General features: G+C 49.3%; 2 long non-coding RNA genes across 4 annotated transcripts; one reads left to right on the top strand and one right to left on the bottom strand.

The window, feature by feature from the left end:
• Positions 1-12918: 12918 nt before the first annotated feature.
• LOC116271262 lies at positions 12919-15444 on the bottom strand. 3 transcript variants are annotated; one of them, XR_004179709.1, is made up of 3 exons: positions 15372-15444; positions 13928-14011; positions 12919-13063 (listed from the first exon to the last, which is right to left on the bottom strand). It is a non-coding gene; the product is annotated as an uncharacterized LOC116271262 (long non-coding RNA). The 3 variants fall into 3 exon arrangements; XR_004179710.1 differs by lacking the exon at positions 15372-15444 and adding an exon at positions 14723-14739; XR_004179711.1 differs by lacking the exon at positions 15372-15444 and adding an exon at positions 14584-14703.
• Positions 15445-25557: 10113 nt separating this feature from the next.
• LOC108583581 lies at positions 25558-35362 on the top strand. The gene is made up of 3 exons (XR_002519344.2): positions 25558-26174; positions 26519-27827; positions 34847-35362. It is a non-coding gene; the product is annotated as an uncharacterized LOC108583581 (long non-coding RNA).
• Positions 35363-71630: the final 36268 nt, after the last annotated feature.

The following is a 71630-nucleotide window of genomic DNA, read 5'->3' as shown; positions in this document are numbered from 1 at the left end:
CAGCATCCATGCCAGAGCTTCCCACTGAGAGCGGGTTTCAGATGGGGCCATTCTTTACTCTTTCCACTCCCTCAGCAGTGTAAACAAAGAGAAGGAGCCGACAAGAGGCCTCTTTTTTTTTTTTTTTTTTTTAGACAGAGTCTTGCTCTTTCGCCCAGGCTGGAGTGCAGCGGTGCGATTTCGGCTCACTGCAACCTCTGCCTCCTGGATTCAAGCAATTCCCTGCCTCAGCCTTCTGAGTAGCTGGGATTACAGGTGCCCGTCACTACGCCTGGCTGATTTTTGTATTTTTAGTAGAAACAGGGTTTCATCATCTTGGCCAGGCTGGTCTTGAACTCCTGACCTCGTGATCCACCCGCCTCGGCTTCCCAAAGTGCTGGAATTACAGGCATGAGCCACCATGCCCACCTCTTAACTTGGTTCTTCTGTAGCAAGGGGTGAATCCGCCCAAGTGATGCCAATTTTTAAAAGCCAGGATGTCAAGGAACCCACATCAGACACAGCCAAACGCCACCAGTTGGCCGTGCAATTACCTTTCGTTATTCTTTGTGGACTGACAGTAAAACTGTTTGTGAAAGGCAGTAAGAAAGCATCCAGGACTCTCTCGGACTCTAGGCTGCTGGATTTGGTTGCGCAGGTTGTTTACTGCCCAAGGTGCCTGGCCAAGGAGACACGTGGGGGTTGAAGCCCAGCCCATCCTGCACTCCCCGGGCCTTGCACCTGGCTCAGGGCTGGATTTGTCAGGAGAAAAAGCACTTTTTTCTAATTTGCACAAAGATGCCATAGGGGCTACTGGCAGCCAGCTTAGATCACTGGCTGGTAAGCCTCCTGTCTTTGTGTGGTTTCTACCTCTGTTTGTTGATGGAGGTTTCCAAATTGAAAGCAAGCATTGAAAGCATGTGGGGATTTGGGGCACTCCCTGGGCTTAAGCATTTTTACCCCAGTGCATTATCCTGTCTTAGGCCTGTGATTGCTCCATCTCCAAATCGTGTTGTTTTCATCCTTCATTCTCCAAGTTAAATGACTATCTGGCAACAATGAGAGAACCCAGTAGCTGGGTTTTACTTGCAGGAGCTTGGGTCACAAGTGGAGGCAGGAAACTAATGAGGCTGGGGTGAACCTTGGGTGACTAGCATGCTTCTTACACAGACAACCAGGCACTGGATCCTCTGTGGATCCCAGAAGCCTGTGGGGACCCAGCTGCTGAAAATCGAATGGTCAGTTTCCTGAGACGCACCCTTGCATTTTATACCCGGACAGACGGAAAATATATATAGTGCCTGGGTATAAATCAGACGATTTAAATACTAGTTATAGTGGATGGAAATACCTGGGGAAATGGAGGGAGATGTTTTCAACACTAAATACTCTGAGATGTTTCATTTTTATTTTTCAAAAAAAATGATGATGAGGTTTTTCAGTTTAAGTTTACCTACAATTGCTCACCCTCATGTATGCCAAATGCCTGACAGGTCTGTGGATGCTGAAAACATTTTAAAGAGTGATAGCAAATATTTTCAAACTCTCTGATGGGCATCAACTTACTTAATCTTGACAACAACCCCAAGAGGTAGGCACTATTGTTATCTATGTCTCACAGGTGAGGAAACTGAGGCATGGAGGGATCAAGTGACCTGTGCAAGGCCACACAGCTGAAAATGGGGTGTGAACCAGGCTCCCCTGCCATTGCCTTGACCCCTGCATTATCCTAGCCTGTGCACCTGCACGCCGCTCCCACTCTTAGATTACTGCTACTAAACCCAAGTAAAACAGAGAGCAAAAGTTTTTACCTGAAACCAAATCTAAGAGTGTGGTGGGTAGAGGAGGCAGGAAACCTCATCTCTACTGAAAATATAAAAATTAGCCAGTCATGGTAGCGGGTGCCTGCAATCCCAACTACTCAGGAGGCTGAGACAGGAGAATCACTTGAACCCAGGAGGCAGAGGTTGCAATGAGCCGAGATCGAGCCGTTGCACTCCAGCGTGGGTGACAGAGCAAGACTTCATCTCACAAAAAAAAAAAAAAAAAAAAAAAGGAAAGTTTAAAGAATACATAGGAAGATATTGTAGAATTTCTAACCTAGCTATAAGTAAAATGTTTGAAAACAATGGCTGGGAAAAAAGAAGCATTAAGTATACTCTTGTAAAGTTCTTATATTGTGCATGAAGTTGTGTAATATCATTTGAAGGTAAATAAATAAGTTAAAGATGTATATTATAAACCCTAAAGCAACCACTAAAATAGCAAAACACTTATAGCTAATAAGCCAACAAAATATAAAATAAAGTATAAAATAGTAGTCCAAAAGAAGGCACACAAAGAGGAAAGAGGAACAAAATATAGATTAGACAAATAGAAAACTATAGCAAAATAATAGATGTAAATCTAAATATATAAATAATCACATTAAATGTAAATGGTCTAAATATCCCAACTAAAAGGCAGAGATTGTCAGACTGAATTCTTAAAAATCCAGGTATATACTGCCTTCAAGAAATGCATGGTAGAGCCAGGCTCAGTGGCTCACGCCTGTAATCCCAGCACTTTGGGAGACCAACGCAGGCAGATCATTTGAGATCAGGAGTTTGAGACTAGTCTGGCCACCATGGTGAAACCCTGTCTCTACTGAAAAACCAAAAATTAGCCAGATGTGGTGGCACATGCATGTAGTCCCAGCTACTTGGGAAGCTGAGGCATGGGAATCACTTGAACCTGGGAGGCAGAGGTTGCAGTGAGCCAAGATCACACCACTGCACTCTAGTCTAGGTGACAGAGCAACACTTTGTTAAAAAAAAAAAAAAAAAAGTTAAAAACAAAGATACAAATAGTTTAAAAATAGAAGGATGAGTGAGGATTCATTATGCTAACACTACTCAAAAGAAAGCTTGACCAGGTGCAGTGCTTCATGCCTATAGTTCTAGCACTGAGGCAGAAGGATTGTTGTGCCCAGGAGTTTGAGATCTGCCTGGGCAACATAGTGAGACCTTGTAAAAAAAGAAAGAAAGAAAAAGAAAGAAAAGAAAGGAAAGAAAGAAAGAGAGAGAGAGAGAGGGGGAGGGAGGAAGGAAGGAAGGAAGCAAGGGAGAAAGAAACCGGGGATTGGCACTGGGTCAAGGAGAGGATGCCAACTCACATAGTACCTGGTAATATTAAATTTTTTTTGAATGACATAAGCTACAAAGCTCATTCTAGAAAAAATAGGCTAGCTAGTAAAAGTATTAAATTTGCAGTTAAAATTCTTCCAACAAAGAAAACTTCAGGCTCAGTTTCACTGGTGAATTTTACCAAACTATTAAGGATGAACTATTACGAATTACACACCAACTCTTCCAGATATTGAACTTAACCATAGACCCAATGCTGACCTAAATCAGCATTACCTTGATACCAAAACCAGACAAAGACATTACAAGAAAAGAAAACTATAGACCAGTATTCCCCATGAATATAGATGCAAAAATTCTATAGACAATTTTAGCAAGTCAGATCCAACAATATAGCAAAAAGGATTATAAACTGTGACCAAGTAAGGTTTATCCCAGAAATGCATGGTTGATTTAACACTCAAAATCAATGTAACTCATTATATTAATGAATTAAACACACACACTATCATTTCAATAGATGCAATAGATTGCCCTGCAGTTCATTGAGGGCAGGAAAGAGGGCTTGGTGCTGGGAGTAATTGTGTGATCTTGAACAAGTCAATTCCCTTCTCTGACCTCAATTTCTTTTAAAATAAGTAATACAGGCCACATGCGGTGGCTCACACCGGTAATCCCAGCACTCTGGGAGGCCGAGGCAGGTGGATCACCTGAGGCCACGAGTTTAAGATCAGCCTGGCCAACATGGTGAAACCCCATCTTTACTAAAAATACAAAAAAAAAAAAAAAATTAGCTGGGCATGGTGGCAGGCGCCTGTAATCCCAGCTACTTGGGAGGCTGAGGCAGGAGAATCACTTGAACCCGAGAGGTGGAGGCTGCAGTGAGCCAAGATCATGCCACTGCACGTCAGCCTGGGCAACAAGAGTAAAACTCCATCTCAATAAATAAATAAATTAAATAAGTGATATAACAATTTAAAATAAGTGATTTAGTAAAATAAGCACTTTAGAGCTAAGGTTATCTTATAATTTATTATTAAAGTGAGACATTTTTTGAGCAAAGGGCCCATTGTGATAAACGTGCCAGGACCACAGCTGTAATCTAGGGAAGTCCTGAGGAAACCAGTAGTACATTTGCCTCAGTTGAACTCTGTAATATTATTCTATGCCATTAGGGTGTTTGTAGCATGGAAAATCACTCACTGCATTTGATCTATGGGTGTCCATCATCCAGAAATTATTATTGCCCCCATGGTACCTACAGAAGCTGATTCTGGGGTCCTCATGAAGTAGGAGGATGAATGTAATGCGGATAACTTGACTCAGAAAATACAGAATAAATTTTCAGTAGTTTTGAAAGTAAAAGAGAAAGACAGTTTGATGAATAGAGACATTTGTTCCATTTTGCTTTGTTGTTCTTGTTATTGAAATGAGTACACCCATAGCAAACCGAGAGGATGAGTATCTAATAGAAATAGGACATATTCTCAGGAAGTGATGTCTGTGAGATGGCTAGTAAAATCATCCAAAGCAAAGGCATCCTGGAATAGCCTAACAGATGGAAGAGCCAAGATCCTACATCAGGTAAATTTCTTACTTCTAGATCAATTCTCTTCGATGCTTAAAATAATCACAATTAAATAGGTAAAATTCAGTCTCCCTCTGACTGTAAAATTCTTTAGGCTCTCATTCTCCTTGCCCTGGATTTCTTGCCCTGAGCCCTTCTTGTGCATTTGAATTTCATTAGCTTTTGAGAAAATATTGCCCCACAGAACCATGATTCCCTCATTTCAGTATAATGGGAAAATGTCACAAAAATCACCGTGGTTTATATTTTTGGAGCATCATTTCAGGTGAAGGTCTAGATGCAAGTTCCAACTTTATCTTGGCAGGCACTTTACAGATAGATGCTCAGGAAATGTTTGCTGAAGACATGGGACAAAGAATGGTTTCTGGGGAAGACAATGGGATGGGTATTCTCCACTTGCAACCTGCTCTGTAACTTAAGAGCAGTGATTAGGGGATCAGTCAAGGCAGGAGCAGAGCTGTCTGTGGCACTGTCTCTCCAGCTCCCTCCCTGCAGGGTCCCCCTGTCTGTGCCCCACCTCTGGCTCAGCAGCCCCTCTTGCTAAGCTCCAGTCCTTCCTTCCTTCCCTTCTCCATGCCCAGTGGTAGAATGTGCCACCAGGGGCTGAACTGGTCACTGCCGTTTATATACCTCACTCACAACTTTGTACATAGTCTTTTGTCCAACTCTCTTCAAATTCTCCAACTGGACTTGGCCACTATGCCATTTCTGTCCAGAAGCTAGACAATTTGCTGCTGGCCCTCACCTTGCTCATTGGGCAAATATTCAAATTTAACTTGTCCAACCCCAAGAAGATCATATGTGCAGTAGAGCTCACAAAATGCAAAATATGTTTGAAATTGATATCATGTCAGAATCATCGTGCCTGGGTTAGGTGACACGAATGGAAGGCTGGGAGGAGCGACTTCCAATGTTTACTAGATTTAAAGTTTGGGGCTGGGCGCGGTGGCTCACGTCTATAATCCCAGCACTTTGGGAGGTCGAGGCAGGTGGATCACTTGAGATCAGGAGTTCAAGACAAGCCTGGCCAACATAGTGAAACCCCGTCTCTACCAAAAACACAAAAATTAGCCAGGCATGGTGGTGGGCGCACGTAATCCCAGCTACTTGGGAGGCTGAGGGAGAAGAATCGCTTGAACTTGGGAGGCGGAGGTTGCAGTGAGCCAAGGTGGTGCCATTGCACTCCAGCCTGGGTGATAGAATATAATAATATTCTCAAAAATTAATAATTCCCCAAAAAATAATACAAATAGTAAAAAAAATAAAGCTTGGAAGCAGAGGCCAACCCACTTCTCAGAGCGAGCAATTGCCTGGAAACTGGAAGACTGGGGCAACGTCTATTGTGCGCTGTGACCTTGGGCAAATCCCTTGATCTCTTGCATTTTAATTTCCTTGGAAAAATCTCAGGTGGTTTGGAGACTTCACTAATAACAATACACATAAAGACCTTTGCCAAAGCAAGTTCAATCCCATTCTCGGTGCTTTTTTCCGAGGTTATTTTTGTGTGCCGGGCATGTATGTGACCGTATTTGATAAGGTATTTCCTGGAGGTGTTTGCGAAAGTCCGTCGAAGCCAGGGGGTCGCTGAACCTCAGGAACTGACCAGACCCTCCTCCAGCAGAGCACAGTGGGGGAAACAGAATTCCACATGGACCCTATTTTTGTACCATTTTCCCTGAAATAGGAAGGCAAGATTCTGTCTCATGTTGCACGCCGGTGGTTTTCCTCTTGTGAGCGCTCCCACCCTCTGAAGGCATGACTTCCCTTGGCCTCTTGCTTCCTTAGCAGGTTTCCTCAGACCCTTGCTCAGGGAAATGCCGACTCAGCAGGAAGACACCCGCGGCCAAGGCCTGCCCCAGGCCCTCGCTATCTGACCGTGGATCCCACTTAAATCCTTTCCATTCCTCTTGAAGGAGCGGAGAGGGCTTTGCCCCATAGAATCATCAGATCTGATGGTCTCAGCTTTAGCTCAAGGAAGATGCCCCTCAAATGTGCATCCTCCAAGCATGTGGGGACCTGATGGGAGGTGGTGCATCCTGCCTGTCCCTTGGAGGACCCTTTGATGAGGTGTTTGACTCATTACCCATCACGTTGGGAAGTTGCAGGGGGCGTCAGGGCGGAAGCAGGGGCTTGGGGTCTGCTGTCAAACTTTGGCACTTCCTTCTGGCTACGGATTGGAGCTTGCTGGATTATCTGGGAAGGGACTGCATGGGCTGCCTGACAAAATAAGGACACTCAGGTACATTTAAATTTTAGGTAATAATAAATGATTTTTTACAATAGCATGAAACATACTTTTATAAATGTGGTGTGTTATTTGTCTAAAATTCAAATGTACCTGGGCATTCTGTATTTTTATTTGCTGAATCTGACAACTCAAACAGCGTCAAAAAAAAACTGGCGCACAGTAGGCTCACAGCAAAGCATTTCCTTCACGATGTTTGTCCATTAAATAGATACTTTTTTAGGCACCAGGCCCTGGGGACACAGCAGGGAATATGACAGTATCAGTTTCTTATGGCTGCCCTGACAAATTCCCACAAATCTAGTGGCAGAAGCAACATACATTTATTAGTTTACAGCTCTGGAGGTCCGAAGTCTGGCACAGGCCTCACTGGTCTAAAATTAGGGTGTTGACAGGGCTGGTTCTTTCTGGTGGCCCCAAGGCAGTGTCTTTTCCAGAGACTACCACGTTCCATGGTTAGTAGCCCCTTAATCTTCAAAGCCAGTAGTTGCAGTAAGTCCATCTCATGACACCATGGCTGGTTCTCTCTTTTGTCTCATTCAGGATCATCTCCCTACTTTAAGGTCAGCTGATGAGCAACCTTCATTCCACCTGCCACCTTAATCCCCCTTTGCTGTGTAACCTAGTGGAATCCCAGGTTCCAGGGATGAGGATGTAGATGTCTTGGATGGCATCACCTGCTAGCACAGGTCCCTTCTCCCTCCTCCTGTCCATGCTCAGCCCCTCTCCCAATCCAGAGGAACCAGGCACCAGCTTGGCTTCTGGGCCTGGAGAGAAGTCCTCGAGTGATGGCGATGGTGACAGCCATGACAGCAATGAGAGCAGCAGTCACAATGATGGACTGCACGGTTCTTCAAGCACAGATGCTTCTGTGAGTGTTTCTTTCTTTCACCGCCCAGTGATCCTGTGACTTGCTGGGTTCACACAGCTCGAGTGAGTGGGGATGTAACGGTGCATTAACAGGCTCGGAATCCGAAGCTTTCCCTCCACACTGCTGTCCACAGGACCACGAGCTTCCTCGCGTCAGGGACCACGTTCCTCAGGACCATGAGCTTCCTCGGGGCAGGGACCATGCTCATCTTTGTGAGTAGAGAGGTTGCTTCAGCCAAGAGCAGTGATCTGGACTCGGAGCTCAGGGTCAACTCCTGCTGGATGTATACCCAGGGGACAGGGGATAGGGATGGGGGGTTTTGTCATCCATCAACCAGGGGTCGATAGCCCACCTTGCAGGGCTGTTGTGAGGATTAAATGAGGTTATCTAAGGGGGACCTGAGACATTGAGAGCCTCAGCAAACGGGAGTCAGGATTAAGACCCTGCACCCAGTCTTCCCCATGGGTCTACGGGTCACGATCCTTGCGGTGTGTGCTGTGCTGTTGGAGGGATTGAGTGCACTGAGCCAGGATCATCCACTCTCCAGCCTGAGCGCTTAATTCCACGCAACAAAGCTTTCTGCGCTCCTACTGTATGCCAGGCTCTGGGTGAAGTGCTGAGGACTCAAAGATGACTTAGGTTCAAGGCTTCGCCTTTTACCTATGCAAGTTACAGATAAAATCAGATTTCCTCCACATAATCTGATAAGGTCATCATTATTATTTTATTTTATTTTATTTTATTTTTTTTTTTTGAGGCGGAGTCTCGCTCTGTCGCCCAGGCTGGAGTGCAGTGGCCCGATCTCGGCTCACTGCAAGCTCCGCCTCCCGGGTTCCCGCCATTCTCCTGCCTCAGCCTCCCCAGTAGCTGGGACTACAGGCGCCGCCACCACGCCCGGCTAATTTTTTTTTGTATTTTTAGTAGAGACGAGGTTTCATTGTGTTAGCCAGGATGGTCTCGATCTCCTGACCTCGTGATCCGCCCGTCTCGGCCTCCCAAAGTGCTGGGATTACAGGCTTGAGCCACCGCGCCCGGCCATCATTATTATTTTAAACAAAAATAGTAGTTAACAGCTAATATGCTGAGCATTTGTACATGACAGTCACTCCTCTAAGCAATTTTCCTGGACTACTGCATTTGCTTACAGGGACTCATGTGGGAGGTACTATTCTTATCCCTGTTTTACAGATAAGCAGGAAATTGTTGCTCTGCCTGGTTACCTAGATTGTTCCAGGTCAAATGGCTAGAAAGTAACAGAATCAACATTTGAACCCCAGGCTAGGAGTAAAAAGGGCTTGCAACGTGAAACATAATCTGGGGTGCAGTTCCTTTGGGACACGAACTGTCTACTGAAGCTGAATACAAGCGCAGCCGCCCACCTGGAGATTCCACCTTTAGGCACAATTGCAAGAAAAATGTGTACACGTCCACGAAAGGACCATCACAAGAGCATTCAGGCAGCACTGTTTGTAACAGCCAATGACCAGAAACTCCTTAAATGCTTTTCAACAGAAGGATGAATCAATGAATTATGGGATAGGTATACAGAGGAATATTATGGAAAAATGAGAATGCACAAATCTTGCCACACACAACAGCAAGGGTGCGCCTCCCTAATATAACACTTAGCAAAGGAATCCAGGCACCGAAGGGTATGCCCTGTGTGATGCTTTAAAATGCTCACAACCAGGTGCACAGGTCTCCGTCTGCAGGGGGCTCAAGCTGGGCTGGAGCCGCTTTCCCCTGCTTGGTCCCAGGTTGGAGACGGCGGAAAGAGGAAAGTGAGCAGGATCTGAAAGTTGGAAGTGGAGCAGCTGCCACGACCCCCAAAGTCTTTGTGACTGTCCTGGGGAGAGACAGGCAAGGAGGTACTGATTGGTGACAACTTGTTCTTGTTCTCCCTGTCTCCTTCCCAACTGCAAACCTCACTGGCCGCCAGTGACCCTGGGACCACCAGTCACAGAAGCAGCTGTGCCCCGCAGACCGCTCCACTGCCTCCCGTCCCCATTCCCCACGTGCCAGACGGCTTTCTGGATTTCCCTGCAAGCTGCACTCACTGATGTTTCTGGAAGCCTCCCTGGGGAGGAACTTGCTTCTGAACCCCCGCCCCCCCAGTTCCTCCCACAATTGCGGAGGGTCTAAGTCCCTGTAATAAATCTGTTATTCCACACCACCCATAGTAGTTCTGCCTCCCTGGTTGGCTGGGGCCTGATAAGCGTTATCAGGAGGCGGGAGTGGCAGCCAGGAGGGGCATGGGAGCTTCTGGGCTGTGGGGCTGGCTCCAGGGCAGGGATGATTTCACAGAAATTCACTAAGCTGCCTGCCTGTGATTTGCATACTTGTCTGCATTTTTGTTGTATTTCAACATGCAATCTTTAAAGGGTGTTTTAAAGGGTGTTTTGCTATCACAGTCACTTTTATCATGCTGCATATTAAGTTCCCAAAGCAGAGGCAGAAGGCACAGAAAACGGTTTCACTTGGTGGGTCTGCCAGACTCCTGGGCTGGGATGAGCAGGGCAGGGAACGCCTTATCTTCTGTGAGTTCCCAGGGCCCGGCTGCCCCCAACCCAGGGTGGGGCTCAGTGAAGGCCACTGTGAGGAGGCTGGGTGCACACAGTGGGGGACCGGCGCAGAGGGGGCCTGGGAGGAGGGGAGGACGGGGATGGGGAAGGGACAGTTCCCATTTCTTCAGGAGGAGAGCCTTGAGTGGCTTGTCCTTTACATTTTAAGAGTCTCTTATCTCAGAGGACATTGCCCAGAGCAAGGTACGGCACTCAGAAACTCATAAACCGCTTTCCCACCAGCTCTTCCAGGGACCCTGAGAAAGACCCTCACTTTGGGATTGATGGGCAGAGACTGGGGGATTCTCCGGACTCTGGCTCTCCTGGGTCTGGGTGAAATTTCAGCCTTTGGGGTCTTAGCTTCCTGCTAAGAAATGGCTTTTGTTTCTTCAACAGTTACTGAAAGAGGATTGCTGTGGGTCAGGGGCTGTTCTTTCTCAGCCAAGATGGACAAACCCGTACCCCCCAAGGATCCCTGTCTAGGAGGGAATACAAAATAAGTTTCTCTGCAAATTACATATATAATTTTTTATATAATTAACATACATATATTAGATTTTATATATAATTAATATGTAATACACATCTACACACATATTTGCATACTTTGTATATTTATTTCTTACCACCTTCTCCTCTACTTTCTGTCCAGGCCCTGGTGCCACCCTGTCACCTGGCTCATCACAGTAGTCCAGAACGTACCTCCCTGCTGGCACCTGGCCCACCACCGGTCAGTTCTAACACAGCAGCCAATGTGATTCTTTAACACCTGAGTTGGGTCCCATCGCAGCCCTGCTCCGAACCCTCCAACAGCTTCCAACTCAGCCAGGTGCAATCTGAGGCCCATAACAGGGCCCAGGGCCTCTCTGAGCCAACCCCCCCGCCCCTCCCCCTCGCTCCCTCCACTCTGGCCTCCTGCCTGCCCCTGGATGCCCCCTGCACATCTGGGCACAGCACCATCTCTGCACTGGCTCTTGTCTCTCCAGGAGTGCAGAGATCTGGGGATCCAGTGGTGGCCACCCCTCCCTCCCTTCAGGCCGTACATAAACAGCATCACGCAGCACCGGCAGTCTCCAGCCTGTTTCCCTGCCTTATTTTTCTTCGTAGGACTCGATGCCTGCAGGCCCATGGCCTCGTGGATTGTGGGTCCTCCCGCACTGAAATGGAAGCTTCCCGAGGACGGGGTCTTTGCTGGCCTCTCCTGCATAGAGACCAGGGCCTGGAATGCACTGTAGCTGCTAAAGAAATATTTGCTGCCTGAATGAATGAATGAATGATTCATCCTTGCCCCGCCCCTTGCTCCCTCCACCCGCCATCCCCAGCCTCTGGGCCAGTGGCTGCCATTTCCGATGAACGTGAATAGATGGTCTCCTGGGAGATGCCTTTTCCTGCCAGACTTCCAAGGGCCCGTGTTCCGGAGACAAAAGGGCCTCTGGTCCACTCGCTGTCCCTCCCAGCACACAGGCTCATGAAGGGCGAACACCCCGGGATCTGGTGGCTGTTAAAGCCTTTATCACCCTTTCCTCATAAACCTCTACTCTGAAACCAGCCAGCCCCCTCATCTTTGCAAAGCTTTTCAGGGAAGGTAGACGGCAGTGAGCTGTCTGCAAACTTTGAGTAGGATCTGAGCTCAGGGTGCCTCCCTCTCCGTCCCCTTCTGCTCTGCCCTCTCCCTTCCCCTCCCCCTGCCTGTCTCCCAGCCCTTTTCATCTTCTGTCGGCTTCCTCCTTTGGGGACAGCAGAACCTATTCCAGGCTCTGTTGGGCTGGAAGCCCTCAACTTCGGTGGGGAGCCTGGGGCCCCAGGCCACAGGGAACAGCAACAGGGGAGTCAGCCTCCTCATCCCCACGCAGAGGGGGCTCAGCCTCCTCAAATTACACTGAGGGGGGCTCAGTCTTCTCATCCCCACGCAGAGGCGGTTCCAGCCCACTTGTCCCCGCAGGGGGCTCAGCCCCTCCTCATCCCCACACTGAAATGGTTCAGCACCTTCATCCCCACGCAGAGCATAAGCCTCCTCATCCCATGAGGGGCTCAGCCTCCCTCATCCCGCAGGAGAACCATCTCATGAGAGAGGTTCAACTCCCATCCCCGCAGAGGTTCCAGCCTGAGCTGCAGGGAGGCAAGCCTGGCCATACAAGCTGAGGCCAGAACCTTTCAGGTTGCTGGGCTGAGAGAACAGGGCTGCAGGAGCTTCAAAGTGAGGCTCATTTCTGAGCCGGGAAGTGCAGAGCTGGGAGGAAGTGGGGCGCCGCTGCCCGGCAGCTGGGCACCCTGAGAAGGGAGAGCTTCACTCATTGGTACTCCATGGGAACCCTGCTTCTCCGCTAAAAAGCCACCTGGGGCCGTTATCTTGAGTTTCCTCGGCCTGGCCCTAAGATGACTCTTCTTAGAGCCTTCTCACAGGATTGCCCTCATTAGGATTCCAGAAGGTTCAGTGTGTGGGTGCTGGGGTAAAAAGCGAGTGTGTTTGGGGTAGCTATTAGGAAGTCAGGACTGAGAAAGGAGAAACAGCTCCCCCACAGCTGACCGAGCAGCACCTCACACCTGGCTGTGGGCATCCGCTCATTCTTTCACAGATATCCAGGACTGGGCTGGGGAGCCTGGCGGTGGTAGGAGGCCCCTCTCCAGCTCGCTGGCTGCCGTGTGGGAAGGCCCTTCTCCTCGGATTCTGATCTAGGGACGGCCCATAAGCTCCTGGCGAGGATGAATTGAGTTCAGTGATGTTCAGCTTGGCATAGTACCGGTCCACAGTGAGCCCAATAATTGTTAGCGATGGTCACCTTGACGGTGCCACCCACCTGGATGCCATTCACCTGGACACCACTCACCTAGACACCTCTCACCTGGACACCACTCACCTAGACACCTCTCACCTGGACACCGCTCACCTGGACACGACTCACCTGGGCACCATTCGCCTGGCTGTTACTCACCTGGGCACCACTCAACTGGGTGCCACTCACCTGGACACCACTCATCTGGGTGCCACCACCTGAACACCACTTACCTGGACACCACTCACGTGGCTGTCACTCACCTGGGCGCCACCACCTGGACACCACTTACCTGGATGTTACTTACTTGGGCACAACTCAACTGGGTGCCACTCACCTAGGTGTTGTGCACCTGGACGTTGCTAGTCACGTGGATGCCACTCACCTGGGTGTCACTCACCTGAATGCTACTCACCTGGGTGCCACTTACCTGGATGATGCCACTCACCTGAATGCCACTCACCCGGAAGCTGCTCACCTTGATGATGCCACTCATACAGATGCCACTCACACAGATGCCACTCACCTGAATGTCACTCACCTAGGTGTCACTCACCTGGATGCCACTCACCTGGTGCCACTCACTGGGATGCCACTCACCTGGGTGCCACCCACCTGAACACCACTCACCTGGGTGTGTGAGAACAGTGGAAGTTCCTGGAACACAGTTGGCGTTCATCCTTCCCGATGCTGCTCTGGATGATGAAGCCATGACGTTTGCTCTCCCATTCCCTCCCTCCTCTGAGCCCCCGTCCTCCCCGAGCCCCATCTCCTCTCCCCTTACCTCCTACACAGCCAGCCCTTTACATGGCTATTTCTTCATGTCATCTGCCACCTCTGGGCAGCCAGGCTGCCCCAGACTCAAGCCCTGCAAAGAGAGGGTAGGACCTGAACCACCTCACCTGGCACAGCCCACCTGTCCCAGCATGGGCATGGGCTTCAGACACCAGCCCCCATGGGACCCACAGCTCCCTCTGCCCCTCTGGCATTCAGCCCCCAAGAGATGGCAGCACTCCTACTTAGACAGCAGGTGCCCTTTCCCACAGCTCATGGGCAGTGCTTGGAACCGCTCAGCAGGGAGGCTGCCGGCGACCCCGAGGCTTCTAAGCCTCCAGACATTCTTCCTGAGCTTGCCCAGGTGGGTTTTGGGTGGGAGTCCATTCATTCATTCATTTCATGACGACGAATGTTCTCTACTATAATAAGGAGAGTGAAAACACAGAGCTGAGGACAAACAGACAAAAACAGAAAAACCCAAAATAGTTGCTCTGGAGAGTGGCTCTGGGCACAGGGAGGAGTAAAGCAGGAAGCTGGTGTTTTCATTTTCTTCCCAACTTTTAGGTTCAGAGGGTGCGTGTGCAGGTTTGTTATGTGGGTAAATTGCGTGTCACAGGGGGCTGGTGTGCGATTATTCCGTCACCCAGGTAATCAGCATAGTACCTGCCAGGCAGTGTGTCCATCCTCACACTCCTCCTACCCTCCACCCTTGAGTAGGCCCAGTGTCTGTTGTTCCCCTCTATGGGTCCATGTGTTCTCATCATTTAGCTCCCACTTATAAGTGAGAACATGCTGTATTTACTTTTCTGTTCCCGTGTTAATTTGCTTAGGCTAATGGCCTCCAGCTGCATCCATGTTGCAGCAAAGGACGTGATCTCATTCTTTTTATGGCGGCATAGTATTCCATGATGTGTGTATACCACATTTTCTTTAGTCTACCGTCGATAGGCATTTGGGTTGATTCCACGTCTTTGTTATTGCAAACAGTGCCACGATGAACACACACATGCATGTGTGTCTGTTCCTTTCTGTCTATACCCAGTGATGGAATTGCTGGGACACATGGGAGTTCTAAGATCTCTGAGAAATCTCCAAACTGCTTTCCACAGCGGCTGCATGAATTTACATTCCCATCAACAGTGTGTTTTCCAGGAAAGGCTGTTGAGGATTATTTGATCTTTCTTAACCACATGCATTTATTAGATCAGGAAAAAGAATAATACAAATGGGATTACGCTACTCCCCACTGAATCCCCTCCAATGACACTGGGGCTCCCAGAGCAGATCTCGGGTTCTCTCTGTGGACTCTGAGCCATGCTGGCTTGGCCCCGCCTCCCTCTCCAGCCTCTGCTGCAGCCACACTCCACTTGAAGGCCTGCCACACGGTCTTCGCACATGCTGTTCCCTCCCAGGTGGTCTTTTCCCAGCTATCGCTGTGGCCAGCTCCTCACCTTCAGGTCTCAGGTTAAACTTCATCAGACCCTCCAATTCTAATGATCTGTTTGTGTGGTTGTTTGACCAGTTCCCAGTAGACTCTAAGTTTCTGGAGGGCAGGGCCATATCTGCTCACCCACGGGTGGATACCTGCCCCCAGCACTGCCCTGGCTCATGTGTAGTCTCTGCATTTTTTTGGACATAACAAACAATGTAGTAGTGATCTAGCCCCCAGGACAAGACGTTGAGAAGCCTGTCTCCCATGCAGCACTGGTGTCTTCCCATTAGCCAAGATGTCGGCACAATCCCTGTCCTGTTTCTTAGGCCTCACCAGGGAGGCCTCTGGGCAGTGAAGTCAGATCAGGGAACCTGGCCTGAGCACAGGCTTGAACAGATGTGAGGGAAAGGGAGAAAAAGCGTCTCCCACAAAACATCTCCCTGATGTCTTGACACGGGGCTTTAATTCCACCATAAAAATCGCTCCTTGGGACTCTGGAAAGGCACCTGTGGAAGACAAATGAGATTGAAGGAGATAATGCCTGTGGCAGTGAAATACAGGGCGGGATAAAAAAGCAAGGGCTGGAATGTTCTTGCAGTGGAGCGGTGGTTTCGCCCCACCCATCTGGTAGAATGGCAGACATGGCTTCTGTGGGGGTCTCCTACCTGACCCCGGGCTGGGTTCTCCCATCCGGGAGGGCGGAGCGCCCCTTGTCCTCACCACCAGGGGGCGCAGAGGAGCCCCATCTCAGCACCTGCAGAGTGTACAGGTGGGGGGCACAAGCCCAGTTCCCACTTGGGTTTCATCCTCAACACCTGAAAACTTAAGGAAACATTTACAAAAGAAGCACACACACACACACACACACACACACACACACACACACACACACACACAAAACTGCAGATTCTTTAATCCCAGTCCCAGAGAATCTGATATGGAGTGGACCCTGGGAATTTAGTGGTTTTGTTGGTTTTTTAAACAAGTGCCTTGATTGAAACTGATGTGGCCAGGTTCATGAACCATGAGTTCACTACAAACCGACTTTTCTCTAAAACCGCACAAAGGAAATTAGCCACAGTCATCCCTGATCATGAAGGGGAAGAGAACAAAGGAAAAAGGAACCTGGATGAGTCACTCTTTTCTCTGATTTTCCACCGGCCATGCCCCCAAGTTCCCCGGCCACTGTGGACACATAGAGAGGGCGGGCGCCGGGACAGAGCCACCCTAGCCACTGTGGACACACAGGGAGGGCGGGCGCCGGGACAGAGCCACCCTGGCCACTGTGGACACACAGGGAGGGCGGGCGCCGGGACAGAGCCACCCTGGCCACTGTGGACACACAGAGAGGGCGGGCGCCGGGACAGAGCCACTCCCGGGCCACTGTGGACACAGAGGAGGGCGGGCTGACAGAGCCACCCTGGCCACTGTGGATAATACAGGAGGAGGCCGACGTGAGTCAGGGCTTAGGCTGTCCCACGTGATGAGAACGGACAATGGAGGTTGCACAGCTGCAAAGAGGCTGGAGGGAAAGAAGTCGTTAGCACTGTCTGTGAATGCCCAAGACCCACGTTTTCAGTTTTTCACTTTTTCTGTGTTGATTTCTTAACTCAGGTGCAGACGGCCAACAAATCACAGCCCTTGGCTGCTGGTGCACCATTTTCATCACTGGTCCAAGGGAGCCCCTCTCTCGTTTTATTTCTCCAGTCCCCTTCCTGAGGGTTTCCTACTCTCATTCCTTCTCACTATGTGGACAACGGTTCCAACGGGTCTAAAGTGTGTTCTTAGTGTGGAAATAATTTGCACAAACGGTCTTGTGTTAAATATTTCCTTCTATTTTTCTCCCCTCCCACCCTACCCCTGAGCAAATTAGTAAGACCCACCCACTCTATTGGGTCCATATGCACTGTCCCTAGCTGGCACCCCTCACTCCATGGGGGCGCCCCCATGCTATACTGTCCGCTGTCCCAGTGGTGGGCTCCTCAGCTCTCACCACCATAAATGACACCGTGAGGGACATGGTGGCACCTGTCCCTTATGGATGTGTGAGAATTCCGCTAGCTGCTCACCCAGCATGGGATGGGACTGGGCTATAGGGGGTGTGAACCCTCATCTGATTAACTACAACTAGTCAGACTTTTATGCCCTAATTGTAAGAGAAAAAATATTTAGTAAATGCGAGTGTCCCATGACACAATGCTGTTGGGCCCCAAAGGGCAGCACAGAGGCTTCAAAACTGGACACAATCCGTTCTGACTCTTCCTTTCTGTGCATGTGGGAAATAGAGAGCACCGTTCTTGTCCTTCACACTTTGGTTTCTGCTAAAATGTCTAAAATCAAGGTGAGGAAAGCCTCTCTGTGAGCCAATGTGGAAGAGGATTTGGGGATCCTCAGGGGGTAAGCTGGAACCACGGCATCGGCCTCATCTGGGAGCTTGCTAGAAATCCACAACCCAGACCCCAATCAATCAGAAACTGCAGGGGTGGGGCACGGAAGTCCGTGTTTGAACAATTCTCCAGGGGACTCTCAGACATGTTGAAGTTTGGCATTAAATAAGGGCAAACCTAGTTGATATCTAGGTAGGAGATATACATCAGGGGTGTCCTCTTTTGGCTTCCCTGGCTGGGCCACATTGAAAAGAGAAGAATTGGCCGGGCGCGGTGGCTCAAGCCTGTAATCCCAGCACTTTGGGAGGCCAAGATGGGCGGATCACGAGGTCAGGAGATGAGACCATCCTGGCTGACCACGGTGAAACCCGTCTCTACTAAAAATACAAAAAAGCTAGCGGGGCCAGGGTGGCCGGGCACCTGTCGTCCAGCTACTCGGGAGGCTGAGGCAGGAGAATGGCGTGAACCGGAGAGCGGGCTTGCAGTGAGCAAGATCCGCCACTGCACTCCAGCCTGGGCCCGACAGGCAGACTCTTTCTCAAAAAAAAAAAAAAAAAAAAAAAAAAAGAAAAAAAGAAAAGAGAAGAATTGTCTTGGGCCATACATAAAATACATGAACACCCACCGTAGCTGATGAGCTAAAAAAAAAAAAGCAAATGAGGAAAAAAATCACAATGTTTTAAGAAAGTTTAGGAATTTCTGTTGGGCCACATTCAAAGCTCTCCTTCCACATGTGGCCCCAGAGCCTTGGGTTGGACAAACTTGATACAGGTCGATCAGTAGATACAGATTGACTGACTGAATGAAGCTGGTTTTGGCAAATCATAGAAAACAGAAGCGCAAGCTTGAAATTCCCCTCAGAGAGCATTTGGTGGTCTGACCCCCAGAATCTTCCTGGAAAAGAAGGCAGGAGTACTTAGCAGATGAGACTGAGCTACCAACCATCTGCTTCAAACAGAAGATCTCAACTGTTCTCTGTTTTACAAATGACACATCTCGGGAAGGTTTCCTTAGAAAATAAGGTCCCAGGATGAGATGAGCTGAAAACTCCTAACCCATTCCAGTCTCTCCTCGTTTTACAGACAAGGAGACTGAAACCCAGAGAGACGAACTGCTTCCCTAAAGGTCACACAGCTATTCCTGGCAGAGGCAGGCTGACCAAGTTCATCTGCATCCAGGGCTTCCTGTGTGCGCTGCACCAGCCCTACGTGAGTATAAGAAGGTTCTGGACGGGCTCTCAGAGCCGTCGAGGCAATCCCATGCCAGGCAGCCTGATTTGAGCCCCCCAAGGACCCGGAGTGAGCTTGCTGGGGCCTGCTCAGCCCTCCCCACTTTGCAGCCCACCCCCACTCAGAAACACGGAAAGTCAAACCGGCACACAGCTGGCAGCTTCAAGTTCCCGGCCAAGTTGATTTTGACATTACAAGACAAAAAGCACAAGCGTGTTCCGATGGGACTGGCCGTTACTGTGGTGCCATTCAACAGGGTTTACGATTTTCCTGGAGCCTCTCGGCCGGCCGGGTGATGCCAGAGAGTAAGCCAGAAAAAGAAAATTCCTAGGTGACGTAAATGCAGTCAGGACGCTTGCGAGGGGCATGCACTTTTCCTGCCCCGGGAAGGGGTGGGGAGCGGGGAAAGGAGCCATTTTAGATCCAAATAGAGAAAGAGAAAACGAAAAAAAAAAAAAAAAACCGTGCTGTGTATTCATTTCATTGCATAAGATCCTTGTGCACTCACTGGCTTTGTTTCCCAACCAAATGCCTTTGACTTAATAAATGCTCTGGGCAATTAGCAGACAGGGGGCCCCCCATGAAATCATCAGAGCTGAGATCACTTGAGAGGGTATCAGACAGTCAGGACATTAATTGCATTATTTTATTTCCAGATAAAAGTTATTTTGGTGGAGCCAGGCTTGCCAGAGAAGAAACTGATAAGATCAGATGCCGTCTCTCACTGCCAGATATCCTATTAGGGGTCTCAGCAGACGGGGGATTGGGTGACAGTCCAGATCTGCATGGACAGCAGGGGTTTTTTTCAGGTCAGAGGAAAAGCCCAGGGTGCCTGAGGAGTCCCCTTAAGCCATGGAGAAGCAAAGTGGGCTGTGCAGGCCCTCTGGGGGCTTTAGATAAACCTAGTATGCTTCTGATGGCCCGAGCCACAGCGATGGCTTTCACAGGAAAGAAAAAAAAAAAAAATCCTGTTCTCTTTCTTTTTCAAGAGAGGGACTCTTGGTTCCTTAGTAAACATAGATGCTATACTCAGTGCACAGCCTAAGGTCTCTCTCTCTCTCTCTCTGTGTGTCTCTCTCTCTCTCTCTCTGTCTCTCTCGGCAGTGGCCCAAAACACTCTCCCAGGCAGAAGGGAAAAGAAGACAGAGGGGGGTTGGGGACTGTGTCAGGTAGTGAGCTGTTTCCTGGAGAAGCCTGTGTCTGGTTCCAGGGGAAGTGAGTTTCTAAGAGAAGGCATCTGTAGGAATTTTGCCCATCAACCATGACACCGGCACTGCTGTTGGAGGGATGAACAGCTCAAGCACAAAGTCCTGTCTCCTTTCTCCCCTTCCCCATGTCTGTGCAATCCCATCAGAACTGGCAGACCCTTATTAAAAACAGTTGGCCACTGAGAGGCCATGCCCCGTGTGAGACAGAAGCCCAGATGGTAGGTGGTCTTACTTTCAGGGCGGGGTGTTCCGGATGGTAACAGCCTCCAGGGCAGGAGGACCATGCTGCCTCTTTCTTGGTGTTCTTAGGTGGTCCCTGCCTCCTTCCCTTTGGCAGGTGTGTGGGAAGGATCGAGTGTGAAGGGATGCTCACAAGCACTGAGAAGATGACCTGGCTCTTGTGAAATGACGGAGGTGGCCTGGGAGGTGTCCAGACCCTGGATTTAATGTGTATCACATGGTTCAGTCAGTTCCAATGTTGAGACTATAGAGAACGTACCAGAAGTCTCACAAATACTCAAGGAGTCGTGATTACTAGGACAGGCTGAGTTGGGTCTATCTAGTACTCTGTAATTTTAAAGACCTGGTCAATCAATGTTACAATATAAATGGGATCACATAGACTACCTTTCTACTTCAAACAACTCCAGAGGCATCCTGCTGTGGATAATAGAAGCTGATTCCCTTTGTCTCCTCTTCCTTCTCGTCTTCAACCTCCCTCATAAATCATCCCCCAGCACTGACAGGATACCATCATAATGATGGTTATATTTAAATATGTGAGTGTCTACTCTTTGCTAATCAAACTAAATTATTAGTTGCATCATTTCATCTCAACTTCATACAGTTATTATATTTTTTCTTTTCCTTTTATTGTGGCAAAATATACTTAATGTAAACCTTGCCATTTTAACTTTTTTAAAGTGAACATTTCAGTGGCATTGGGTCCACTCACGTTAGTGGACCACCATCGCCTCTGTCCAATTTGAAAACTGTTTCCATCCTGCAGAACTGATACTCAGTACTCATTAAACGACTCCCTCCGGCAGCCACACTGGGAGCTGACCCTCTCCACCCATGCTTCAGGCACTCAGGCGCTCATCCAGGGATCATCCCGTACCTCAGACTCTGCCAAGAACTGTCCAGCCCCAGGGCCTTTGCAAGCGCTGGTCGCACTGCCTGGGATGCTCGCTCCCAGCTCATCACGTGGCTGGCTCTTTCTCTTTCATTGGTCTCAGCCCAGTGGCCTCTTTCTCATTAGAGAGGCCGCCCCTGCCTGCCCTGGCTGGCCGTCCCCTCCCCCACAATGACTCTATGACATCATCGTGTTTCTTCTCCTTGGAGCCCTCAGACCCTCTGAAATCCTCTGGTCTGTGTTTTCTTTCCTGTGTCTCTCTCTCTCTCCCCACTAGAAGGCAGGCCCCAGGAGGGCAAGGACCTGGCGTGTGCAGCTCCCAGCCACAGCCCCAGGGCCGGGCGTGCAGTAGATGCTCAACAAGGCTTCTTGCCTCCCGCCGGCCTCTCCGGACTTGGGGGTGTTGTTGGGGTCTAAACGACATAAAGGCAAGAGACACTGAAGTGGGTGAGCTGCCTCACACTGCACTTCCTGCTAGAGTTCAAAGTCAGCCCTGCCCCTGGAACTGTCATGGGCAGTTTAGATTGTTCCAGAATCCCCCTGCAGGCTGTTCAAAAGGCTCCCAGCTGCTGTCAGGAAATAGCTCAGGAAGGTCCCTGTTAAACACCACCCCCATCCCCGTAACCCTGTGCAGCCCCCCACCACCGCTATTTTCTATCTCTGAGAATTTGCTGACATTAGGCAAGTCATGTCCGTAGAATTATACAATGTTTGTCCTTTTATGAGTGGTTTGTTTCACTCGACACCATATCCTCAAGGCTCACTCATATCATAGCAGGTGTCAGAATTTCCTTCCTTTTTAAGGCTGAATAATATTCCACCGTATGGATGGACCATGTTTTGTTTATCCATTCTCCTGTCAGTGAACATTTTCGTTGCTCTCAGCATTTGGCTGTTAGGAATAGCGCTCTGTGGATATTTGTGCACACGTGTTTGCATTCATTTGTTTTTTGTTTTCTTGCCTGTTCATTGGGTGTCATGTCCAAGAAGTCACTGCCAAGTCCAACATCGTGAAGCTTTCCCTCGCTGTTTTCTTCTAAGAGTTTTATAGTTTAATTTTTACATTTAGTTCTTATGGTAATGCCTTTGATCCATTTTGAGTTAATGTTTTGTATCTGGTGTAAGATAAGGGCTCAACTTCATTCTTCTGCATGAGGTATTCAGTTTTCCAAATACCATTTGTTGAAGAGACTGCCCTTTCCCCATTGAAAGGTCTTGGCTCAAGATGCTTGAATGTCAAAGAAGTCAAAGGGCTTCTTTCTGGGCTCAGTGTTCTGTCCCATTAGTCTGTCTATCTGTCTGTCTGTATGTATGTCAGGACCACAGTGTTTTGATTGTCATTGTTTTCTAGTAACTTTTGAAATCAGAAAGCGTATGACTTCCAACTTCCCGGTTTGTAGTTTTCCATTTTATATTTTGTCCCCATTTTACAGATTAGACAGTGGAAGCTCAGAGAAGGGAACTGACTTCCAAGGTCACAGAACAAGCAAGGGTTGGACGGCATTTGAACCCAGGCTTGTTTGACCCCAGTCCCTTTCAACAAACATTTGTGTCTCAGCTTGGATCACAGAGCAAGAAAGTTACAGCCCTTCCCAGCCCGCTTCCTGTTCTGCTGATAAATTCAGCTGGGGTGGCAGCCTCGACACCTCTCAAAGGCTCTGGTATGGTTTGGCTGTGTTCCCACCCAAATTTCACCTTGAATTGTAATAATCCCCACGTTTCAAGGGCAGGGCCCAGTGGAGATCATTGAGTCATGGGGGCAGTTTCCCCCATGCTGTTCTCGTGGTCGTGAGTAAGTCTCACGTGATCTCATGGTTTTATAAATGGGAATTCCCTGACACAAGCTCTCCTGCCTGCTGCCACGTAAGACCCGCCTTTGCCTCTCCTTCGTCTTCTGCCGTGAGTGTGAGGCCTCCCCAGCCATGTGGAGCTGTGAATCCATTCAACCTCTTTCCTTTATAAATTCCCCAGTCTCGGGTCTGTCTGTATTAGCAGCGTGAGAACAGATGAGGCTCACTGGACCAGCTGGTGGGGGAGGAGAAAGCAGCCCATGCTGCCCCTCTCAAGCAGGACCATTTTGTTTTCCTCAGTTTCCCTCTTCCACTTCCACTTGGGGACCCCCACAGCCATGGCCAGAGAGAGGGAGCTTGGGGTCTCAGTGCCCGGTACAAACCCACTCTGCCCCTCACTGCCCTTGGGGTCCCCGCTCCGTGGGGTCAGGGACCGGGGTCCACAAGGAACTGGGGTCCACAAAGAACCCCTTGTCGTCATCTTCCCACTCCCCACTCCAAAGGGGCTTGAGCATGTTCCCAGGCTCGTTTTCCCCACTGAAGGAGGGGTGGCTGTGTGAGTTCTTTCATTTCATGACCCTCTCTGTTTCCTTATGTGTTCAGCAAAGGTCTCACTGAAGTCAGGGGTCTCATCATTCCTTTCCTAAGCTTTCTTCAAACAGCTTGGGGCGTGGATGAGAACACATGTGCTCTGTAGAAGGTGGGGCCGCAAAGCCCTGCCGACCGACCTTTCCTGCTTTCTGTCTCTAAGGTGCAACCCTGAAAGCACCTGCTAGAAGCTTTGGGGCTCAGGGAGCGCAGCCTGGACGCAGTGGGATGCTCCCCAGGGCTGCAGTCCCCTTTGGAAGCTGCTAACCACAGGTGTCTGTCTACACTTCAATTCAGATTACATAAAATAAAAATGCACCTCTCTGGCTTCTGAGCCACCCTTCAAGAACACAGCCACGCGTGGCTAATGCCTGCTGACTGGAACCCTGGATGGCCCAATCTAGAACTTTTCATCCCCCCAGAGCATCCTGGGCAGTGCTTCTCCCGGGGAGCCCTGCAGGCCGTGACCTCCAGCTCTGAGCCTGATCCCACGTGAGCAGGAAGAAGACAGCCCAGGGAGGCTGCCCACAGCCGCAAGCTCATTTCTCATGGGAAACCACAAATGGGAGATGCCGAGAAATTAGAATAGAGGATGCTCTGGAGCAGGTGCTCCTGTTTACAGGTACCTGGTTCTAGACAATCACGCATGAAAGAAAAATGGTGATATCTAAGAAACAGAGGAACCCATGGGCTCAACCAATGAGGTCGTAAGGAGCTCTAGGATGGGACTGTCGCAGAGGTCTCACACGTTTAGGTGGGTGGAGGGTTTCAGAGCATGACTGGTGGATAATAACTGATAGGCACTGTTGGCGGACGGCGACCATGCCAGGCAGATAGCAGGGTGCTGCGTCTTCTCTAATTCTCACTGCGGCCGATGAGTTTAGAGATTTTCACTCCCATTTTAGAGATCAGCTGAGATACAGAAAGGCCAAGCAGCTTCCTCAGTCAGAAAAGGGGCAGAGCCAAGGTTCACCCCCTCGCAGAGGCGTGCACCAGTTCCACAGAGCCCAGGACGGGGCAAGGCCAGCCGTGAGGGACAGAGAAAGGCCTAAAGAAAGAGGAGGACAGAAAGAAGGGCCCATGTTGGACAGAGAAGGAGCGACGATTGAGGCATGAAGGGCACTGGCCTGTGGTCTGCGGTGGCATTGAGAGCACGCATTGGTCCTTCCATCACCGTGTATAGCTGGTGCCCTCGGAGATTCCATCTGCTCTTTCCTACGGGGTCTGTGAGGTTGGACTTAGGGAGCCCATTTCATGGAACTGAACGCTGAGTATCAGAGGGAAGGGTTTGCCAGGGGTCAGCCTCTGTATTCGCTCTCCCCAAGCTACATCTGAGATTCACCCAGAGGGGACCTGGGGAAACACCCGGTGGTTGAGAGCAGCCAATCTCAGACTTTGGCTTGCATGAGGGTTCCCTGGAGGGTCTGTGACAGGGCCGGGGTGGAGCTGAGAATGTGTATTTCTAACGCGCAAACTGTTTTCATCCTGCAGAGCTGAAATTCATTAAACAACTCCCTCCTGCAGCCGTGTTGGGAGCTGACACTCTCCACACATGCTTCATGCACTCGGGCGCTCATCCAGGGATCATCCTGTACCTCAAATACCCACAAGAACTGTCCAGCCCCAGGACCTTTGCACATGCTGGACCCACTGCCCGGGATGCCCTCTTCTGGCTCACCACGTGACTGGCTCCTTCTCATTCATTGGTCTCAGCCCAGTGGCCTCCTCGTCAGAGAGGCTGTCCCTGCCTGCCCTGGCTGGCCCACCCCCTCCCCCACAATGACCCTGTGACATCACTGTGTTCCTTCTCCTTGGAGCCTTCAGGGGTCTGGAATCCTCTGGTCTGTACCCAGGTGGCGCTGCTGCTGCTGGTCCAGATACCACCTTTTGAGAACCACCGGTTTAAGGAACATGCCCCTCTCTGCTCATTCAGTTGAGGCCTATCCTGAAGAAGATATATTTGCATTTGCTGTTTTTGTGTTGCTTTGTTTTGTGTTGCCGTAAAGATGTGAGATGCTGCTCCTGGGACTCCAGGCTGATTTCTGACACCAGCGTGTCTGCATTTTGGCAGAAGACCTGAGAATCCTGGGGTTCAAAGCTGTGAGGTTTTGGGGTTGCTCTGAGGCAGTGGTGGGGGGAAGACCTTTCCCCTGAGCCCCCTCTCCTCAGCCAACCAGGAAGCTCAGAATTTCACAACAACCCTGACTCCCACCTCAGCGGGCACCAAGAATGCTGCAGTTCAGCACTTGTGGATCTTGCAAGGGTTCAACTGATCCTGAATCTTGCTCCTTTTGACCTGGAGTGTTTTGTAGGCTCTTTCTTATTGACAAGCTATGTATCCCAGGGAAACTCTCTCCTCTTGCCCTGGTCCATGCTGGAAATGCCGTTGAGGGCTTTGCTTCATTTCACTGTTCCCAGTCTGTCTACCTTTACAAGTTTCTCCGATTTTCCCTCCTAAACAATCGTCAGAAGCCCGTCAAAAACCGTGAGCACTCTCCCCTCTGCCCCACTCCGTTAGCTGATTTTATAACCCTCCTCCTCAGCGTAAACAGAGCTGATCACTTTATACCCTTTGTATACTGTTTCTTAATATGAATGAAGTGAAACAGCTAACCAGTAGTCATTCAAATTATTGCCTAACATAAACTGACAAGGCGCGTTGAAGTGTTTAGCCTCAGAAACTGTGAACGTGGTCACAGCTTAGTAATTAGCTCACATTTACTTAACCCCAACATTCATTTTGTTATTATTATTATTTTTAATCAAGGAAACCCGGTTCATTCTGTGGGATAAGGATTGGATCTGATCTGTGGCCATTTATTTTCTAAGGAACCTACCCCTGCCCTCACTGCCGATACTGCCTCAATCAGCTTCCCAGGGACAAATGTGAAATCAACCCCACCAGCTCCAAGACAAACACAGTCTCAGGGCCTGGGCCCTGAAGCCACGATGGGCAGGGATTGCTCCCAGACGAGGGAATGCTTTCAAAAGAAACAGAGAGTTTTTACCTTTTTGCCAACAATTCTGTGGGCAACATTTGTTTTCTATTTTCCTTTCTTTCTCCCACTAAATCACTTTTATAAACTCCTCAAAAGTTTCAGTTTATTCAGTGACAATTAGTTTATGGCATTTCTGAAGTGGATTTAGATTCGAGTGATAAAATTACAAGCCAAAATTGCAACCATAATGGAAAATCCTGGTTCATGTTTGGCCTTTCAGACCACAACTGAGAGATTACGGGTGGACGCCAGCGGGCAGGGGTAGCAGTCACTGAGTGTTTGCTTCCCCACGGAGCAGGGTCCCCATCTGCCACCTCCTGGGGTGATGGCGGGACAGGAGGCATGGACGTGGCACAACATGTGGCGGGACAGGTTGAAAAAGAACACGGGCTGGTTGGCAGGTTCACATCTTCTCGCCCCGAGACATGTTCTTTCTGGCCTCAATTTCAGAACCAGCACTTTCCTGAATTCCAGGCCAGCTGATTGCATCTCAGTTTCTTGGTGTTTAGCGGAGACCTTCCTGAGCTATTTCCTGATAGCAGCTGGGAGCCTTTTGAACAGCCTGCAGCGGGATTCTGGAACAATCTAAACTGGCCACGGCAGTTCCAGGGGCAGGGCTGACTTTGAACTCTAGCAGGAAGTGCAGTGTGAGGCCAGCTCACCCACTTCAGTGTCTCTTTCCTTTGCGTCGTTTAGACCCCAACAACACCCCCAAGTCCTGTCTCCCTGGAGGGAGGAGAGGCCGGTGGGAGGCAAGAAGCCTTGTTGAGCATCTACTGCACGCCCGGCCCTGGGGCTGTGGCTGGGAGCTGGACAGGCCGGGTCCTTGCCCTCCTGGGGCCTGCCTTCTAGTGGGGAGAGAGATAGAGACACAGGAAAGAAAACACAGACCAGAGGATTTCAGAGGGTCTGAGGGCTCCGAGGAGAAGGAACACGATGATGTCATAGAGTCATTGTGGGGGAGGGGACGGCCAGCCAGGGCAGGCAGGGGCGGCCTCTCTAATGAGAAAGAGGCCACTGGGCTGAGACCAATGAAAGAGCAAGAGCCAGCCACGTGATGAGCTGGGAGCGGGCATCCCAGGCAGCGCGACCAGCGCTTGCAAAGGCCCTGGGGCTGGACAGTTCTTGGCGAGTCTGAGGTACGGGATGATCCCTGGATGAGCGCCTGAGTGCCTGAAGCATGGGTGGAGAGGGTCAACTCCCAGTGTGGCTGCAGGAGGCACCCGCTTCTTTTATCCCCTCTCCACCTGCCCCCCGTTACTCCTGCTTCCTCCCCCTGCCACATGGCAGGACCCTGACAGTCTCAGCTTCATCCTCTTCTCATCCCACAAGTCCTCCCCAAAAGACCCCATTCCTCTCCACCTTCAACCACCTCTGGCAAGAAGGAGGGGGGAACTGAGGCTGCTTTCTGACCCAGGACGCTGAGCCTGTGTACAGAGAGAGCACAAGCTGGGTGAGCTGCTTGCCAAGGAGTGAGTGGCATCTGCCCCCATCAGTGGACATAAAAAGCCCCGGGGGTCAAGTCGCCATGGCTGCCCTCACGGCTGCACCAGAAGGATGACCGTGTTCCCGCTCTCAGTCCTGCCGAGGTGCCTGACACCCTGTACCCAGGAGCTGGGGGGGCCTAGGAGCTTGTAAAAATTGTGCAAGTGCCAGATGCTCATTGTGCACAAATCTAAACTCAGAAAAGCACTGAAAGAAGAATCCAGAAAAGCGCAGTTCCCATTTTGGTATGTGAACAAACAAAGGCAGATCCCAAGCTCTTTCTCTTCCCTAGATCGATACAGACAGACAAACAGGTGGATAGATAGATATAGATCACTGAAAGACAAATAGAGATGGATGATAGATACATACTACAGATGCACAGACACACATTAAATTCACACTCTGCAGGCTATTTTACCACCTACTTTACTGAATTTAAGAGTTACTGAGTATAATTTAATTTTATATAATAATTTGAAACTGTGTCATTAGCTTTTTAAGTCTATGGCATCGCTTGTATTTTTCTATTGATTTCTTTTCTTTCTTTTTTTTTTTTTTTTTTTGAGACAGAGTCTCACTGTCACCCAGGCTGGAGTACTGTGGCACGATCTTGGCTCATTGCAACCACCACCTCCGTGGTTCAAGTGATCCTCCTGCCTCAGCCTCCCAAATAGCTGGGATTACGGGTGCCCACCACCATGCCTGGCCAAGTTTTTGTATTTTTAGTAGAGACAGGTTTTCACCATGTTGGCCAGGCTGGTCTCGAACTCCTGGCCTCAAGTGATCCACCGGCCTTGGCCTTCCAAAGTGCTGGGATTACAGGAGCGAGCCACCGTGCCCAGCCCTATTGATTTTTAAATTGTAAGGAGAGTCGTGCTCTCTATGAATTCACACGGTAAGAGGGTGAGTCAAGTGAGCAGGGAGGCATGCTCGGCATCACTCATCCCGAGCTGCGCCCTGCTTGCTCAACAGTGCCTGTGTGTCCTGCCTTTCCTACTGTTTTATTTATATGGAAAGACACCACGTGGTATTTATTTGAGCAGAAATGGTGTCACATCATGCATGTATTTCCTGCAACTTCCTTTTTCCCTTGCCGAGTCCTGCACGAACATCTCTTCTGTCAGCGCATGTGGATCTTCCCAGACTTTTACATGGCTCCCAAAGCATTCTTACTCCCTAAGAATTCACCTCCACAAACCTCTTGTGAGAACACCATCCAGCAGCTGAGGGCCCTTCCTAGTACAGTGTAACCTCATCTTAACTGGATTCCAGATGCAAGGACCGTTTCCAAATAAGGTCACATGCACGGAGACTGGGGGTTGGGGGACACAATTAAACCCCTAGCAGCATCCCAGTTTGGGTTCTTCCAGGAGCAGGCAAGACTTCAAGCACAAGTTGTTTATTCAGGAGGTGCAGGGGACTGGGGTGTGAGCGCAGAGGTGAAGGCAGACCTGCACGCAGAGTGTTCAGGGGACACCGTAGGGGACTGGGGTGTGAGCGCAGAGGTGAAGGCAGACCTGCACGCAGAGTGTTCAGGGGACACCGTAGGGGACTGGGGTGTGAGCGCAGAGGCGAAGGTAGACCTGCACGCAGAGTGTTCTTCATGCAGCTGCCCCACTGCGTGATGAGAGCTTGCTCCTGCAGGGAAATGGGAAAACGGTGCAAAGTCCATGCCTTGGAATACTCTGCCCGAGGGGCGAGGGAGCAGGAGTGCTCGCAGGCCACCTCCCGAGAGTTGTATGCTCCTCTCCACATGAGGCCTGAGAATTATATGCTCCTCACGGCATGAGGCCTGCCGCACTGGGTATTGGCAGCCCGGTGTGGTTTGGGGAAAAGCCCTCAAGCCTAGACGTCGCTGGAAATGGGCCAGAGCCTGGCACTCAATGAATAGCCAGGCACCAGCAACATCAGCCTCCTGATAGAAATGCAGAGTCCCAGGCTTCACCCCAGACCTGCAGAATCAGAATCTGCATTTCAGTGACATCTGCATACTGGGTGTGCATGTGGCAGCTTGAGAAGCACTGAGCCAGCATCGACTGGGAAGGCCAAGTAAGGGGTGGGGACATGGTAGGCACGCTCAGAGCCGGCATTCTAGCCAGACCTCCAGGCCCCCAGTACTCCCCACCCAGCTACTCTCCTTCAGATGCAGTGGCCAAGAAAGTCCTCCAGCAGGACAGAGTCAGGATGGCACTAACCCATCAGGAAGGCAGACTTTGTGGTTGCAAGGATTGCCTGGCAAAGAACAAAGAAGGATGAGACTAAAGCAAGGTAGTCCATGACTCCCCAAAGTCAGAGACAGAAGCACTGGGGACCCAGAGCACATAGACCGGAGTGGACCAGGGTTCTGGTTGTATCATGGTCAGGACCCTGCACGTACCAGGGCCACTGGTTCCAAGTCAGCAGTGGCCAGCCTCCTTGAAGAACAGCTGCTCATTTCTGCACTCACTACAGCTTTCTGGAGGTCTCCCAGCCCTGCTGATGGAGAAACAAGAGGCTGGCTTCCTGTTCAGTTCTAATAGGCATGTACAGTCCCAAGAAAGACCTGTCCTGGAGCCAGTGACCACAAGGAGCCAAGGAACAGCCCTGCTCATCTTATCTCCTCCCAGCCTCTACCTTGACCATGACTCCATTCCTACCCACTGTCCAAGTGATCGGTCAGGCTACACACTCTGCTGGGAACTGGGGAGCCATTGAAGTTTACTGAGTAGAGGAAGCACTATGATGAAAGTGCTTTAGGCTGCAAGAGTTAGCAACCAAGATGGTTGAGAGTGGGAGATGGCAGGGCACAATCATAGAACTGCTTATCTGGGAAAGTGTTCCATCATTTCATGTAAGTATTCTTCAAGCCCTGGCTTAGGAAAACAGGCAGAAAGATCTCCCTCTAACCACGTGAAATGCCAGGCATCCCTTAAAGCCCGTGGCAATTTTCCATTGAGAAGCAAGCTGGCCTTTAATGACAGGAAAAATAGCTCATTTTGTCATGTTCCATCGATATCATGTTACATTATCAGGTCATAACTCCACTTCTCAAATAGTGTGTGCCTATGCATTCTGTGTGCCAGGGGCTGCCCTCACAGGGGACGCTGGACAAGACATAGTCCCTTCCCCCACAGAGCTCATAGTCTAGAGAAGGATCCGGACAAGTCCCCAGGCACACACAAGGCAGGTAATTAAGGAAATCATGAGGACAGGGAGCTATGGGCACACCAGAGACTGGAAGGCTCCAGCCAAGACTGAAAGGGTCAGGGAAGGCAACATTCAAGTGGGCAAGGCCTGAGAGACCAGCAGGCGTTGACTCAGCTAAAGAAGAGGGAGGAGAGAATTCCAGGCAGCCAGGCAGCACGTGCCAAGGTCCTGAGGGTGCGGGTGCATCTGAAGAAATTCAACAAGAGATTCCTTGTTGATGACTGAGGATGGAAATGCTGGGGTGGAGGACAAGACTAATGAGATGAGCACATCCATAAAATATGCATGCAGTGGGATTTCATTTTGTAAACTCACAGTTGCATTCACACATACACAGAGAAAGACAGCAGAAGAAAAAATACCAGAATGCTCAGAGACGCTCTCTGGGTAATACAACTACAAATGACTTGGTCTTCTTCATTCTATTCTGTAATAATCAAATTTCCTACAATAAAAATCATAGCAGTTACCTATGGCTCATAAAATGCTACACAAGAAACAACCACAATATCTTAGCAGCATGCTAATCCAGGTTGGGCTCAGCTGGTATGGCTCATCCTGCCCCTGGGGTCAGTCAGCTAACCTGAGCATGTTCCTCTCATGGTGACAGCAGAGACACATGGGAGCAGCATGCGAGGACCCTTAAGGCCTGGGCTTGGAACCAGCATGCCATTGCTTCTACCGCATTCTATTGACCAAGGCAAGTTACACGATGAGCTCAAAGTTAAGACACGGGGAAATGCATTCTGTCCCTGTGGTGCTGGGGAACTGCAATGTCTTATGACAAAAGTAGTGGATCTGGGGAGTGGTGAGGAATTTCAGCCAATGTTGTAGTCAACGTGAGCATTGCAGGAATGTTATTGGAGAGGAAGGGCAGGGAGGAGGTGTGGCAACTGGAAGTCAAGCTCCTGTCAATGTCCTCGAGAGACAGGTGAAACACAGTAGTGTGTTGAGTTAGACATGTTAACCACCCAGGATGAAGAAGGCACATCTAGATCCACATCCTAAGAGCTCAGGGGCATGGGAGGAGAAGGCAGAGAGAAACCAAAAGCCAACTCTCCATTTGGGGAGTAATGGACATCACTGTTGCCTCAGTTTAACCGTCTCCAAAATGGGGATGGAAGAGCCTCTGACATGCTATTTGTGAGTGCTCAGAACAGCACCTGGCATGTAACACACACAACACAAGTCATTTTTAAATACAAACAAAGCATGCATGGGACAGTAGGCTTCTTCAGTCCCTCCCTTCGAATTGGCCCTGTCTGCAGAGAGATGATAGCCCCCACCCAGCCTGCAGCCCTTCGCACACCCCTTTACCTAGCGTCTTGCACACTGCTTCTCTCTTTCCGTGAAATAAATACAACACTTCCCTCCGGCAAAAGAGAAATAAAAGCAGTTCCTTAATGCATAAGAAGAAAGTATGGAAGAAATTCCAGTTTGATGGTCTACAGGTATGTTTGTTTGGACTGGCGCATATAAATCAGTGCCTGGCTTACATCAGATTATCACAGCGGAGTGGGCTCTGAGCTGATTGCACCTTTACAATCTGTTTACGAGGAGGGCTGAAGTGAGGCGTTCTGGAAGAGGCTGCTGCATAAGCCTTTAAAAGTTTTCATAATTGCTCAGCTTGGACCGTTCTGCACTAGCAGACACAGCCCCATGGAGTAACTGAGGGATGTGATCCCTTCTTCCCGCTCCCAGCCACCCCCGAGCCCCGAGTGCTGCCCCAGCACCACCCAGGGATAGTCCCTGGGAACACTGGAGGATCTTTCCCTCGGCTGCTTTTCCCTGGGGATATAGGAATGTGTCTGGGAGTTTACAAGACACACTTACATGCGCAGTCATCTTCCGTGTCCTGGTTACCTCTTACGGCTCAGTCCCCTCCCCATACATCATTCCAGAAGGTACTTATTTCTTTGCTACATCCTCAGGACCTTTGGACATGCTGTTGCTTCTGCCTGGAGCACGGTCCACCTTTCACAGCCTAGGAGATGGATGGAAGCTGAGCTGGTTCCCGCCCATCTCCCAGGCTGAATGTTGTCTTCCCTGATGCTGGGATGGGGGCTAGTGTGGGCTGCATCGTGCCCCTCCAACATGTATAGGCTGAAGTCTTAACTCCTGGCAGCTCAGAACATGGCCTTATTTGGAAATAGGGTCATTGCAGATGTAATGTTGGGTGAAGAGGAGGTTGCACTAGAATAGAGTGGTCTGTGATCTAATATGACTGTGTCCTTATAGAAAGGGGAGATTTGGACACAGACATGCACACAGGGAGAAAGCCACGTGAAGATGAAGGCAGAGGTTGGGGTGACACTTCCACAAGCCTGGAATGCAAAAATCACCAGTAACCACCAGAAGCCAGGGAAGGGGCCTGGAACGGTCCCCACCCACCCCGCCCCACTTCCCCCACTGCAGCCTCAGGAGGAGCCAGCCCTGCTGACACCTGGGTCTGGAACTTCTGGCCTCCAGGATGTGAGACAATGAATTCCTCCTGTCGAAGCTGCCCAGTCGGTGGCACTTGGTTAAGGTAGCTCCAGGAAACAAGCACAGGGGCACTCCTGGGTGCCCTGTCCCTCCCTTGCGCCAGCTTGGGAGCCCTCTCCCCATGGATGGGCGTTGGCCTCCGCTGGCACCAGCGAGTCAGAAGAAGTGGCTGGAATGGTGGGTGGAAGACAAAGCTGAGGGCATGCTGCTTGCCGGAGCATGGGAGGGAGCTAAGGGTGCTCCTGGGAAGAAATGGCCTGGGCTCAAAAGTAATTCTGTGTAAGTGCGTAGATGTGCTCCTGGAGTGTTTCTCAAGGCTCGGTTGTGAAGATCAGAGGTCTCACGCTTAAATCTCCATGGGCAAATAACTTGGGTTGGAATAGGTTTGCCTGAAGGAAATTTATTCAGCCGGGGGCTGATTAGTAAGAATGGTTATGTATGAAAGTGCACTCACCGAGTTCTCAGACTCAATTATGTAGAACAGGGTCTCAGCGTCATACAGGGACAAAGGGCAGCCGAGGTCAACAAGCACAAAGAGCCCGTTCTTGGCTCTGGGGCATTTCGGGAGTAAAGTCCAGTGTGGCTGGATTTTCTGGTGTTTTAAAACAAACAACCAAAATGAAACTGGGTATCTAGGCGTTTAGGTGCCATTTTCATATTTTTGAATATTGACACTTAATTTTTTAAAATTTGTCACGGCACTGTGTGGAGCCAAGAAACCACAGGTCTGTGACCTCTGGGAGGGCAGCAAGGTTCAGCTGAGTGGCTTCTGGGGCAACCCTGGCTCTGGGTTCCTCCTGGAGCTCAGTAACATGGAGATACCACTGCACACACATTGAGGGGTTCTTTATGTACAAGGGATACCTGTGGTATCAGCTTCTTTCTCCACTGGGGTTTCATGCTCTGCAGTGATAATCACTGTATCTTTTTTTCTTTTCTTTTCTCTCTTGGTCTCCCTCTCTCTCTCTTTTTCTCTCCCTCCTCACTCACGTATTTGCAGGGAGTAATGAAGCTCTGGAGACAGTCAGAGCAGAGACCTCAAAAGTGTGGAGCTCAGAGCCGGGGTGCCAGTCATCGCTGTCCCAGGCATGACTGAGGGTCTCAGGGATGACTGAGGGAGAGGGAGGGAGATTATTTAAGCCCTTCTTCTGGGCTTTTAGTTCTTTTTATTCGTAATTTTTAAGTCATGTGATATACATGCAGAAAAGTGCATATATGATCAGCTCGATGCATTTGTACAAACCGAGCACACCTGTGAAGCCAGTGCCCAGACCAAGAAACAGAATGTGACCAGCATCCTAGGAGATGTGCACATCAGCCCACGTGATCCACGCAGTGCTGACCACACAGGGCATTTCTCCCACTTCACAGATGAAGAAACTGAGGCTCAGGGCAGGGAAGGATCCTTTGAGCCCCTTCTCACCATTACCTACCCTCGAGATAAAGCACAACCTGACCTCTAACACCATCAGCCAGCTTTGCCTGTTTTGTAATTTAAATACATGGACTCATACGGCGTAGGGTCTCTTGTGTCTGGCTTCTTTCCCGCAACACGATGCGTAAGGGACTCATTCGCATTGCACGCAGGTGTAGACCATTTGTTCTTAATACTAACACAATCCATTTACATGAACATGTGATTTTTTTGTTCTGCTGTGAATGGTGTTTGGTGTATTTTGAATGCCGGGGCTGTGAACAAGCAGTGCTGCTCTGAACATTCTAGTGTGTGACTTTCAATGAACATATGTAGGCATTTGTGTTGGGTGCACACTGGGGAGTGGAATTGCTGGGGTGCAGAATCTGTGCCCATGTAGCCTTGTTGGGTGCTGCCACAGTTTGTCAAGGTTGTAGCAGTACCCTCTGCCACCACCCCAGCTTGGTGGGGGCGGGGGTGCTCCCCTGTGAGCCTTGTTGATGCCTTCTTTATCACGGTCGTCAAGGCAACAGAATCTCCAGCCCAGACCTCAGCATGCAGGTACATGAGCAGCACCCCCAGCAGTGCTGACAACACCCCACTGTTCAGCACAAGCATTGGGGCCCAGCCTTGTTATTCTCATGCCTGAAGCCTGAAACAGCAGAATTTATTTCTTCAGGTTTCACATATTGGGAGCTGAACTCCAAAGGAAAGCCCAGCGCTGGACGCAGTGCAATTGTCTGGAGAAACAATTCGCTCAAGGAAAGACCATTTTCCTTCACCAGGGTCCTAAAAGGGGCAGTCCCATGGGTAGAGGGCCGCTTGTGTGGGTGCCACAATCCCCAGGTGATGTGGTGTTAAATCACAATGACTTACGGAGTGCCTTCCTCTTTTCCTGGCACAGCCTCTCCTGTGGACGAGAGCAAGCCACAGGTACGTGATGATGGGTCTGCAATAGCTGACACTTGCTAACTTCCTTTTCGCAACAAGAGCCAGATCTGGAGCTCCAGCAGGCGTCTGCGTCAGCTCTCGTGTCATGTGGCCCTGTGACATTTATTCCTGAAAGTTACCTGTCTGCATGTGGCAAGCGTTACTGGTGTGCCACGTGCAAAATTCATTTGAAATTTCTCTTTAGGATCAGTCTGCTTAGATTTAAACTAACGTATCAGTAGAGATACTTTTGAACAGTGATAGGCAGAGCACTGGAGTTTTGGAAGCACTGCCGCAGGGGCGTGAGGGCTGGCCCACGGGTCAGATGGAGGAGGGGCTCTTGTACCTGGTTTTCTGGGCAAGGACACTGAGCCAAGTGACTGGCCCTAGCGTGAGGCATGGTGCCAAGGGCTGAGTTCAGGTCCACCTGGGAGCACCCCTCTCCTCTGCTGTTAGCTGCTGACCCACCCACCTCATCGCATCTTCCTGACAACATTACCCGTGGATAATCCCACCTGAAATTTGAGTGGAGCCCGCTTTCATGAAGGGAGTGCTATGGAAAAGCTGCTCTTAATGTTTTTTTGTTTTTGTTTTTCTTATTTTTTTGAGACAAAGTCTTCCTCTGTCACCCAGGCTGGAGTGCAATTGGCTCACTGCAGCCTCTGCCACCCAGGTTCAAACAATTCTCCTACCTCAGCCTCCTGAGTAGCTGGAATTAAAGGTACATGCCACCACACCTGGCTAATTTTTGTATTTTTAGTAAAGACAGGGTTTCACTATGTTGGTCAGGCTGGTCTTGAACTCCTGACCTGGTGATCTGCCTGCCTTGGCCTCCTAAAGTGCTAGAATTACAGGCATGAGCCACCGTGCCTGGCTAATTTTTGTATTTTTAGTAGAAACGGAGTTTCACCATGTTGGTCAGGCTGGTCTCGAACTCCTGACCTCAGGTGACCCACCTGCACCGGCCTCCCAAAATGCTGGGATTACAGGCGTGAGCCACCACGCCCGGCCTAATGTTGTTTTGTTTTGTTCTGAGATGCCATTTGTTCTCTGGCTACAAAAAACCTGTGTCGGAGACGCTCAGTGGGTTCCTGAAGACACAGACTTTAGAAGCCCCTTGAAGGACAAGTTATAGCTACAGACCTGGACTCTGGGGACACAGGCTCCTCCAGGACTAAGGGCTGCTCGTAGCCATGGTCACTAACAGGGGTGAAATGGTTCCTGCCTGCCAGGAGCTTTGTCTTCATCAGCTCATCCAATCCGCACAGCACTGCGCTGTGCTTCTCCCATTTCGCAGATGAGGAAACTGAGACTCGGAGCAGAGAAGGATCTTCTCCAGGACCACACAGCTAGCACGTGATAGATGTAGAATGGAAAACCAGGTCAGTCTGATGTAAAATCACACGCATGTACGTGTGCACAAACACACGTGAACACAGGTACACATGCAGCCTCTTGATCACGTGTGGGAATTTTGTTTTCGGACCAGTAAAACAGTGACCGGCTTTTATTTTTTTAAAATTTCTTTTGTTTTTGAGATGGAGTCTCACTCTGTCACCCAGGCTCTAGGGCAGTGGTGTGATCTTGGCTCATTGAAACTTCCACCTCCCAGGTTCAAGTGATTCTCCTGCCTCAGCCTCCCGAGTAGCTGGGATCACAGGTGCCCGCCACCATGCCCAGCTAATTTTTGTGTTTTTAGTAGAGACAGGGTTTCACCATGTTTGCCAGGCTGGTCTTGAACCCCTGACTTCTAGTAATTTGCCCGCCTCAGCCTCCCAAAGTGCTGTGATTACAGGTGTGAGCCACCACACCTGGCCAGTGACCTGCTTTTTACTGCAGGCTGGACCCCAGGTCTGCAGGGTTTCTGAAGCTCAGGTGAAACACGGGTGATAGATGATCACTGGCTCTCCTGGCCCGGGGTGTAGTGTCTGCAAACAGGGCAGGCAGCCCACTCACTCAGAGCCCTGGCCACCAGGACCCCTCAGTGGGAGGACAGACCTTAGGAAGGGTAAAAGGACTCTGATCGGCATCTGCAGTGCTGTTAATAAGCTAAATCATGAACTCCCATAGAAAATTCAGTCCTCACCTCAAATGGGCAATTCAATAAAGGAAAACATGGAAATTGACAGCATAGAGGAAAACTTTCCCTTCTCAGCAGTAATCCAAGTCACACACGTAATAAACACAGAAAGGTATTTTTTTTCATTGATTAGTTTGGCAAATACTTTTTTCAATGTTATACCCAATGTTGGAGAGGAGAATAAAAATTGTTACATGTTTTCTAGAGGCCATGAGAGTAATTTATAGATTTTGATCCAGGAACTTTATTTCTAGGAATTTATTAGGGACAGAATCATAAACGTGAACAATGATTTGCATACAAAGATGTTCATTGCAGTAAAAGTCATTGGAAATAACCCAGAGTATTTCTGAGACAATGTCCTCGCTGTTGCTACCTCTATTTATCCATCCTCCCCTTCCCCCATCTTCTGTGTGCTTTGCTTCCGGTGACCTGCACCTGTGACTCTCTTTGAAGTCCTGTTCTTGAGTCACAGGGACTGCTTCACTCATAGATGCAGAGGAGGCTCCTCAGACCTTGTGACCCTCCTCAAGCAGTCCTCCTGCCTTAGCCTCCCAGAATGCTGGGATTACAGGTATGAGCCACCATACCCAGCCTGTCCATTTTCAAAACAATTCTTGGCTTGCTTCACGTCATTGAAATTATTAGTTATCTACACAACATTTATTCTTCCCTTATTTCTTATTAACAGAGCCACATTTTAATGGGCATCTAGAAAACTACATTTCGCAATCTCCCTTGCAAATAGGTATAATCATGTGACACCATTAGAGCCAATTGGCTGTAAGCATCATTGCCCCTAGAGTCAAACAGAATCTGTTCATTTGACCTTCACTTATTCCAGTCTTTCTGCCTGGAGCACGAATGTACTGGTGGAGTTGTAGCCATCATCTTGACGCCATGAGATAACAATAAAAAAAAGTTGGAGAAAATGGAAAAGATCTCGCCTCTGACAGCATGTATTGAACCAGTGCTATTAACTGCGACCTGAGGATTTCTCAGCACTCGAGAAAAGAAAACATACCAAGTGTGTTCAAGCCACCAATTGGTGGGGGTGGAGTGAGGTCGGGGGGTTCTGTTAGTAGCACCCAAATGTGATTCTTTGATATACTCCATCACATCAAGGGAAGGTTCTGATGGCAAACTTTCCAGAATAGACCCTTTTTTGGGCTTTTGATGCACCCACAAAACCTACTTTCAGAAATGCCATTTTCCCTCTAATCAGACAAAGAATGTTCCAGCTTCCTAGGGACCCACAGGCTGTTGGAAGAATTCCACATCTCTCTCTGTCATCAGCGTGCTCCAGCCCCTGCCTGGAAGGGTCTGAAATGACAGCCTTTAACTCACCACGCTGGTGAGGAAACATTCCCTGTCTACCACATCTAATCCCAGCAGGAAGACAAAAACTGGCATCCAGCGTGGCCTGTGTACTCAGTGTCAGAGAAAAGGAATTTATAGGAAACAGAATCTACCTCTTGCTCAACCCCTAGAATGAAAACTCAGTGCTTAATGAGATTATTACAGCAAATATGCCACAACAGGGACCAGTTACATGAATCTGGATATCTTCCTTCGATGGAAACCTATTCACTTACAATGAGGCCATCAAATACTTAATGCCTGTTAAAATGTTCACAATATATTGAGTGGGATGAAGGGTTACAAATAGCTATGCAGAATACAGATTTTAAGTACACACAATATACAGAACAGAAAACAGACAAACAAAAACCTAAAAGGGAGTTGTACTCAACATCTAACAGGCATTTTTCTTTAGCGGGATTACACGTGATACCTACCATCATTGTTTGTTGCCTGGATAAGAGAAAGAACAATGTGATAAGTAAGGAAGCCCCCTCTGCATTTTGTACTCAGATTAATGGATCTGATTTCAGTTGTAAAGAGGTCAGCTGGGTCCCTGGCAAATTTTATCTTCCACCATTATCCAAATAAAATTGGCTAAATATACTTTTAACAACAGGGCTCTTTGGGTACCACATGTCCACCCCCACCCCACTCCACCTACCACCTTTTTTTTCGGGGGGGAAGCCCCCTTTTGCAGAAGGTTTTCATCCTGACATGCTCAGTAAAAACATAACTGGAGTCAGTTGCTTTCTCATCAATCCAACTGGCTCCTCTAAGCCATTCAGAAGAGTGGTTTTTACATCTTCAGCTCAAACCATTAGGGAAGCATTTATACAGCACCAGGTATTTGCTTGCTCTGAGTGGTATCCAGAGAGTCCTCAAGGCTGCTGGCCTCTCTTTGCTCCTGCGGGGAAGAAGACTAACTTTCGAGGAGGAGAGGGAAGACTGAGGGCAAACTCACAACTGTCCTAAGGAGGATCTTTCCAAAAAGTTCCAGAACTATCTGAAAATGATGCCCATGCATCTCAATAAATCAGAGTCTCCTTTAATGAGACTGGCAGCCCTGTGCCTATTTTTAAAAGTTTATGACCCTGGATTTGCGAGGAAAACCAGCCAGGCATTGCCCAGAGCTGTGCAGAACGAAGCATTTCTAAGTTTCCATCTCACTCCCGAGAGGCAATCCATCATGATAAGGAGGGGCAGGGAGGGAAGGAGCCGGGCTCCCTGCAGCCTCCCGCCTGGTGTAGCTGTTTAAGTGGCAGGCACCTCAAGCCCAGTCCATTAACCAAAAAAGGGTGCTGTGCCTGAGCTATTTCTAGCTCCCTGCCAGGGCTCAGAGAGGCACAGCCCTGTGGATTCCTGCAAAGTGAAGTGTCCCGCCTGGCATCATCTGACATAGGCTTTCTCCCCCAACACCAAGACCTGGAACAATCTTGTTCGGAGAAACACAAATAGGTGCAAGAACGGCCTTACTGGGTCTCATCATTAGGTTTGAGTCTCCTGTGGCTGCTGTAACCACTACAAACCAAGGGGGCTCAAAACAATAGAAATTTATTCTCTCCCGGTTCTGGAGAGCAGAAGTCTGAAATGAGGGTGTGGGCAGAGCCGTACTCCCTCTGGACCCCTTTTCCCTCTTCCAGCATCTGTTGGCTGCTGGCGCCCCTTGGCTTGTGGTGCATGGCTGCAGTCTCGGATCTGTCTTCATGGCGTGCCCTCCTGGTTTTCTCTCTGTGTGTCTCTGATCGTCGGGTTTAGTGGCTGCCTGGATAACCTAGGATGATCTCATCTTGAGATTCTTAATTTCACTATATCTGCAAAGACCCTTTATCCAAATAAGGTCAGCTTCATGGGTTCTGGGTTTAGGACATGGACATATCTTTCTAGAAGCTGCCATTCTAACCACTATACCTGAGCAGCTGTCCATCTCTTTCCAGGAAGCACTGCAACTCATAATTCCAGGGCATGGCCCAGCGCTCCCAAGTTCAGCCACCCATCCACCCCCAGGTGACGTCATCCACACCTCCAGGAACCAGTGGCAGCCTCTCCGCTCTTGCCCTCAGAGGTCCTGGGTCCCACAGATTTGCATGAGTCTTAGACCCATTAAGATCAGGGACTCTGAAGTCAGCCTTCAGTTCCAGTTCTGGTTCTACCATTTATGTTACCTGGGCCTCAGTTTCTTCCTCTGTAAAGTAGGCATAATCAGAGTGCCTATTCCCTAGGACTGTTGTGAGAATATAAAAAGCTGCTATTCATAAAGGACAGGGCTGGCCCCCACTCAATAAATGCGGCCTAATATTAACTGGACAACTGTATACAGATGTGTCACCTAAAACGGTTAACCCAAGGCGGTAAAAATGTGTCTCAGTCTCCCCATTCATCCAGCAACAGCTGACCATTTGGCAGCAATCTGTGTTATGTTAAGATTTCCTAGTATATCTATTTGTACTGTTGCTTTAGGAATCATATGAGAGTAAAAAGCATGTTTTGCAGAATATATTATGAAAACAATTATAGGGTATATGCCTATCATTAAAAAAATCTTGATGATGTTATGCATGCATATATGAGGAATGAGAAGGCAAGAATAAATGCCTGGGTGAAAAGTTTAAAAAAATAAATAAATAAACGCGGCCTTATTCTTGAATACTTCCATGTCTTGATTTGTGGTTCTAGATTCTTGACCTTTCAACATCAAGTCTAAGAGAGCCAGCCCGTGCTCCTTGGTGGATCAAAGATGGGTTCATGTTCCAGAGCAACAACATCTCAAACCATTGAAATCCACAGAGCTCTTCATTCAAATGTATTTCCAGAACACCTAACACATCAAGCAGATAAATAGAGGCGGAGCTGGGCCGGCAGCTGCTGCGGGGAGCGGGAGGCAGAGCCTGGGCCGGCAGCTGCTGCGGGGAGCGGGAGGCAGAGCCTGGACCTCCCAAGAGGCTTTTCTTTCCATAGGCTGGTGGGTGCCAGGGGCCTTGGTCCGTGGCCTGCTAAGGTGAAACAGGCCAGGAGGGGACCTTCACAGATTATTCTGCCACCAAGCATCAATTATTTCTTATTTCCTTGCCCCATCTTTCCTCAAATATTCCCAGTCCATGTAGAAAGCCCACCTGAGCTCACAAACCTTCGAGCAAACTGAAGGCGAAGGAACTAGACAGAGAAAGATTTCACATCTTTGTTTTTTTTGAAAAACCCCACATGTTCATTGTAGGAAATTTGGAAACCACAGTCAAGCACTTAAACTGAAACAAAAATCAGACGCGGCAGTGATGGTTCAGTCGCCTCCGTCCCGCCTTCCGCAAATAACCTCAGTGTATCTGTAAAGTCAAAGGCTGTTACTATTTACACTTGAATTTATTTCAAATGGTCATATTTTTTCTAGACCACCAAATAAAACATTTAATTTTTATATCATAACACACGTACTTCCTCGTAACCTATTTGTCCTGTAACTATGTTTTGCAAACATTTCTTATAACTTTAAATATTTTTTTCTTTCTTTTAGAGGCAAGGGTCTCACTATGTTGCCCAAACTGGTCTCAAAGTCCTGGCCTCAAGTGATCCACCTGCCTCGGCTTCCCAAAGGGCTGAGATTACAGGCGTGAACCACCACGCCCAGCTAAATATTTTAAGAACATAATTTCTCACCATGCGAAGCATTTATTTGTGGATATGACCCATCCTTTATTTGCCCAGTTCCTGGTTACTAGTTATTTATGTAATTGCCATTTTTAGGAGACACACACACACATACACACACGCGTGCACACACACACACATTTAATGTTATAATCTATCTGTAAATATTTACAGAACCTCTGAGTATTTCCTTTGAACCAGTTCCTACAAATATGATTATTTTTGAAGACATGCACTTTTTAGGGCGTTTGATACACTTGGTCAAATTGCTCTCCAAAAAGATTGTAACAATTTACAATTTTACCAGCAATATATGATAAGAGTACTTTTCTCAAACGGTTCCTATTGAATACTACAATTTTTAAAAACTTAGCCAATTTGGCAGGCAAAAAAGAAAGAACATCTGTATCTCTGTGTGTTTTCTTGTTATTGTAGATGAATAGTCTTCTATGTTAGTTGGCCAGTGGGATTTCTTCTTTTATAAATTGCTTGATAATACTTTTTGCCCTTCACCTCTTAGGGTGATCGACTGTATCTTCCTGATTTTCAAGTGTCATCTGCATTTTACGCACAGTGATTTGCCTTATCCCTTCATTACAACGGGTCTCTTAGCCTTCCAGAGGCCAATGAGCAAGTCAGACCATCTTTCACAGATGTTGGAAACATTTTCCCCAATGTGTTGTTTACTTTCTAATTTTGTGATGGATTCATAAAAGGATTTTACACCGTCCAATATCTTAATCTTTTTCTTTATGATTTCTTTCTCTACCTGTAAAATTCAAAAGGTATGAAAAATCCACTTTTCCCCACCTGGTGTGGGAAAATCTAGTAGAGATGAAGACTGAGTAAAACCACCTTAATCCAGGAATGAACGAAGTGAATGCGATAACATCATAACCTGTGCTAGAAAGAGAAAGTTCCACTTGGCTTTTAGATTCCAGTTGAGTTCAGGCTTTGTGTTTTGTTTACTAACTCTCTTTTCCTGAATAATGAATCGATGTTTAAAAAATGCCTTCTCAGATGTGCTTGGCACGGCAGCTGAAATTTTTATTCTAATGTAATAAGGGATTTCTTTCCTCTCCTCCCTCCTAATCAGGGTATCTCTTTAAGCATATCCACATGGAGGTTTTCATAGCTCAGCCCCAGATAAAGGAAAGAAACACATAACTGCTTAAATACTTAAACTGCTTTCCCATAATTGGGAACCAGAGACCAAATGCCCTGAAACATTTGGGTGATACTCTTTGCCTTATAGGGGTCTTGCTTAAGCTCTTTGTAAAGTAGGTGCCAAAATCACCTTATTGTACTAGGATCCCAGCTACAACCTGATGCCCTTACTCCCAAGGGCTGGGTTTCCAGGTTAAGGTGCGGCACATCTGCTCGCCTTTTCCAGGAGTGTTTCTGAGACTGTGTTTACATTCATAGAGACTCATTTATCACTAATGCTGAACCTCTTCCAGGTCAGTACGCAACACACGTGCATGCTCGCAAATCATTGTGAAAATGCAGATTTCCAGGCTGCACCTCGGATGATGCTACTTCAAAGGGACTGGGGGGACCACAGGCGTCTGCATTTTTAACAGTACCCTCAGGAGCTGCCGCCGCTGCTGGTTCATGCTCTACCTTTCCAGAACTCCCTTTCCAGGCCAAATCCTTCATCTTACAGTGGAGGAAAAGTCTACCAAAAGTGGGGAAATCTGCTTTTAGGTTCTTGCTCCGAGAATCCAAGGCCACATCCAGGCTCGCTGCCTGGTTTCTAATTTCCAAACCAACCCTCCCAGGACCCTGCCGTCATGTGGCAAAGCCTCCGAATCCCACCCTGCATTGCTGCAGAGTGTCCAGTTTTCCCAAATTCTTCATTCGTGGGTCCCCGTCCGGAATGGCCGTGGTGTCCGGTGGTATATTGGCCTCCTGTGGCTGCTGGAACGGAAATGTATTCTCCCAGTTCTGGAGGCCGGAAGTCCAAAGTCAAGGTGCTCCAAGGTGCCAGCAGGGCAGAGCCCCCTCTGAAGGCTTGTCAGCTTCTGGCTGTTGGTGGCAGTCCCCAGCTTTCCTTCGCTCACAGCTTTACGACCTCAGTCTCTGCCTCCGTCATCACCAGCCTCCCTGCTGTCAGTCTCCTGACTCTCTCCTCTGTATGTCTCTGGCTGTCCCTCTCCTCTTCTTCTACGCACACCAGTCATTGAACTAGGGCCCTCCTGGCCCCAGTATAACCTCATCTCAACTAATGACACCTGCGAAGACCCTGTTTCCAAATAAAGTCACATTCTGAGGTTCTGAGAAGGACACGGATTTGGGGGACCCTATTCAACCAAATACATGTGGTTAGAGAATTGTCCAGTCCTGGAGGGGATGATCTGAGGGCCCGTCCTCCCATCCAGGGATGCCTTCAGAGTCACCCGGAGAGCTCCTGCAAAACACACACACCAGTGACTGCCAGACTCCCTGCACTAGAATGCCTGGGTATGGGCATTGCCCGTGGGCTACAAGTGTGTTTCCTTGGAGATTCAAATATATAGCTGTGACCCCTCCCCACCACACATAAGAAGGAGTTGTCACTAGGGGCAGCTGCAGAACCAGGAGCTATAATTCTCAGCCCCCTTATATCTGAAGGTGGCTCTGGGACAAGCTGTCATGGTGGCATGAGCGGATGTCATAGGAGTCACCTCTACCTCTGGTCAAAGGCTCAGAAGATGGCATGTCTGTTTTGCTCTCCTTTTTCCCAACCACCAGTTGGATGATAAAATCCACAGGGCTTAAGAGGTGGCAGGGCCACCAGGGGAAGGATTCTGGGTCCCCAACTCACCTCATGGAGGAAAACAGCGACCAACCAACACCACCTGCATACAGCTCTTACCTGGGCAAGAGATTGCCTCTTACTGCCCTGGGAGCTCATTGTCCCAGCAGCCAGTAATCCTTATAATTACAACACAGTCCCAGTTCAGAGCCACAGTGCTACAAAGATATTGGGCCCTCCATGTGTCTATCTTTCCTGAGTTCCTTTTTTATATTACTTTCGATAACCTCAGATTACAACACAGTACATGACTAATGTTTTATATCTTTATCAAAACAGAAGTCAAAAGCATTGCCACTTCCTAACACCCTCCTAGAATTGAGTAACAAGAGGATGCAGATGATCCTGAACAATTTCCATTTTGTCTTGCTTGCTAGGAAGCTTATGGTACAATTTATTTTATTTTATTTTTTTGAGATGGAGTCTCACTCTGTCACCCAGGCTGGAGTGCAGTGGCACGATCTTGGATCACTGCAACCTCCACTTCCCAGGTTCAAGCAATTCTTCTGCCTCAGCCTCTCAAGTAGCTGGGATTACAGGCGTGCACCAGCACGCCCAGCTCATTTTTGTATTTTTAGTAGAGATGGGGTTTTACCATCCTGGTCAGGCTGGTCTTGAACTCCTGACCTCAAGAGATCCACCTGCCTGGGCCTCCCAAAGTGCTGGGATTACAGGCGTGAGCCACTGTGCCAGGCCTCAGAGTAACATTTAATGTTTAATTACAGGACCTCATGCATTCCACATTCCTGGGACTCCATCTGTCTGCTTCTAAGTTCTTTCTGATCAGCCTCGAATGCTGCGTTCCCATGAGCTGTGTATGTTTTAAGGTTGTGAGCCAGCTCCAGTTTTTACATTTGGTGGATCCTACAGAAGAAAGACACACACAGACACTGTGGCAACACGCAGGCGGAGCTGTGACTACTGATTCTCGGCCACTGGAACTGCAGTGGAGAATGGAGGAGCACATTTTTTAAATGAATGAATGAAACAAGCAGGTATCGATCTCCTGCCATAAACCTGGCGGTGTGCCAGGCACCCAGAAGAATAGGCCGATGTACAGCTCTTCGTCACCAGGGAACTCCTGGTCTATTGAGGGAGACTCCTGTGCTCATCAATCATCATCATATCAGGCAAAGAGTCATAATAAACACCGTATACTATGCAACCAGTCAGTATGAGTATGAGAAGAAGAGAGTCATCAATTTGCACTGGAGGGGGTCAAGGAAGTTGTCACAGCAGCCACAGCACAAGGATTAAATAAGACATTGACAGGTGGCGAACAGAGATGCCTGGAGCAGAGAGTGTAGCCAAGACCCAGAGAATAGAGAACACGCATGGCATTTTGAGGAATCTCTCGTATTTTGTTTTTCACGCCTCATCCTCTTCACCCACGGAGGTTTGAAACTAGGGAATCTCCTTTTATTGTTGTTGTTTGTTTGGTTTTTTCGGGGGGTTACTTAATATGTAAAGTTACTGAATAAGTAAAATTACTTAAAATATTCACCACGTCCTGGTGCCACATTCGGAGCTTTTCCTAAGATGAAATCCAAATTCACCCGTCTTGAAGGTCCCGACCTTCGGGGACTTGCTGGAAGAGTGACATGTTTCCCTTGGCAGGGGCCCGGTTTCTTCCTGTGCCAACAATAAGAGAGTAAGATAACGTTGGTTTCAGATCTTGATTCTTAAGAAAACGCCTCCGGTGTTGCACTTTCTGTAACATAATGGAACAAACGGGACAATTCCAAGAATTGTGCTCTGGGTCTTGTGGGGCCGCGGGGCTGCTTTAGAAGGGTCCTGGGTGAGCCTTCAAAGAGACTCCCTTATTCAGCACCTAACCCGCCCCCCCCCCCCCCCAGGAAAACAACACAGCACATAGCAAAACAGGCTATGAAAATTCCCTTTGCAAGAGCTGCTTATGCCAGAACAAACCACAATGTTAAGAAGAATTCTTTCCCGTGGGCACCCACACTGCACACGCCGGGGCTGGATGGCAAACTCTCACTGTTTTTGCCGCCGTTTCCAAAGTGTGTTTCTTGAGACTTGACCCAGGGATGCATGCAGGGCGCAGTGAATTTAGGCCTCCATGGACTTCGGATGGTTTTTTGTACATCTCCAAGTGAAGGTCCAGGGTCATGTAGGGGCAGAAAACACAGCTGAGAGGGAAAGGCCCTGCATTCTCCAGCCCAGCCTCTTGTCTCCACCGCCACCCCTGCCCACCATGGCGTGCCCAGACCCCCCTTCCCACACACAGCCTGGGACTCCTCCAGACTGGGGACGGTGTGTCCTTGCCCTTTCTTCTGCCCCTCAGCGCTACCATCCCTGACCCCAGCCCCTCACTTTTGCTCCCTGAGCTGGGACAGCCATTGCTTCTGTCGGCCCGGCTACAACCAGACTGTGCATGGCCTGTGTGTCACAACACTGGACCATGAGCCCATGGATAGTGCGGCTCACTCTGGACCCATCTGTGTTTCTGCCGGGACTCGGGGCGCGTGGCAGCCAGGAAGGGAATGACAGTATCTGTGAGAGCCACGAATGAAGGAGTGATGCGCTGTGTTCCCAAGTTCCCAGCATGGCTGAGCACCGGGGCCCGCATGGTAACCCTCGGGAGGGTGCCTTGCTGGCTCCTGCCTTCCCTTTGTCTCACCTGCTCCCCTGCCTGAGCCTCCTGGGCTCACCTCCCAGTCCATGACTCCTGCCTCGAGCTCCATGTGCTCCGTGGAAGCCTGACCTGGGACAGCGAGCATGTTTAGGGGCTCTAGCGTTGTCCGTCCTCTGAGGAGTCCCCAGTCTAAGCCCTGAGGGTCAACCTTTCCCTGCCCCCTACTGCTCTTCTCTGCTTTATAAACACCAAGGACTCTGGAGAGCGGCATCGGCTTCCCAAATGCCATCTCTTTCAACCCATCCTGGCCCCTCGTGAGGCGGGGTGTGCTATCATCCTTGTCCTTTCCATGTTATGGGTGGGGATTCTGAGGCTCAGGGAGATTAAATTCATGGCCCACAGTCATGGCACTGGTGGGTGGTAGAGACAGGATCTGAACCCAGGTAATCCGGTTGCATGATCCAAGCTCTGAATCATGAGGCTCGAGCTTTCTGGCTTCCGGGTCTGTCTGTGGACTCAGCAGCCTGGAGGCAAGGTACACAGGGAAGGGGAGGGGGCCCACTGAGTGCCACTCAAGCCCCACCCACCCCCTTCTGCACCTGTTGCCCCAGGGCATCAGGACCCACACCAGGAGGTCAGCCTGCGCTCACTCACACGCCACAGGCACTGCACACCAAGGGCGCAAGCCAGGCATAATTTAATACACATCCCCTCACGTGATCCTTAAAGACCCTGGGGGAGGACTCGTGACACCCATTTCACAGATGTGGAAACCGAGGCCTAGGGAAGTGAAGTGGGTCAACCACCTGAACATATTACGGTTATGTGTATAAGGGGGTGGGGAATAACTGTTCAGGGTTGCAAGCAACAGAAACAAACTCGAGATGCTGAGAAGAAAAGGGATAATTGGTGGAACACACTGGGTATAGAACTGGAAGACTGGAGAGCCGAATCTGGACATGGGGATGGACGGGGGCTGCCTTACAACGAGAAACACCCCCTGATGTCCCTGCTGTGACGAACATATTCCCACTATTCCTCATTCTTTCTTCCCTCTGCTCACAATCCATTTCCTAGGTGGGGGAATGACCCATTGCCTAAGCTTGGGTCATGGTGGACCCCATGTTGCACAGAGGGCAGGCCATGAGTGAACAGGGCTTCATCCACCAGAAGAAATAATTTCCGGTAAAGGAGATCTGAGTGCTCTGACCAAAGGAAGGTAGAGGGGGACTGGGCGGCTCAAGATCAGTCACCGGCACCACCTCAAGTTTATGCAGCAAGGTCCTTCATTCATGCCTGCATTCATTCATTCCACTCTTCTTTATTGAGCACCTACTGTGTGCTAGGCATTGTGCTAGAGCATGAACTCAAATCACCTGCCTCTGCCTCCATAGTTCCTGTGGATTGTTCTGTGGGGTAAGCTAGACCCTGCACCATCCTACCCGCAAGCAGCCTGGCAGAGTCACGGGGCAAGCTCACGACCTAAAATTCACCCAGTTACCGAGGCACAGTGACCCTGTAACCCCAGCCAGCAATGCCCCCTCCCCTCCCTCACAGACCCCTGACAAATCTCACTAATTTCTCAAGCACAGCTCCATCACGCCGAGGTCTGTCCAACAGAGAGGTCACTGATAGACTCAACACCATCCTTATCTGACCTCTGGTGGCCTTCCCAGGGTCATGACCCCAGCAATACCTGGCCTCAGGAGTGGGGGGTCTCTTGGAGACAGATGGGCCCCCAGCAAGGGGTTCATAAATCATCCCGAAAGAGATTTGAGTCTCTGTATATTCCACGATAGCCTGTGAGGGGCCAGGGCAAGACATGAGGGGAAACCGGATCTTCTGGAGAAGGAGTGAAGATAACGAGGCACGATGGCTGGGCTTCTCTGGGCTCCTCATTAGCAAGGCGGCCCAGGACAAAAGCTGACAGCCGGGAGCGGCTAGAGGACACCATGGGTCCGTTTGCAGGTGCTGTCTGCCAGCTTCGGTGGATCTTTCAGCGAGGAGGGATGTGGTGAGCAGCACAGGCACCACACATGTGAACATGCACAGCATATGTGCCCTAGTGGCAGCCTGGACCATGGGAGGCCCAAAAGATCTGACCCAGGGAGGCCAGAGTCCTTGCTGTGAATCCAGACCTCTGAGTCTCTTTGGGGAGCCCTTTGGATGGCCCTGAATTCGCCTAAGGGCGTATTATCAGGTGGGTATTTCATGCTGGGTGCCACACATCCATGCCCTGTGCCTGTATCTCCATAACCATGGTTCTGTGAAGGACACAACCCTAAGGACTGATTGCACCTGGAAATGTGGAGCTCATTCTCCACGCACAACCTGACAGTCCCTCTTAGGGCTGAGGGCTCGCTGAGCTTTGGGGCCTGGTGAAGGAACATGGTGGGAAAAGCATGATCCGTGGAATCAAGTGGACCTGGGTTTCAGTACTGGCCCTCACGGCCAGCAACCGTGTGGCTTTGTCCAACTTCCTTAACCTTTCGGGTCCTCGGTTTACTTCCAGAGTCTTCCAGAGCATTGGCCACTTGGCCCATAACCTGCTGAATTGCCTCTGATAGTCAGCTGGGGGGCAGCAGGGTGGGAGCTGGCATTTGGAGGCAGAGTTGAATTCTCAATTCCTGCTGTTTGACTTTGTGCAGGCTGTCAGTCTCTCTGGGATTCCTTTCCTTGCTTGTCCAAGGGTCATATCCTTCACAGAACCATGGTTATGGGGATGTAGGCACAGGGCACAGATGTGTATGAAATACCCACCTGATAAAAATACCCACCCAATAAAAATGACCATCATCAGCACGTGGTGCTCACCGCCAGTGGCCTCATCTATAAAATCACTTTCCAGGCTGTGGTGCGTGTGGCTTTGTGAGAACTTCCAGAGGCACACTGCTTTACCCGCAGGAGGTACTTGAGAAATGGCCATTTCTCTTCCTCCTGGTCTCAATTGCCCTTAATTGCTTTAATTCCTAATGACCCTGAATAGTCAGGCAGTCCTGAAGGTCCCGGTGGCTGGAACCCGTGAATGGGGTGCTCAGGAAGACATGTGCAGGCCTCTGACACCCCCGACTTCAAACTTGAAGGCACATTGTTTTCCTCATCCCTGGTGATCCGCTGAAAACAGATGCATTTTGTGAGTCTTGTTTTTTATGAGTGTGGTGGAGACATTTCGTTATGTCCTCAAGATCCTTTCAGTCGTCTCCCCATCAACAGAACTCAGCAAGTGTACATTTCCCAGGCTCTCTTGCAGCAAGAAGTAGTCATGTGACACCATTCTAGCCAATGAGATATGAGCTGGGACTGTTGCTAGGAAACAAACCTGTATTTCCTTGATACTTCTTTCCGTTCTTCCTGGCTTGGTCGCAACCTGCTGTTTCCATTTAAGGATGCATCTTATGACCGTTTTTTTATTAGCTCCCTTGGGCCTCCTGAATTCTTTCTTTAATGAAACTATTTTATTTTGGGACTTGGAATCATCCATAAGTCATTTTCACTGGATTTCTAAGTGTTCCATTTTGTAACAATGTGCTATGTTTGAGTTACAAATGTGGGCACATTGTGTCATTACAAGAGGTACCGCATTTTAAAATTTCTAATTGAAGCACAGAAAAGTACAGGTATCATAAGTGTGCCACAGGATGAATTTTTGTCAACCGAACATGCTCACGTTCATTTTTTGCCACGGATGTGCTCATGCTGGCTCGTGTGGGAGATGGATTTTCTTCTTTAGGTCATTGTATGGGTCTCCTGGGGCTGCTATGACCTAGGTAACCAGCACCCAAATTGAGAAACAGACATCGCCCGCTCCCAGGAGCCTTCCCTTCTCTGAAACCTGCCCCGTCGGAGTAACCACTATCCTGACTTCCATACAGTATTCGTTCCCTCTGTCTACGCTTATGCTTTTATGTATAAATGAAATCATACAGTGTGTTCTTTAGTCTCTAGATTCCTTGACTCAACATTGAGTAAGTGACATTCATTTGTGTTGCAGCCTGTGGTTGTGAACCATTCATTCTTGCGGCTGCACAATATTTCACTGCGTCTAAACACCACCACATCTTGGTTTCTAACACCTGTCCGGTATCCTAACATGTGGGTGTCAAGTGCCGTATTTAACTGGTCCTCTTTGAATGGACATTGGGAGACTTTCTGTTTGGGGGTGATGACCAGCAATGTTGCAATTATATTCCTAAACATATTGCTTGGTGTGCTTTCACCAGTATCTAGGCAAGTTTCTAGCTTGTCTTTTAAAATTTACCTGCTTCTGAATTGTTGGGCTAATTAAAGAATCATACGGTCCTTTTGTAATTAAAACAAATCCAATGAAACACATTCAAATTGCCAAAGTACCCCCACAGCAAAGTGGGGTCACTTACTCTCTCCCTCTCCTGCCTCCGTGAAGCAACAGCTTCCTCCTCCTCTGCTGGGGCAGCCTTGAAGCTCACGATCCTTCCACTGCTCATCCCTCTCCTGTCTGGAAACAATTTGAAGCCTCATGAATTTTATAGGCTGTAAGCATCCATCAGCTGACCTAATCATTTTCAGAGACCTGAAAGTCAGAGTTATCCACGGTTCTGCCAAATCTTCACCCATCGGAAACTGGAATGGGAGGGAGGATTGTTAGCGGTCCACTTCTCCAGAGAGCATGGTCTGAATTGAGGAGGAAAAGGTCTAGTCAGACCCATTTTCATTAAAGAAAGAGAATCTAGGAGGCCTGAGAGAGCTAATAAAAAGGGCTGTAAAATGCATTGGTAAATGAAAAAAAAAAAAGGAAGGTTTGTTTAAGGCATGCATATTACATATTCTATTGCAGTAAAAGGGGGAAATCATTTACACACACATGAAAACAAACCCCTACCACCTTTGAGGCTGCCAGGTACATTAGAGATATTCCCAAAGGGGACATCAGGAACTGCAGAGAGATGAGGGGAATGAGAGGAGCCAGACTTGGACCTTGCACGGTCTTCCTTTCTGTACTATTTGAATGTTCTAGCCATGAGCATTGTATTGTTTTTCTATTACTGTGTAACAATTTACCACAAATTTAGTGGCTAAAACAACACACATTTATTAACTCAGTTTCTGTGAGTCAAGGGTCTGGGTGTAGGTTTGCTGGTGCTCGGCTCAGGGTATCACAAGGCTCAGGCAGGGTGTCAGCCGGGCTGCACTCTCATCAGATGCCCAACTGGGGAATGATTCTCCTCCAAGTGCTCTCAGGTTATTGGCAGAATTCTTTTCCCTGCAGCCATAAAAGTCATGGCAGCAGGTGTCTTCAAGGCCAACAAAAGAGTCTTGTATTTCTTATTTTGTATTTTTATTTATTAATTCTCTCCTACACTTCCTTGTTTTTTTCTGCTGTGTGTAAACAGTTTGGCCCATTTCCTTCCGTAAATGACCATCCTCAGTATGTCAGCCACTTCCTCCATATCACAAAATGGTTGCCATGGTTCCAGCTGTCATTTACTGTTTTCATAATTTCTGGTGGAAGAAGACAAACTGTTTCTTCATGTCTCTTTTTAAGGTCAATAAAGCCTAGACAGTCAGCACTCTGTACTTTCCACCCACATGTCCCTCTATGAGCCAGAACTGTCTAGAGCTAGGCAGATGGGCTCATGTAAGTGAACAAACTCAGCCTCCAACACTTACTACATGACAATGGGCAAGTCCTTTCATCTCTCTGTGACCCAGCTTTCTCGTCTATGAAAGCTGATAACAATAGCATCCATTTCAAAAAGTTGTTGTGATCATTAAATGAGGTTATGAATGCATTTGAGCCCAGGGAGTTTTTAAGATCCTCACTATGGTGGTCATTGTTGTTGTTATTATTATTACTAGCCTGGGGCAGTGTCTGGCTTAACAAATACTTGAGTTGATGACTGATTGACAGGTGGGAACGCTGACATCTGCAGAACCCAAAGAAAGGAGCCGAGGTGTGGGAGAAGCAGGAGCTGACAAGCAGCTTGCATGGGACCACCCAGCACGCGGCCTCAGGCCTGCGCCGAGCCTTCGGGAGTGACTGATTCCCTGTCCAGAGTGTGGACCCCGAGCCGGCGGGCCGCCCCCAGTCCGTCTAGGCCCTTTGTTTTCATCTGGCCTGCCCCGTGGCCCTCAAGCGAACACTCCGTGTCATGACTGCGCTTGAGACGCTCAGGTACCAGCTCGTTTGTCAATCAGCACCAAGCCTTTCGGTTGTCAAAGACGCAGAGGTCTTTGTGCAATGACAGCCGTCCTCCCCGCCCAGAGGGCCCCCAGCTGCTCTGTGAGGAGCCGTGAAGGAACAGCTGGCCCTGGGAAAGGGCTGATAACTGGGGCCAACCCTGGTGGCCTGCTCAGCCTGAAGAGGAGCCCAGCCCGGCCCTAGATCCACCTCAAGGGGATTTAAGGATGCAAAACAGGGCCAAGGCCTTGTGAACTGTGGCCCAGGGACTCTGTGTGCAATTGGACTTTCTCTTCACCACTCTAGCTGAATGACTCTGGAGGAATTAGCCTCTCTGAGCCTCAGTCTCCTCTTCTGAAAACATGAGAGGGTGGAACCAGTCATTGCTGAGTCTTTCCAGCCTGCAATTCTACATCCAGTTCTGGGAGAGAACTGGGCAGCCCTAGGAAGCCAGAAGGACACGCAGGTGGCAAGGTGCTAAGAGGGACAGGGTTGAACTGGCTGAGGCTCATTCTCCAGACTTCACCTCCGAGGCACCCTCAGAAGCCGTGTCTGCAGGCGCCTTCCCCACAGGCCAAGGGGAGATGAGGACCAGGGGAGGTGAGGACCAGCATCAGCCACAGTGCAACACGTGAGAGACGGATTTTCTCCTTTAGGTCATTGTATGGGTCTCCTGGGGCTGCTGGGACAGATGAACGCAAACTGGGGGCTTAAACAACAAAAATTTACTTTCTCAAACTTCTGGATGACAGGAACCCAAGGTCAAGGTGTGGGCAGGGCCGTGCTCCCCCTGAGGGCTCGAGGGCAGAGTCCTTCTTTGTCTCTTTCAGCCACTGGTGGCTCCAGGTGTTTCCTGACTTGCAGATGCCTCACCCCAGCCTCTGCCTCCACTCTGCACGGCCTTCTTCTCTGGGTTTCTGGGCCTTAAGTCTCCCTCCCCTGTCTCTTATAAGGACACGTAGCCATTGGATTTAGGACCCACCCTAAGTCCAGGATGATCTCATCTTGAGATCCTTCACTGAATCACATCTGCGAAGACCCTAGTCTTAAGCGAGGTTCCATCCACAGGTTCTGCGGGTTAAGATGGGGAACATTTTGGGGGCCCCCATCCCACCCTCCGGGGGGGCGATGAAGTGTTTGGAGGCCTGCTCTCATGTGTCCTCTCAGTCCTGGCTTTCGTTTATTCAAAGCTGCTGTTCCTCCTGGGGCTGCCTGGTTACTTTCTAAGCCCCCTGAGCACCACGAGGACCACACTTGCTGCTCAGCTGTCTGTCCCCAGTGGCACACACAGGATTTGGCCCAGGGTTTGTGGGTGTGAGACACATCATTGTCCAATGAGAGAAGGCCCAAATGATTGACCGAACCAAAGTTTAGTGGCAATGGTCTCTGCGTCTCCGGGTACACTCGGTGGCTGGTGGCCACGGCTATTTGGTGCTTTCCCTTCGTGAACCATTCATTTTTTTGGAGCCTGAAGTCAAGTCCAAATGACCTGGCCTGCTGAGGTCTGGAGACCAGAGAAGCAGCCCACCAAGAGAATTTCCTTCTGAAGATGCAGCCCATCCCCAGGGCTCCAATGCCGCTAGGACACAAGGAGGCCAGGAGAGCTGGGAGGAGGGACAAGCCAAGTAGATGGCGCAGAGCTGAGTTCTCAGCATGCAGAGGAGCCCCCAGACATGGATGCCATAAGGCGCAGGGAGAGGCCAGCCCTAAACCCTCATTCAGTTCTGCAGCACACTCCCCACCCTGCTCTGTGCCCCGGAACGTAGCCCGAGATGCTTGTGGCTGGTTCTGCAACGTTGCCAGCTTCCTGTCATTGCCCCTTAAAAGAGAGAAAATTCCTGTTGTTTTAGGATTAAGTAATCAGCATGTCATTTATTTCTCCAAACCGCAAGTTCAGGGCCTGCCGAGGAGCTGACCTTGGCACCAAGAAAATGCTGGGCCTGTGGCTGAGCCCGACCCGACCCTGGGGAAGCTGTTGCTGCCCGAATCCTGGAGGGAGGGCTGGGCTGGCTCCACATTCCCAGGAGCATCCTGTCGCCTCTGTGGACTCTGTTTTCACGTCTGTAAAATTCAAAAGCAACAACAGGCACAAGAAATGCTATACTTGAGAGCTTCCTGTGGGCAGACCCTGCTCAGGGAGCTGACCTGGACTACTGTATTTAAACTTCCTAACAGTCCTATGAGGTAGGTGTTATTATCATTTTATTTCACTCAAATGCAGCAGCAGGGACTTAGAGAGGTTAAGAAACTTGCCCAAGGCCACACAGCCAGCGTGCTGCAGCCTCAGGACTTGAACTCAAAACCTGAACTCTTGTGATTTTTCTCTTACCCAATGACCCACAGGGAAGAGAGAAAGAAGGTTGTGATAATACCTTGCATTTAAAAAAAATGTCAATCCTTTATTTGAGTAATTAAGGGGCAGTTGTTTCACCTTTGATACGATTTTTAAGCAAACTATCCCACAGTTTTTAGCATATTCAGATATATTTGCAACCATCACCACAGTCAGTTTTAGAACATTTTTGTCACCTCAAAAAAAGGCCCCTATGCTTAGCAATCAGTACCACAGATCTACTTTCTATCTCTGTGGATTTGCCTGTCCTGGACATTTCACATCAGTCAGACAACATGTGACCTTTTGAGTCCCGCTGTTTTGCCGAGCGTGATGCATTCCAGGTTCAACCATGTGGTAGCATGGATCAGAGCTTCTCTCCTCTTTATGGCCACTGGGATCCTGGGAAGAGAAGATGCACAGTAACCCACTCAGCTGCTGCAGCTGCAGTCACTGCCACCTGGATGCTGTTTGTCACACAGAGTCACCGAGGGAGAGCTCTGGGGCACCAGCTGACTGCCAGGGGGTTGGAAATGTTGGGGAGCCTCTAAAACTGCTGACATTTGGCACTTCTCCTTCTCTGGCTGGGCTGGTGCCCCTCCCCTTGAGCCTTGACCAGTCTGGGTAGAAAGGACACTTGCAGCTGCTTTAAGAAACCTTTAAGAAATCCAACTTCCCTGATGCTGTTGTGCCTACAGAAGTCCAAGCCTATCAGGTAGATAGGCACAGAGTGAGCTTTCGGGCCCCTCCACAGCTGGGTGCAGCCTTGGCCACTCAAGTCTTTCCAACTGAGCCCCAGACATCACAGGGCAGAGAAGAACCAAACTTCCTATCTCTTGTCTAAATTATGAACTCACAAAAGAGGGACATATAGTGATAATAAGTAACCATTTTAAGCATCTGAGCACTGGGGTTATTTGTTACACGGCAACACATGAATGCAACAGTGAGTGCCACTATCTCTGCTGCAGTCTGCCCTTCTGGTCACCAAATACTTCTTTCATGCCCTCCTTCCAAGACATATCATACGGTCACTCCCCAAGCTAGATAACTTGAAAGTTCCACCTAAAAGCGATTCCAACCCAAAGCCCAAGATCTCTGGGGGATGTGTGGTGGTCTCTATGACAGAGTTGGACAAAGAAGCTCCTGGTGGGGAGTGTCAATTACTGAGACAAGTTGTTTATCTTCCATACACATCCAGTGGGCAGGTGGGAGCACAGTGAAAGAAGAGGAACAGGACACCCCTGGTCACACTCCCATCAGAAAGAGGAAGGAGGAGCACGGGCCTCTGGCCTGTGAACTCGTGAAGTCCAGGGGCAGCCCTGGAGGGGCCGTCCGGGAGTGGGAACTCCACCCTGACCAGGCTTGGCTCTGCTCTGTGAGAGGAGCACCCTGGCCTTTCCTTCTTCATAGTTCAGGGAGTTTCTTCCTCACCCTTCATCCTCTTGAGCCTCCTGTGAACACTGGGGGCCCTCCAAGGAGGTGCACAGTGGGGGCCCTCCTGGGGGGGGTGCTGCACACTGGGGGCCCTCTGGGGGGGATGCTGCACACTGGGGGCCCTCTGGGGGGGTGCTGCACACTGTTCAGGGCCACCTCCTGCCTGCAGAAGGTGGGGAGACCAAGTCTTTAGCTGGCAGTACAATCCTCATAAAAACCTAGTAGGCTTCTTATCTGTTTGATTACAATTGATCTCGTGGAGCAATAAACAGACCCACAGAGAGGCACAGCGTGTGTTCCAGACGTAGTACTCAGACACGCTTCTTTCGCTTTTCACCTCTCACACTTCTCATTCTGCACAGAGAGGGGGCAGCCTGGAAGTCGCTGGGCTTCGCTGGGAAGGTCTCACCACTAATCTTTGCCATGAATCATTTTATCCAACTGAAAGGTTTACTGGACACCGCACCATTAGTCTGCCCTTGGTCCCGAGGGGACTTAGTGAAAATTAGTTAAAAGGTTTTCCGGGTCTTTGTTTCTCAAGTCCTTTTCAACCTTGCTTTTGTGTAGCTGGGCTGAGAAGCATCTGGTTTTTCCATACTACAAGGCCTTTGATTCCCTTTCATTTTTGCTGCAAACCAGTCAGCTCCTTCTTGAGCTCCTCCCTTTTTTTTTTTTTTTTTTTTTTGGAGATAGAGTCTCGCTGTATCCCCCAGGCTGGAGTGCAGTGGCGGGATCTTGGCTCACTGCAACCCCTGCCTCCTGGGTTCAAGTGATTCTCTTGCCTCAGCCTCCAGAGTAGCTGGGACATGTGCCACCACGCCCGGCTAATTTTTGCATTTTTAGTAGAGTCAGGGTTTCACCATGTTGGCCAGGCTGGTCTCGAACTCCTGACCTCAGATGATCTGCCCGCTTCGGCTTCCCAAAGTGCTGGGATTACAGGCATGAGCCACCGTGTCTGGCCAAACTCCTCCCTCTTTTTTAGAGGCAGCCAAGAGTGACCAATCACAGCACCCATCCTTTATGTTGTTTCCAACCTCTTTCCCTAGAACTGCAAGATAATCTTGCCGGTCAGCCACCTCCAGAGGGACTGCACTCTTACAAAACATTTTGCCACCTCCTAACACAGGGTGCCACCTCTCTGGCATCTGCCACGCTTCCCTGTCTCCTGCTGCCCGCTGCTGAGCCCACACGGCCTGTTTCCTGTTTCTGTTATAGCAACCATTTTGACACCAGTCTCTCAAATAGTCTGGATAGACTAGATTGTGTGTACTTTGGGAACAAATTAAAACCTGAGCCTCTGAGGCTTTACACAACAAAGGTTTATTTCTCACATTACATGTTCAGGGTGCTCTGCTCCAGGTGGTCATTCAGGAACGCAAGCTCTCGGTGGTGTTGCCATCTTGCAGCTGCACCATCTGGAAACCGTGGCTGCCCAGGAAATCACAAGCTGGGGAAGAGGCCGAGGGACCCACTACCCAAGGGTTGTCCACCACCTCCACCTGGGAGCAGCGTGCATTCCTGAGCTCATAGCTCGTTGGCCAGAACTGGTCCCATGAGCCTTCCTAGCAAGGGGCTGGGCTATGCACCGATCGCATGGCTGGAGGCTATCGGTGTCTTTGCCACACTGGGCTCAGATTTAGAAACGGACGCATTTAATGTGGCTTTCCTGTTCTAGGAGGTTTCGGGGAGCAAAGTTTCTACACGACATAGGGCATCTATGTATTAGAGGTAGTTAGATGTGAGGTAGTTAGATGTAAGGAATTTGCTGTTCCTGGAGTCAGCCCGAAAAGTCTAGAATCTGGATTCTGGAAGACTGTACTAGACTAGCCAAGTGTCAGAACACACGCCTCACCAAGAGCTGCCTCTGAAGGAGTCCTAGGGCCTGTGACTTTGTCCCAAGTCAAAGGCATCCGCTCCAGCCAGAGCTTATTGGAAAAGAGCTGGCCGCTTGGTTCAAAGCCACCAGCCAGGCCATCAGCTGGCCTGCAAGGTGTCCTAGTCAGAAGGCTCTGCCCACAGGGGTGGTGCTGACTCAGCGCCAGCCAGATCCTTTCTCCGGAGGTGCAGAGTCTGAGACAGAGCGAGAAGGAAAGGTTGGTGGCAGAGGCAGGAGCCCCAGGTCGCACTGGGAGACACAGAGGCAGGGCAGATGCCTCAGGCCATGGCAGAGTAGTCGAGGAGCCGGCGACTTTGGCTGGTGGAGTGGGGACTGGCACCCACGGGGGGTTCCTGAGTGGCTCTCCAGCCCCTGCCTCCCTGAAGCCGGTGGAGGTTCCTGAGTTGGGTGCCATAGGGGCCACCATCTAGCATCACTCAGGACCACCTGATGCTGGGGTGTCAGCCACGTGATGCTCTGTAGCCATGGCCCCCAGATGAAGGCACTGCCTCGTGCTGAGTCACAGCCCCCAGGACCCACCAGGATCCAGGAACTGGGCACAAGGGCCCACTCACTTTGTCCCTCAGCAGACAGCCTGGAGGGCCATCCCAGGCCCAGAGCTCCCGCAGGGTTGGCTGAGGCTGGTTGTGACCACATTCCAGCCAGCTCCTCCCTCTGCCTGGCCCTGCGTCCCCCACACCCAGTGGTGCTCACCCCTATGTACCCTTCACACATGAACATCCCAGAGGGGACACACCTGGCTTTGCTGCCCCCTCCCTGTGTCCTCCTGAGCCCTGTGCTTCCTGTGTCAGACCTCGACTTCTTGAGGGAACCCAGGAAGGCCCTGATGTTAACAGACACAAGAGCTGAGCTCCCGCTAAGGGAAGAAGGGGACTTCCCCTCTGAGATGGCAGCAGAGCCAGTAGGGGCTTGTTAATTCCTCAACTCAACGTCCATGCTTCTGAAGCTCGGTCTGGAGCCACCGTAGCTGCGCTCTTGGCCACAGCCTTCTGTGATGCTCTCATCCACAGCCAAGGACATGATCAGAAGACCCTGCCCAAGATCCCCGGGCCCAGCACCCTGGCTCGCGAGGGCACGTGCCATATAATCCCTGCCCATCCCTCTCACCATTCATCCGCAAGCTCACGACCTCCCCTCCAATGGCTCCCCACCTTCGCACATGCTGTTCCCCCTGCTGAAACGCCCTTCACCACGCAGGGGACTCCAACTCCTCTTCCCCTCTTACAGGGCCAACTCAAGCTCCACCCTCCTGCGGCTCCACCTGCAGCCCTGGCTACTCCTGCGCCCTCAGCTCTCATTGCTGTCCTGCCATGGAGCCAGGTGTCCCTCATCTCATTGTTTGAAAACGCTGATTGTTCATGCAGCTTCTCACCACATTCCCAGGACCTGGCAGCATCCCCTAAGAGAGGACCTTACCACAGGCCTGGCAGGGAGCATCCACCCAACAAAGATTTGTTGAACAAATGGGTGGAGAAACAAATGATTCAAGGAATGGATGTCCAATTAAATGCATGATTAAAGGGATGGTGCTTGAGAGAAAGAGGGAGGGAAAGGGAAGGGAGGATGGAAGGAAAGGAAGAAGGGAGGAAGGGAGGAGTGGGGGAGGGAGACAGAGAGGAAAGGAGGGGCAGAGGGAGAAAGGAGGAAGGGAAAGAAGGAGGGAGAAGAGAGGGCAGGCAGGCTGCTCCTCCATCTTTCTAAATAGGTTATGGTGGTAACCCAGGAGCTATTTTCATAATTCCACAAAACCTAATAGAAATTGTACACAAACCCAAATCAGACTGGCTTAAAGGTCAAGTCTCTCTGCTTTTGGCAACGGCTCTGCTTGTTATCTCATGCTCTGATTGGCTGCCGTAAGTGTGTGGTGTGATGAGTAAAGAATGAGGAAGTTGTTATCATTTGGTAGCCAAAAAAAAAAAAAAGTTTCAAAACTTAAGATCCAAGGGGGTGTCGTCACAAGGGGATCAATGTTGAGAGCTTCTGATCCAGGAAATTGCCACGGATATAAAAGCAGACTGATCTGTTATTCATAGCTTTTTAAACCAAGGGTAGCAATTTTTTAAGTGACCCAAATAAAATAGTATAGAATTAACTTGCTTGTTTCTGTGCTAGTAGTTTGTGTTATTTAGGATTGGCTTTAGAGTGAGATGGGTAAGACCCAGTTGCAGGCCATAGGGTCACTGTCTCTGTGGACCCAGCGGGGAGCGTGGGAAAGGCTGGGCCTGCAGAGCTGGGTGCATAGCTGGACTCAGCCCTCCAAGGAGCTATAATTGCTCAACGGTGCCTGAGCATGTGAGAGACCACTGAGGGATGGGACCTTGAGGTCATCCAGCTAACTCTCCTCTCTGCATTAATCTTCTCCACAGCACCCCCAAAGGTGCTTGAATGCTTCCCCTGATGGGGAACTCACTACATGCGTGGGCGGCTATTGCACTGTCCTGACTGCTAGAATCGGGGGAGGTCTTATGTTTGCTGAGAGCACATCTCTATGTCCACTGTTTTATGGACCTTGTCTCATTCCATCTTCCCAGCGGTCTTGTAGGTCTGTCTTGCTGCCAAGTTACTTTAAAAAAACTTTTAAGTTCAGGGGTACATGTGCAGGTTTGTAATATAGGTAAATGCGCGTCATGGGGGTTTGTTGAATAGATTATTTCGTTGCCCAGGTACTGAGCCTATTATGCAGTAGGTTATTTTTCCTGATCCTCTCCCTCCTCCCACCCTCCACCCTCTGACAGGCCCCAGTGTGTGCTGTTCCCCCTGTGTGTCCATGTGTTCTCATCATGTGTTCTTGTCACTTATCAGTGAGAACTTATGGTATTTGGTTTTCTGTTCCTGTTTTATAGATGGGGAGACCAAGGCCCACTGAAGTCACATGACTGCCTTTGCCGAGGGAGCCAAGTCCAAGCCGGGATGGATGCTGCTGCAGAGAACCAGTCCTGGTCCTCCCCTGCCCCGGCGGCTCCCTGCGCTGCGGTCTGCTCCAACCCATCCCTGGCCTGGGTCCCCAGGATGCAGCTCACGCGCTTCCCATGAGAGGAGCCCGCAGAGCCCGGGGCCTGGGCTTCCTCCCTGTGATTTCCTGGCTGTGTCTGCACCCTCAGGAGCCTGGCATCCTTTATGCAGGGAGGAGGGGAGGGCAGACCCTGTAGGCTCGCTCCGGGGCCTCTTTGGTCTGGCCTCTTTATCAGGCTAAACATCAGCTATGAGCAAGAGGTTCTCTGCTTGAATGAGGCCTAAGATGTCCCATTAGAGCCGCTTTCATCAAAAGTGAACTTGGGTTTTGTTTCTTTTATTTTGTTTGAGTGCACTGGGGGTAAAGGGGTCCGTGCGTGGGTGCCTAGCGGGGTAAACATGACTTTACTTAAATCCCTGTGAAAATGCTCTGTTCCCTGATGATGCAGATCATGGATTATTTTGGACACCTGCAGGTGTTTAAAAAAAAAAAAAATTCCAGTCCATTGCTGCCTTCTAACCCCTCAACACTCAATGTGTGGGTGGGTTCCAGGACCCCCTTGCACATAAAAATCTACAGATGCTGAGACCCTGATATCAAATGGTGCAATATTCACATATAACTGGGCACTTCCATGTACTTTAAATCTCCAGATGGCTTATAATACCTAATACAATGTAAATACTACATACAGAGTTGTTACACTCTATTGTTTTTTATTTGTATTATTTTTATTATTGCATTATTATCCTTTGTTGCTTTTCCAAAATATTTTAGATCCGCAGTAGGTTGAATCAACAGATGTGGAACCCACAGATGCACAGGGTTGACTGTACAGCTGAGAAAAAAAAACAAGTTCCAGGCCAGGGGCACGATCCTATTAAGAACAACTATATACACAGGTACGAATACACCCTCACTCTCACACTTGTGTATCTGTGCACAGGAAAGATACGGAAATAGTTTTTACCAAAATGCCAGTGATGGTTGCGACAATCCAGTGAGATCATGGGCCCTTTTGGTTTTCGTCTTTCGTCTTTCTATACCCTTACTCACATTCAGTGAAAAAAAAAATAGGGTAGAAGTGAATAATAAATTTCCTAACTACTGAATCCAGCCACAGTGCAGGGAAACCAGAGAAAAGGGAAACCTGTTAAACATACACAAATTGATTAAAAACAGCCACATCGATTTTAAAAAGATAAGGCCTCTTCCTACGTCACAGCTCCAGAACTGGGAGTTCAGGGAATGACCATATTTCATGAAGAGCGGTAGAGAGTCACTTGTAGGGAGGGCTGAAGGCCCTGCAACGTCACCTGCAGCCTGGAGGCAGGAATGGGTGCATCAGCCTCTCGTCCCCACAAAGAACAGAGGAGGTGCCCAGTGAGTGTCTAATAATTGAAGGTAAGTGATGCATCTTAAACCAACACAGTCTTCAACACTGCACAGCTCACAGACAGACGCATCACATCCAGAGGAGGGTGGCAGTGCCAACCCAGTGAGCCCATGGCCAGCAAGGTATGAGATGCCAACGTGGCCCCGGGCCCTGGCTGGGGGCTTGGATTAGGGGGATCTCAGGGAGCAGGGCTGTGCCTCTTAGAAGTCACGCACAGCTAGGTCTCAACCCCACCTGACCACTTACTTCCACCAGGTGTCTGACCTTGATCTTGAACAGGACTGGCCAGCATCTGAGACCTCGACCCAGCAAACAGCTTGAGAAAACATCAGAGGTGTTACTTCAGTGAGCAGCACTGCTCTCAGCCCTAAACAGGAAAACAAGGAAGAAACATGCTTGGGGCGCCTCCTGGGATGTCACAGCACCCAGAGACGGAGGTTCTGGCTTCATCTTCACACAACTAGAGCCCCTTGTTTCGGCTCCATTTGATAAACAAGGAAACCGAAGCTTAGAAGGTGAAATTACTTTTTCCAAGTTAGAATAATCAGACAGGTTTCCTGAGGCCTCAGGGCACCCATAATAAGAATTTATTGATCAAAATGGAATGAATGAATGAATGAATGCATGAATGAGTTAATGATAACGCCCAAAGCAAACCAAGAAAAGGTAACAACTAGAAGAAAAAGACATAATGTGAAAAGTTAATTGATTATAATCTATGGTACTATACATTAGGTTGTATAACTTTTACTTCACAAAAACTTATTTTTGATTCCTAACAAATAAAAAATGCTAACACATATGGTAATAATATTCTATAATAACATTTTACTTGTTATTAATAAAAATATTAACATATTTTCATTAAATATTAACACAGACACACAGAAATCGCTTCCTGGCTTAACACACACTTGGCTGAATTCCTTGGTCCACGTATCACCCTGAATCTGAAACATCCTTTCTGCACCAGCCATTGACCCAGGAATTAAAACAGAGCATTGAACCTCACTAACAAGTGTGTGTTTATAGTTTCTTCACCCAAAAAGTATTTCCACTTATCAAGAGATGGCATTTCCTCCAGGGACGTAAGCATCCTGTGTGAGGCGAGAGTGACTCAGAGGGAGGGCCCAGGGAACAGCTCCCAGCAGCACATGTGTAGTGACTGTGTGAGTGGCCTGTGGCCGCCACAACAGTGACCACAAACTGGGCAGCAAAAGAGGAGAGAAATGTATTCCCCCCAGTTCTGGGGGCCAAAAGTCTGAAGTCAAGGCCTCCGCAGAGCCCTGCGCCCTCTGAAGCCTCCAGCGGGGATCCTTCCTGCCTCTTCCAGGTCCTGGTGGCCCCAGGGGTTCCTTGGCTTGTGGCTGCATCACTCTCATCTCTGCCTCCGTTTTCACGTGGCCTCTCCTCTATGTGTGTCTGTGTCTTCTCTTCTGCCTCTTATAAGGACACCTGTCATTGGCTTTACAACCCACCCTAAGTTCAAGATGATCTCATCTCAAGATCCTCATCTTAATTTTGTCTGTGAAGACTCTAGTTCCAAATAAGTTCATATTCATGCAGTCTGGAAGATTAGAATGTGGACACATCTTTTTCAGGGACATAATTCACCCCACTGCAGTGACCGCAGCCGGTCAGACTTGTTCACCCACTTCAGTGACCACAGATGGATCAGACTCATTCACTCACTGCAGTGGCCACAAGCAGGTCAGACTCGTTCACTCACTGCAGTGACCGCAGCTGGATCAGACTTGTTCCCTGCAAAGGGGGTTTCTCATGAGACGGAGTCACACGAGGGCAGAGACTTGGTTATCCTCGCCCTGGGAGCTTCAGCATCTGTGCTGCATGTGGTAGAGGCTTGATTGCTCTGAACAAGCACACCAATGAGTAAATGAATGAGCGGCCTCACGGAGCAGCGATGGTGACTTTCTGATGAAGACCAGGTTTTCAGATGGCCGGAGGCCTTGGCTTTGAGGTGTTGGTGGGTGCCATGGTTTATATGGCACTGGTTTTAGCCAAGTGCCCACTGGGCCATGCCATATCATTTAAAGGGTGCTATAGAATCCCAGAGTTATTGAGTAGGAAGGAAGCATGGACACTCCTCAGTCCAACTTCCTCACCTGGAAGGTGAGAAAACTGAAGCCAGAGAGGAGGAAGGATTCACCCAGGTCCCCCAGAGTCAGCAGCTAAAGAGAGTAGAGAATCCAGGCTTCTGACTCCCCAGCCAGTGCTCCATTGAGACCCAGCACCCTTCATCATCGTCTGCATCGTCCTAATCTCAGCCACGACTCCCAGGGACTCGGACTCTTCCTGTTCGACTCTGTGTTCAGCATCTCACATACATCAATTCACTTAATCCTCTCAACAACCCAGTGCTGTACATAGAATCTTTATCCCCATTCTACAAGTGGCACAACTGAGGCCCTCAGATAATTTCCCAAAGGTCTGACAGCTAGAAAATCATGTAATCTGATGCCTAAGCCAGTGCTCCAAGCCAGAGGTAGGCAAAACCGTAGCTTGCAGGACAAATCTGGCCCATCACCTGTGACCATAGCCAGAGTCTGCCACAAAAACAGGAGAATTCTCTGAGAACACATCCAGTTTAATTAGAGTACAGTCATACCCTTTATTCAAAGCGTCATCTCCGGCTTCTTTCCTGCTGCAGTGGCAAAGCTGAGTAATTGGGAGAGACGGTAGGACCTGAACAGCCTAAAATACTTGTCATCTGGTCCTTCATGTAAACGTCTCCTGAACTCTGCTCTATGCTGCTGATACTGTATCATCTGTTCTAGTCACTGTATATAGTACCATTTATATCAAACATTTAAGGGCTTTGTATCTATAATTCGAGAAATTTTTACATTTGAGTCTCAAATGAAACCCACCAACAATTAATTTACAAGGAAGCAGGTACTTCTTGAACATGACGGCCTTCCCCACTGTGTTTCTATTTTCACAGGGATGTTTTCAGACTGGATGATCCCGAAAGTGACCCCATTAGAAGAAGAAGGAAAAAAAAAAAAAAAAGAAAGAAAGAAACAACCCTCGCCCCTGCAACTTCTTAAACGGCCCACAGCATCGGAATCGGAAGGTCCGTTCATGCTGATTTTCTACGTGTCGGGAATTTCATGCCAAAAAGCGGCTCTTCTACATTAATAACGCATCTCCCCATCCATGACAGGAAATAACATTACAAAAGCCGGAAAGGACATCAAACACGCTGGCTTGGCAGCCACATGTATATGTGAAATTACTGTCAGAGTTCAAAGGCAGGGCTGAGACGTGGAGGGTGCCGTGCGGCGGCGTTACCCCATGATGCTTTGGCCTCGTGGGAATAAGCACAGTGGCAGGTTACTGTGACCTGGCCGTTGGCTTCCTGATGCCCACATTGATTCTGGCACGTGGGACTGCAGGGCTGGGATTGGAGCTCCCCACACATCCTACCCCAGCTCAAGAGGCTCACACGTAAAGCAACCTTTCCAGGTTTGGGCAGCCTGGACCAGTGCCTGCACCCAGGGCTGGCCCACGCTGCAGAGCTGGCTCTCACGGAGCACTGCACTAAGCATTAAAACCTTGCCTCCAGACTCTTACGCAGCCTTGAGAGGTAGGAGCTGTCACGCCCCCTAATTTATGGATGGGGAATTGAAGATGAATTGAGGTTACTTGATGTACCCATTGCATGGAGTAAGTGGAGGAACCAAGGTTCAAGCCCAAAGTTTCCATCACTCACAACCCCCAGGCTTCACTGCTTCAATGTGGAAGCTTCTTTGGGAGATGCAGCCAGCCACGCTCTGGCAAGGTTGGACCTGAAGGTGTGAAGAGCTCACCTTTCTGGATAAGGCAAGTCACTGACCCCCTTTTGGAGATGGAGTTTGCATCAACCTTCATGGCAAGAGGGATCATGACATGAATGAGAGGGCAGCAATTTGACCAAAGGCTCTTCTAACTAGACAGGTAACTTGGCTTATCTTCCTGACTCATTAAACTGCCTGGTGAGCTCCTATGCATTCTTCAAAACCCAGTTTAAACATTCCTTTCACCATGAAGATTTCCTTGCCCCATAAAAAGTCAATCAACGCTTTCTTTGTGCCCCTGCAGTGTATGTGTTGTGAATGCTTCTGTCTTGACACAGACTGCTTTGCCTTGAATGTATGTGGCTCACTCTCTGTCTAGTACTTTCATGAAAGACAGGAATTGTGCTCAGTGTGCCTGTGGACACCAGCTTGGATGAACAGGAGCAATGCTAGTAACACCCAGCACTAGTTAATCACGTACTGTGTGCTGGGCACTCCTCTAATGGGGTCGTGTGCACTTATCCTTAAAACACCGTAGGAGGCTGGTGCGATTATTATTTCCAATGGCCAAGTGTGTAGGCTCTGAAGCCAGGCCACCTGGGTTTGAATCCTGGCTCTGCCTGTGACCTTGAGTGAGTTACTCAGCCTGTCCGTGTCTCGGGATTCTCAGTGACATGGGGATAATCACAGCAGTCACCCAGTGAGGGCTGGAGCCAACTCCAGCAAGAGTGAACTATTAAAGCTTAAAGGATTTTGCCATCATTAAACATGACGTTGTGCACACTTAGAGTGGAATAAACTCTATTAAAAACAAACGTAATAAACACTCAAAAGTCATCACTTCCTAATGATTTCCCCACATTTTACTTTCCTCTCTGCCCTTAAGGATACTCATGTTTATTGACTCACTTTGGTGGAAATACTCAATAATGATGAGTTTGCACACTGCTTCCCAACTGTATGTTCAGTGGCCTCACACCGGTTGAAATCAGACAGAAAGAGGGGATTTACACCATGGAGACTGGCAAATGCTACAACCCATGGTTTCTTTAACCTTGGAAAGCCGCTTGGTAAGCATTCCCCAGCACACCAGTGTAACTACCTCATAGCAAGCACACAGTAAGCTGTCAATATGCATTAGCTACTATTGCTGTTACTACAGAGAAGACAGAGGTTAAATCACTAGCCCAGGTTATGAAAGATCCAGGTATGACCCCAGACATGGCAGCTCCCAATCTGGTCCCTTAACCAGCTCGAACTCAAGGCAGACCACAGAGTAGTGGCCAAGAAATGTATTCGGTTGAATAAACAAACATTAAATTAGTAGATCTCAAATCTGCTGGCCACAGAAGTGCCTGGGGAGCTTTGTTTGGACACAGATTCCCACAGCATCCCTTGTGATAGGCTCCAGAGTGTGCCTTATAGTGAGTGCGTCGGGTTCTGATTCTGTCCCTCCCCGTACCCCAGCCCCATCCCCGTCCTGCTCCTCGCCTGCTCGTGCCCCATCTTCCATATCTGCCTTCCTGCATCCCTGCGGGGGTGAGTGGGGAACTGTGAGGTGGGGAATCACACAGGGCAGGGCCCCCTCTGTGCACAGGCCTTAACCAAGAGAGGGTTTGAAGACTGCACACTGTTGCAGGCAAATCAGAAGAACTGCCTCCTCCAGCAGACAGTGACCGTGGTGCACAGGGAGCCAAGAGAGGCCACAGCTTACCTGGGCTCAGAGGCCTGCATGTATCTGTGTCCATGGTAACAGAAAACAGGCTGTGATCGTACACTGCACTTGCAAATTCACAAAATGCTGCCACATTCCTTCTCCTTTCATCTTACGATAACCCCATGAGATCAGCAATGGATGCATAAAAATAATCCCCCGTTTACAGATGAGGAAACATGTGACTCATACAGCTCAGAGCTGCTCATGCCTGGAGCCTCAGGCTTCAAAGCAGTGTTTTTCCTTCAAAAGTGGGTGTGAGGGAGAGAAGTGGAGAAGATGGGGGCCGGAGTCCCAGAAAGTCAACGTTTATGCATTATGTTGGCTCTGCCACTCACTAGCTGTGTGACCCTGGAAAACCTTCTTACTCTCTCTGTGCCTTAGGTTTGCACCTTTGAAAACCCTAAGAAAATGATTGGCAGTCTCCTCTTATGGTTGTGGTGAATTCATAGATGTAAAAACGCCTTTTAGAATGTTGCACTGAGTGGGGTTCAATAATGGAATAAACAGGAACCACAGCAACAGCTGTAATGATATTGTTGCCTTTATATATCTTGTGGCATTTCTGGGTTATTTTCTTTTAAAGGCAGGCTATTGATCTATCTGGAGTAAGTGAAGGATACGAAGATAGGAAGTCAAGGAGCTCTGGACTGGAAGTTGGGGACCATGAATTGAAGACCTCATCCAGTCAACATTTATTTCCTGGACACATACGATGTGTCCGGTCCTCTGAAGGTCCCCTCTGACTCCGTGGCTGCATGGAGCAATAGCTCTATGGGTCTACATCTGCAACTGATGGGCTCACGGCCTTGCTCTAGTCCCTTATCTCTCTGTATCTGTCATCCCATCTGTAAAATAGAATGAATCAGAAAATAAATCCCATAAAGTATTTGTGAGCCTGGAGTTTTTAAATAAGATTTTGTCTATAAGGTGTTTTAGCCTGGGACAGCAGCTTTCAACCCTGGCTATACATTAGAATGACCTGGGATGCTTTTTTAAAAGTGCCACTGTATAGGTCTCACCTCAGAGCAACTGAATTAGAATTGGAATTTCTGGAGAACAGAAGAAAGACATTGGTTATTTTTTAAAGCTCCTTGGGTGATTGATTCTAATGTGTAGCCAAGGGCAAGAGCCTGGGCACTAGGGCCTGCTGCAAAGGGTTCCATAAACCCATCCATTCATTCATTTTCTCATGAGACAACCTTTCTGGTACAGTATGTCAGGCACTGCTTTAGTTATTAAACAAAACAAAGCCCCTACCTTTGGGGGGTTCCACT

This window comes from Papio anubis, chromosome 18 (genome assembly GCF_008728515.1).
Source record: "Papio anubis isolate 15944 chromosome 18, Panubis1.0, whole genome shotgun sequence".
NCBI lineage: Eukaryota > Metazoa > Chordata > Mammalia > Primates > Cercopithecidae > Papio > Papio anubis.
This window is presented reverse-complemented; position numbering and strand designations above follow the sequence as displayed.